The sequence below is a fragment of the Somniosus microcephalus genome, chromosome 28 (genome assembly GCF_052327205.1).
Source record: "Somniosus microcephalus isolate GS21.2 chromosome 28, FLI_Smic_1.0, whole genome shotgun sequence".
Classification (NCBI taxonomy): Eukaryota; Metazoa; Chordata; class Chondrichthyes; order Squaliformes; family Somniosidae; genus Somniosus; species Somniosus microcephalus.
The window spans coordinates 12,864,148-12,936,236 of record NC_141014.1 but is presented as its reverse complement, the minus strand read 5'-3'; the positions used below and the strand labels follow the sequence as shown (position 1 = coordinate 12,936,236).

The 72,089-nt window shown below is 46.4% G+C and overlaps 9 non-coding genes across 9 annotated transcripts; all 9 read right to left on the bottom strand.

Moving 5' to 3' along the window:
• Window positions 1-3,801: 3,801 nt before the first annotated feature.
• trnar-ccu (transfer RNA arginine (anticodon CCU)) lies at window positions 3,802-3,874 on the bottom strand. Its single transcript has one exon. It is a non-coding gene; the product is annotated as a tRNA-Arg (tRNA).
• Window positions 3,875-9,308: 5,434 nt separating this feature from the next.
• On the bottom strand, window positions 9,309-9,381 carry trnar-ucu (transfer RNA arginine (anticodon UCU)). The gene has a single exon. It is a non-coding gene; the product is annotated as a tRNA-Arg (tRNA).
• Window positions 9,382-14,730: 5,349 nt separating this feature from the next.
• Window positions 14,731-14,803, bottom strand: trnar-ccu (transfer RNA arginine (anticodon CCU)). Its single transcript has one exon. It is a non-coding gene; the product is annotated as a tRNA-Arg (tRNA).
• Window positions 14,804-27,484: 12,681 nt separating this feature from the next.
• Window positions 27,485-27,557, bottom strand: trnar-ccu (transfer RNA arginine (anticodon CCU)). The gene has a single exon. It is a non-coding gene; the product is annotated as a tRNA-Arg (tRNA).
• Window positions 27,558-40,422: 12,865 nt separating this feature from the next.
• Window positions 40,423-40,495, bottom strand: trnar-ucu (transfer RNA arginine (anticodon UCU)). Its single transcript has one exon. It is a non-coding gene; the product is annotated as a tRNA-Arg (tRNA).
• Window positions 40,496-49,429: 8,934 nt separating this feature from the next.
• On the bottom strand, window positions 49,430-49,503 carry trnar-ccu (transfer RNA arginine (anticodon CCU)). Its single transcript has one exon. It is a non-coding gene; the product is annotated as a tRNA-Arg (tRNA).
• A 5,427-nt stretch (window positions 49,504-54,930) lies between these two features.
• trnar-ucu (transfer RNA arginine (anticodon UCU)) lies at window positions 54,931-55,003 on the bottom strand. The gene has a single exon. It is a non-coding gene; the product is annotated as a tRNA-Arg (tRNA).
• A 5,350-nt stretch (window positions 55,004-60,353) lies between these two features.
• Window positions 60,354-60,426, bottom strand: trnar-ccu (transfer RNA arginine (anticodon CCU)). Its single transcript has one exon. It is a non-coding gene; the product is annotated as a tRNA-Arg (tRNA).
• Window positions 60,427-65,784: 5,358 nt separating this feature from the next.
• trnar-ccu (transfer RNA arginine (anticodon CCU)) lies at window positions 65,785-65,857 on the bottom strand. The gene has a single exon. It is a non-coding gene; the product is annotated as a tRNA-Arg (tRNA).
• Between the last annotated feature and the right edge of the window lie 6,232 nt (window positions 65,858-72,089).

Below are 72,089 nucleotides of genomic sequence, written 5' to 3'. Positions count from 1 at the left end.
CTGGGTGACAAAGCTTGTGAGGACTTAGAGCTGGTCAAGAGAGTATACCGTATAAACTGTGCCATAAGCAGACCAGATGACTCAGTGGATTCTGTAGTAAATAATTTCCAGGATGTGTTCAAAGGATTTGGAGTTCTACCATTCACTTACAAGATCCAGCTAAAGGAAGATGCTCAGCCAGTGGTACATGCTCCACGAAGAGTTCCAGCACCCCTGCGTGACCGGCTCAAGAATGAACTGGACAGAATGACCACACTAGGAGTCATCAGGAAAGTCGAAGAGCCAACAGACTGGGTTAACTCCATGGTATGTGCAAAGAAAAAGAACAATGATCTAAGAATATGCATGGATCCAAAGGACTTAAATGCAAACATAAAACGTGAACACTACCAGATTCCCAAGCAAGAAGAAATCACCAGTGAAATGTCAGGTGCCAGATACTTTACAAAGCTCGATGCATCACAAGGATTTTGGCAACTAAAACTGGATGAAGAGAGCACCAAATACTGTACCTTCAACACACCATTTGGCAGGTATTGTTTCCTCAGAATGCCTTTTGGGATAATATCTGCATCTGAAATCTTTCATAGAGCGATAGAACACATAATTGAAGGTCTGGAAGGAGTTCGGGTCTATGTTGATGATATCATCATCTGGGGCTCCACACTGAAAGAACACAATGAGAGACTGAATAAAGTGCTACAGAGCATACGCCGGAATGGACTGAAGCTCAACAAAGCCAAGTGTCAGTTTGGTGTCCAGGAAGTCACTTTCCTAGGAGATAATCTATCTGGTAAAGGAATAGAGCCAGATATGGAAAAAGCAAACGCCATACTCAAAATGCCCCGACCCACTGACGAAAAAGGAGTGCTATGCATCATGGGGATGATAAACTTCATTGGAAAGTTCATTCCTAACTTGTCAGCCAAGACAGCCTGTCTGCGAGACCTGCTACGTAAAACAAATGAGTTCGCATGGACAGAAAGACATGAACAAGAGTGGATAAACCTCAAAACAGTGCTGACAACCACACCTGTACTCACCTTCTTTGACCCAACAAAAAGAATCAAAGTGTCAACGGATGCATCAAAAGATGGCCTAGGTGCGGTCTTGCTACAAGCAGAGGGTGAAGATTGGAAGCCTGTTGCCTATGCCTCCAGGTCTATGACTGATACTGAGTGTCGATACGCCCAGATTGAAAAGGAATGTCTAGGCTTGGTAGTTGGACTAGAAAAGTTTCATGGCTACATATATGGACTTCCCACCTTCACAGTTGAGACAGACCACAGCCCATTGGTTGCCATCATAAAAAAGAACCTGAATGAGATGTCTCCAAGGATTCAACGACTCATGATGAAGCTGCAAAGATATGACTTTGAACTGATCTACACACCAGGCAAATACATAGCGTTAGCAGATGCACTATCCCGAGCACCCACAATGAGTCATGTGAGCTGTACTGAAGAAGACGTGGATGTTCATGTGAGTATGGTCACTGCTGCGCTGCCCGTGTCAGACACAAAATCAAAGCAAATAGCAGAAGAAACAGTAAAAGATACAGTATTACAAACAGTAATAGAGAACATTCATCATGGTTGGCCAAAAGGTTCCTGTCCAAAGTACTATCACATCAGGTCAGAGTTAAGTGTCGCAAGTGGACTATTACTAAAACAGAACAGAATAGTCATTCCACAGGCTCTACGTCAAGGCATGCTCAAAAGTATTCATGAGGGACACCTCGTAATTGAAAAATGCAAAAGGAGAGCAAGAGACACTGTTTATTGGCCTGGCATAAATAAGGACATTGAGAACATGATAGGCAAATGTGAGACATGTCAGAAACACCAAAACAAACAAGCAAAGGAACCAATGATAGTAGCTGACATACCAACAGCACCATGGCAAAAAGTTGGTATGGACCTTTTTCATTTAAATGGTAAAGACTATCTAATAGTGATTGACTACTATTCTAACTATCCTGAGATGGCGCTGCTCTCAAGCACCACAGCAAGCAGTGTCATAATGCATGTGAAATCCATCTTCGCCAGACATAGAATTCCCAGGATTGCCGTTAGCGACAATGGTCCGTGCTTCAACTGTAAGGAATGGCAACAGTTTGCAGCACATTATGACTTTCAACACATCACATCCAGTCCTTTCTATGCTCAGTCGAATGGTAAGGCAGAGAAAGGTGTTGAAGTTCTCAAGCAGCTGCTGAAGAAAGCGACAGAAAGCAAGTCTGATCCTTATCTCGCCCTGCTGAGCTACCGAGCCTCACCTTTAGACTCTGGTTCTTCACCTGCTGAGCTCCTAATGGGTCGCAAGTTGCGTACCACGCTACCCTGCTGTGCAAAAGAAAAGCAGAGTAAGGAACTGAGACAGAGACTTCAACTGTTAAAGCTGAAACAGAAATCACACTTTGAAAAGTCATTCAAAACTCTGAAACCATTGACAAGGGATGATGTTGTCAGGATTGAGGATCCAGATGCATGGAACAGGAAAGCTACAGTTCTTGAGGAAGTAGGACCAAGGTCATACGCTGTTAGAACTGAGGAAGGACAGATTCTCAGGAGGAACCGCCGTTCCCTCCTAAAAACACAAGAGACTATCGAAGAGCAAATCGATGACAATGCCACAACTGAATCTTGTCACTCACCACCAGAACAATCAAACACAAATACACATACAGGCTCTCATGAAAACACATCAGACTTACCTGTGCTGAGAAGATCCACACGTGAAGTAAAAAAGCCTGATAGACTTAATCTTTGAGTACAAAGAAAACTACATTGAAAATGCATTGACTGTTGAAGATGTTTATGTTGTTATTGATTGATATTGATTGATACTGATTTTGTTTAACCTCAAAGAAAGGGGGATGTAATGATCAGTGACCTGTCATTCTGGAATGGTACACTAGGTGGTGCTGTATGTATATAAGAGTGGGCTATCCACAATGCACTAGGCTACCCACAAGGCAGCAGTCAAGATGGAGGCCTCTACAGATACTGTGCCTAGTCCACATGTGCTCAATAAAGTGTCTAGCAAAAGCTAGCTGTTCTTAATAAAAATGACTAGTTATTAATGAACATAACATTATAGCACCTTTAACCTAGTAAAATATCCCAAGGTGCTTCACAGGAGCCATTATCAAACAAAATTTGACACCGAGCCACATAAGGAGAGATTAGGTCAGGTGCCCTAAACCTTGGTCAAAGAGGTAGGTTTGGAGGAACATTTAAAGAAGGAGTGAGAGGTAGCGAGGCGGAGATGTTTCGGGAGATACCGTGCCCAGTGTCCATTCCGCGACCCGGCCTGGTCTTTGCTTTCATCAGTGAGCCCTGGAACTTTGCTCAAATTTGATTCCCAATTCCTGGCCTTCTCTGCCATCAATACTACACTGCTCCACTCGACTACTCAGATCTTCTATTCAGTTGCTGCAGTTTGACGGTAACTTTGTCTAGTTTACAGCCCATCCCCCATCGCTGCTGTGTCTGTGACTGTCCCACTGGTTTATTTTGCTGCTGTCTGGGTTCCTGGTCAGAAATTCACTCTCCTGGGCCGATGTCCATTTCTGGATCTTATGGTGGCCTCCAACTTCACCAGTGCTTTCTGCCACACAACACTTCTCCACATTAACACCTCCAGCGTACCTCTCGGTTATTCTGCCCTCCCAAATCCCTTCAGAATGTCTGTCAACTTGCAAACACTGCCCTGACCATCTACAAGTTTATTCTGGATGGTTGCATTGACATTCTGGGCCTTGACGGCAATATCATAGTGCCAATCTTAAAAATACATCACCCCAGATGGGACTCGAACCCACAATCCCTGGCTTAGGAGGCCAGTGCCTTATCCATTAGGCCACTGGGGCTGTATACAAAGGAATGAAAATCATGAGACTTAAGGGTCAGTTTGTGACCGCCAAATAATTATTTACAGGGCAAATTATTCTCACCGCAGACAGAAAATCTTTGATTAGGATTTAAAATGCACATCAGCTGCTGTGACTCTGATCTTCTATTCAGTTGCTGCAGTTTGAAGGTAACTTTGTCTAGTTTGCAGCCCATCCCCCATCGCTGCTGTTACCTGCTGAGTCTGTGACTGTCCCACTGGTTTATTTTGCTGCTGTCTGGGTTCCTGGTCAGAAATTCACTCTCCTGGGCCGACGTCCATTTCTGGATCTTATGGTGGCCTCCAACTTCACCAGTGCTTTCTGCCACACAGCATTTCTCCACATTTCCACAGAAATACCTCCAGCGTACCTCTCAGTTACTCCGCCCTCCCAAATCCCTTCAGAATGTCTATCAACTTGCGAACACTGCCCTGACCATCTACCAGTTTATTCTGGATGGCTGCATTGACATTCTGGGCCTTGACGGCTATATCATAGTTGTAGTGTATGTGCTTTTAAGAGCCCCAGGTGTGCTGTAATGCCGGTAATGGCCACTCGGGCTATATAAGCCTGTATATTGTGTATATCCGTTAGAACCCCCCCCCCAGACTTTGCTTAGTAAACAGCTATGAACCAACTCCTGTCTTCAGTGTCTCTATCAACACACGGACACTACAGTGGCGACGAAGTGGAAACGGACTTACCTGCAATTCGGCAGCACCTCAAGAACATCGATTCCTCGGGCGTCCAGAAGACTCAAGAAAGTGAGAGAAGCTGTGGTTTCACCAGCTGGCCAAGCTGGTGGCAGGTACTGCGCTAATCCTTCCTGGGCGTCAGGCTGGGGCTCCAGCGGCTGGCTCTACAGATAAGACAGGCAGCGAAATCGGAGGCAAGCAATAACGGACTGGGAGGGAGCACTCGGGAGACGGCCGGCGCTGCAAGCAGGTCGGCGTTCAGACCTGGAGAGAAAGCCCGGCGGGAACGAGTCTCCAACTGTGAATAAATTTTAAAAAGAGAACGGAAACCGCGGGAAACAGCGTTGTCATCGGCAGCAGCGGCGGGAAAGCGCGGGAAGCGCCATATCTTTTCTGCAGAACAGAAAGAAAAGCGTGGGAAGCGCCATATCTTTTCTAAGATGCCTAAGTCTGGCAATATTGATGCTTTTGATAGCGAAATAGAGGATTGGACCACATATGTGGAAAGAGTAGAGGTATATTGCACTGCAAATGGAATAGAAGATGAAAGAAAAAGCTTCAGTACTGCTGAACCTAATGGGCGCAAAGGCATGCGGGCTGTTACGAAATGTAATCACTCCAGCCAAACCAAAGGACAAGAATTTTAAAGAAATTGTTGATACCCTGCAGGAGCACTTAAACCCAACACCGCTGCTGATAGCGGAATGATTCAAATTCTCCAAGAGAAATCAACACAAGAATGAAAGTAACGCTGATTACCTCACCGAATTAAGAAAGCTATCAAAGTACTGCCAATTCGGGGCAGGACTAGCAGATTATCTTCGAGACAAATTCGTCTGCGGTCTCTTAAGTGAAGGAACACAAAAAAGGCTGCTTTGTGAAAAAGATTTAACACTGGACAAGGCTTTCAGTATGGCTGTATCATACGAAGCAGCAGCAAGAGGAGCTGCAGAGATACAACAAAAGACACAGGACTTCGGCACCCATGAAATGACACAGGGTTTCGAAAGATGTTATCGCTGCGGCAGATCCACCCATAACCAGAGGGACTGCTGGTTCAAGGACAAAGCATGCAGGCAATGCGGAAAGGTTGGACACATTGCACAGGTATGCCGATCTGGACAAAATAAATCCACAGACAGAAAAAAAAAAATCAATAAAGAAAAGTACAGAAAGGTACAAATGATGACGGACAGCAGCTCCGAAGACCAGAAAAGCGATAGTGACTCTGAAAACAAGAGACTAAGCTGTCTCAAATTACATAATGTACTTGCCAAAGATGATTACCAAACCATTTGGGTTACCCTCACGATAGCAGGGTCCCCAGTTAAAATGGAACTAGATACAGGATCAGCTCTAACCGTAATAAATCGACAGGATTACGAGAGGCTATTTCCGCATATACCTTTAAAAGACGCATCCATTATCTTAAAAACATATACGGGGCAGAAAGTATACCCCAAAGGAAAAATAAGGGTGCCTGTTGTATACAACGGCAAAGAAATACAAAAGTTGTATTTATACATTCTACAAGATGGTGGTCCACCGTTGTTGGGACGTGAATGGATCAGAAAGATACGTTTAGACTGGCACTCCATTCAGGCACTGACGGTGACCAGTAAGGAAAAAAACAGTGATGACATCATACCTAAACGATTAAAAGACACCTTGGCCAACGCCAAAGAAGTGTTTCAAGAGAAACTAGGAACCTTGAAAGGCATCACCGCCTCAATAAAAGTGGAAGATGCAGCAATTCCCAAGTTTTTTAAGGCAAGACCGGTGCCATACGCAATTCGTCCAGCAGTCGAGGCAGAGCTGGGGAATTTGGAAAAGGCAGGCATATTATCCAAAATAGATTGGAGCAAGTGGGCAACACCCATCATTCCAGCCATGAAGAAAGCATTGAATAATGATAAATCTGAAGAACAGAGAAAAATTCGCATCTGTGGAGACTTCAAGGTGACTGTAAACCCGGTCCTTCACACAGTACAGTATCCTCTTCTGAGGAGGGAAGATATTTTCACCTCACTATCCGGAGGGAAACGTTTCACCAAAATTGACTTGGCACAGGCATATCTACAGATGGAGGTTGAAGAGGCCTCTAAAAAATATCTCACGATAAATACACACAAAGGTCTATACCAGTACAATCGACTGGTTTTCGGTGTAGCATCCGCTCCAGCTATCTGGCAAAGAGCTATGGAGCAAGTCCTCCAAGGGATTCCGGGTACTCAATGCTACCTAGACGACATCCTTGTAACAGGAGAAAACGACAACGAGCACCTTGCCAATTTGGAGCAGGTGCTCACTAGGCTGAGAGAACGGGGCCTACGAGCAAATCACCCCAAGTGCGAATTTTTCCAAAATCAAATATCATATTGTGGCCACATAATTAATAAGGAAGGGTTGCATAAGTCACCTGAAAAAATTGAAGCGGTCATAAAAGCCCCAGCACCTGAAAATGTTTCACAATTAAGGTCGTTCCTGGGATTAATAAATTACTATCATAAATTTTTACCGAACTTATCAACTCTTCTACACCCTCTTAATGAACTGCTACAAACAGGAGTGATTTGGAAATGGAACGAAGACTGTAAACGTGCCTTCCATAAATGCAAAGGCTTAATCACATCCGAAGAAGTTTTGGCTCATTACAACCCATCACTGCCAATCAGACTGGCGTGCGATGCATCCCCTTACGGCATAGGAGCAGTATTATCGCATAAATTCCCTGATGGCTCAGAACGGCCGATAGCTTTTGTGTCATGCTCATTAAACTCAGCTGAGCGTAACTATGCCCAAATCGACAGGGAGGCACTCAGCCTGATATGGGGAGTGAAGAAATTCAACCATTACTTACACGGACAAAAATTTACCTTGTTGACTGATCATCAACCCCTCATCTCCATATTCAACCCTAAAAAGGGTGTTCCCATTATGACAGCGCAAAGGCTACAGAGGTGGTCCCTTTATCTAGGGGCACACCAATACAACATAGAATACAAAGGATCAAAACAGCATGGGAATGCTGACGGTTTATCGCGCCTACCGTTGCCAACGGTAGAAGAGACACCTACAGTAGCCCCAGTGGAGATGTTCCACTCTACCATTGTGGAATGTCTACCAGTAACAAATTCTGCCATTGAAAGGGAGACGAGAAATGACCCGACTCTCTCACGGGTCTACGATTTAACAGTGAAGGGATGGCCGGCACATGGCGAACCACTGTTGCCAGCATTCTCGCAAAGAAGAGAACAGCTGTCAGTGTGCCGAGGAACCTTGATGTGTGGATCCAGAGTGGTGATTCCACCCAAACTCCAGGATAAAGTGCTAAAGGAGCTTCACGAGGGGCATCTGGGTGGAGTGAAAATGAAGAACCTAGCCAGGGCGTTTGTATGGTGGCCAGGTATCGATGGAGACATCGAAGAAATGACCAAGAGCTGCCTAGGATGCCAGAAGGCCCAAAACGCTCCACCACAAGCCCCTCTACATCCATGGGAGTGGCCCTCATCTCCCTGGCAAAGGGTACACATCGACTTTGCTGGTCCATTTATGGACTCAATGTTCTTAATCGCGGTTGATGCACACTCCAAGTGGCCGGAGGTAATAAAGATGTCCTCCACCACCACGGAAAAAACCATCACAGTATTAAGGACCATATTTGCCAGGAATGGGCTGCCGGAACAGATCTGTTCTGATAATGGACCGCAATTTGTGTCCGAAGAATTCAGGAAATTCTGAAAAACAATGGGGTTAAGCACTACACGTCCGCCCCATACCATCCCGCCACCAATGGATTGGCTGAAAGGTTTGTCCAGACCTTCAAGAAGGCCATAAAGGCCATGGATAATGAAGACATAAAACTTCAACACAAGGTGGATAACTTCTTATTCGCATACAGGAATGCAACACATATGGTTACCAACCAAACTCCCGCCATGATGTTCTTCAATAGAAACCTAAGATGCCGGCTGGATTTGGTCAAGCCCAACATCAGAAGGGACGTGGAGAACCGGCAGTTTCAAGGCATGAATGAAAGGCCAACTAGAACCTTCCAGATAGGTCAACAAGTTTTAGCCCGGGACTACCGTACCGAGAAATGGCAGCCTGGAACTATCTGCACACGACTAGGACCACTGATGTATACCGTGGACATTGGAGAAAGCATAATAAGGCGCCATGCTGACCAAATCATAGACTCATCCGAAAAGGGACAACCTACACCACAACTCTATACGTCTAACGATGAAGTAGAGATACCCATATCTACCTCCGATCCGGTGATACTGGAACCCGATGAACCCGACACTGGCATTCAAGCCGAATCAGCCTTGCCAAAAGAACCTACTGCACCACCAGAAACTACTACACCACCGAGGCGTTATCCGGACCGAGTCACGAAGCCTCCTGAGAGACTGACTTATATTTGATTAACTGCAGCAATGTGTAGATTATTTTTCTTATAACATGTAATTAATAATTACTTAAAATATGATGTACTGGTTAACTAAAAGGGGAGGAATTGTAGTGTATGTGCCTTTGAGAGCCCCAGGTGTGCTGTAATGCTGGTAATGGCCACTCGGGCTATATAAGCCTGTATGTTCGTTAGAACCCCCCGCCCCCAGACTTTGCTTAGTAAACACCGATAAACCAACTCCTGTCTTCAGTGTCTCGATCAACACACGGACACTACAATAGTACCAATCTTAAAAATACATCACCCCAGATGGGACTCGAACCCACAATCCCTGACTTAGAAGGCCAGTGCCTTATCCATTAGGCCACTGGGGTTATACATAAAGCAATGAAAATCATGAGACTTAAGGGTCAGTTTGTGACCGCCAAATCATTATTTACAGGGCAAATTATTCTCACCGCAGACAGAAAATCTTTGATTAGGATTTAAAATGCACATTGTTGGGTGGCTAATGAATCGATTCACCACATTCTTCCCATGTGGCCCGAATACTATGGTAGGTAATCAATCAAACCCAAACTGCACAGCCAGAGTAAAGTTTGTACAGGACACAATTTCAAACTTTGCAAATGACACAAAACTTGGAAGTGCAGTGAACAGTGAGGAGGATAGTGATCGACTTCAAGAGGACATAGACAGGCTGGTGGAATGGGCGGACATGTGACAAATGAAATGTAACGCAGAAAACTGATACATTTTGGTAGAAGGAATGAAGAGAGGAAATATATACGAAAGGGTACAATCCTAAAGGGGTGCATAAACAGACAAAACTAGGGGTGTATGTACACAACTCATTGAAGGTGGCAGGGCAGGTTGAGAAAGCAGTTAAAAAAGCTTACGGGATCCTGGGCTTCATGAATAGAGTTGTAGAGTCATAGAGTCATAACGGCACAGAGGGAGGCCATTCAGCCCATCCAGTCCGTGCCGGCTCTCTTTAGAGCAATCCAGTCAGTCCCATTCCCCCGCTTTATTCCCATAGCCCTGCAAGTTTATTTCCCTCAAGTGCCTATCCAGCCTCCCCTTGAAAACATTGAGTGTCTCCACTTCCACCACTTCCGTCGGCAGCAAGTTCCAGGTCATCACCATTCACTGTGTAAAAAAGTTTTTCTCACACACCCCCTGTATCTCTTGCCCAATTCCTTAAATGTGTGCCCCCTAGTCCTTGTACCATCAAGTAGTAGGAACAGCCTTTCCCCGTCTAGCCTATCCAAACCCGTCATAATCTTGTACACCTCTATCAAATCACCCCTCAACCTCCTTTGCTCTAACGAAAACAAATCCAGCTTCTCCAACCTGTCCTTATAGCTAAGATCCCCCATCCACGGAACCATTCTCGTAAATCTCCTCTGCACCCTCTCAAGGGCCTTCACATCCTTCCTAAATTGTGGTGACCAGAACTGGATGCAATACTCCAGTTGTGGTCCAACCAGCGCTTTATAAAGGTTCAGCATAACTTCTCTACTTTTGTACTTAAAACCTAAAACCTCTATTTATGAAGCCCAAGATCCCGTATGCTTTGTTAACCACTCTCTCAATATGTCCTGCCACCGAGGTATAGAGTAGAAAATCGTGGAAATTATGATGAACCTTTATAAAACACTGGTTCGACCCCAACTGGAGTATTGTGTCCAATTCTGGGCATCGCACTTTAGGAAGGATGTGAAGGCCTTAGAGAGGGTGCAGAAAAGATTTACGAGAATGATTCCAGGGATGAGGGACTTTAGTTATGTCGATAGACTGGAGAAGCTGGGGTTGTTTTCCATAGAGCAGAGAAGATTGAGAGGAGATTTGATAGAGGTGTTCAAAATCATGAGGGGTCTGGACAGAGTAGATAGAGAGAAACTGTTCCCATTGGTGGAAGGGTCGAGAACCAGAGGACACAGATTTAAAATGATTGGCGGAACAGTCAAAGGCGACGTGTGGAATAACTTGTTCACTCAGGTTGGTGGAGGCAGATTCAATCACGGCTTTCAAAGGGGAATTGGATAAGTACCTGCAGGAAAAACATTTGCAGGGCTACGGGGAAGGGGCAGGGACAGTGGGACTAGCTGAAGTGGTATTGCAGAGAGCCGGCACGGGCTCGACGGGCCGAATGGCCTCCTTCAGTGCTGTAACCATTCTATGATAACCTTTTGGTCACCTGTCCTAGTATCTCCTTATGTGGCTCGGTGTCAAATTCTGTCTGATAATCGCTCCTGTGAGCCCCTTGGGGCGTTTTACTACTTAACAGACGCTATATAAATGCAAGTTGTTGCTGTAGATGGCTCTGGCACGGCACGTGAGCAGCGGCTGATATGATGGGTGAAAATAGCTTCCCTCTATGCTTAACTTTCCAGGATTAGGGAAATGTGAGGAATTTCATAGCGGTCAATTGTCCTCAGGTGGGGTGCTGTTTGTATTCTGCCCCAGTGGCCTAATGGATAAGGCACTGACCTCCGAAGCCAGGGATTGTGTGTTTGAGTCTCATCTGGGGTGATGTGTTTTTAATGATTGACACTATGGCGGATTAGACGGGGCAAGTGGTGGAAAGTACAGCCAGGCGGGGAGGCTGCATTAATCGTAACTTGTGAGCCAAGTTTCCGTCAAGGCCGTGGTGTCAATGCAATCATCCGCAATAAGCTCAAGGGTGGTAAAGGCCTTGTGGACAAGTGGATCAACATTTCGAGGAAGTGGGAGCAGGAATTTGGGAGGGCCGAGTAACCAAGAAGTTTGCTGCAGGTATTTCTGTGGAAATTTCCAGGGCTGACTGATGTAAACAAAGAGGTGGATGGTCAGTGGGCCCAGGTAACTTTAAACTTGTAGCTTGGGCTAGAATGCAACCACACAGGATCGTACCTATCAGCCAAGGTCCCAGACTCCTCCATCACCATCCCTGGGTATGTCCCGTCCCACAAGCAGGACAGACCCAGCAGAGGTGGCGGCCCAGTGGTACACAGACAGGAGGGAGTGGCCCTGGGAGTCCTCAACGCTGACTCCGGACCCCATGAACTCTCATACCATCAGGTGGACTTCAATGTCCATCGCCATAAGAACATAAGAAGTAGGAGCAGGAGTTGGCCATACAGCCCTTCGAGCCTGCTCCGCCATTCAATAAGATCATGGCTGATCTTCGACCTCAACTCCACTTTCCCGCCCGACCCCATATCCCTTGTTCCCCCGAGAGTCCAAATATGTATCTATCGCAGCCTTGAATATAGTCCACGACTCAGCATCTTTCGGGGCAGAGAATTCCAAACATTCACAACCCTCTGAGTAAAGAAATTCCTCCTCATCTCAGTCTTAAATGGTCGACCCCTTATCCTGGGATTGTGACCCCTGGTTCTAGACTCTCCAGCCAGGGGAAACAACCTCTCAGCATCTACCCTGTCAATCCCACTCAGAATCTTATATGTTTCAGTGAGATCACCTCTCATTCTTCTAAACTCCAGAGAGTATAGGCCCATTCTACACAATCTCTCATCATAGGACAGCCCTCTCATCCCAGGAATCAATCTAGTGAACCTTCGTTGCACCGCCTCTAAGGCAATTATATCCTTCCTTAGGTAAGGAGACTAAAACTGTGCCCAGTACTCCAGGTGTGGTCTCACCAAAGCCCTGTACAATTGTAGTAAGACTTCCTTACTCTTGTGCTCCAACACCCTTGCAATAAAGGCCAACATGCCATTTGCCTTCCTAATTGCTTGCTGTACCTGCATGCTAACTCTCTGTGTTTCCTGTACGAGGACACCTAAATCTCTCTGAACACCAACATTTAATAGTTTCTCACCATTTAAAAAATATTCTGTTTTTCTATTCTTCCTAACAAAGTGAATAACCTCACCTTTCCTCACATTATTCTCTATCTCCCTCCTTATTGCCCACTCACTTAATCTGTCTAGATCCCTTTGCAGGCTCCTTGTGTCCTCCTCACAGCTTACTTTTCCACCCAGCTTTGTATCGTCAGCAAATCTGGATACATTGTCCTCGGTCCCTTCATCTAAGTCATTAATATAGATTGTAAATAGCTGAGGCCCAAGCACCCCACTAGTTACAGCCTGCCAACCGGAAAATGACCCGTTTATCCCTACCCGCAGTTTTCTGTCTGTTAGCCACTCCTCTATCCATGCTAATATATTACCCCAACCCCAGGATACCTTATCTTGTGCAGTGTTGTGGTTGTTGGAGGTCAATCACCTCAGCCCCAGGACATCGCTGCAGGAGTTCCTCAGGGCAGCGGCTCACCACCACCTTCTCAAGGGCAATTAGGGATGGGTAATAAATGCTGGCCTTGCCAACGACGCCCGCATCCCAGGAAGAAATCAAAATAAAACATTTTACGTTGCACCTGATTGAATGCCTTTTGGAAATGCAAATATACAACATCCACTGGTTCCCATTTATCTACCCTGCTAGTTACATCCTCAAAATACTCCAATAAATTTGTTAAACACAATTTCCCTTTCACAAAAACCTAATCATATGATTTTCTAAGTGCATTGTTACCACTTCCTCAATAATGGATTCCAACATTTTCCCGATGACTGATGTCAGGCTAACTGGCCTGTCTTCTCTCTCCCTCCTTCTTGTGGATGATTGCATTGACCTTACGGCCTTGTTGGAATCTTGGCTACAGGTGATAATACAATCCTCCTTAATGCAGCCTCCCCGCCTGGCAGCACCTTCCACCACTTGCCCCGCCTAAACTGCCGTTGTGTCAATCATTAAAAACACATCACCCCAGATAAGACTCGAACCCACAATCCCTGGCTTAGGAAGTCAGTGCCTTACCTATTGGGCCACTGGGGCTGAATACAGAAGATAACCCGCCTGAGGGCAATTGACCGCTCCGAAATGTGACATCTGCCTCAGTTTCAGAGTCTTCGAAAGTTCAGCAGAGATGGGAGCTATTTTCACCCATCATATCTGTCACTGCTCGCGCCATACCAGAGCCACCGACAACAACAACTTGCATTTATACAGCACCTTTAACCTAGTAAAATATCCCAAGGTACTTCACAGGAGCGATTATCAAACAAAATTTGACACCGAGCCACATAAGGAGATATTAGGACAGGAGTCCTGAACCTTGGTCAAAGAGGTAGGTTTTAAGGAACATTGAAAGGAGGAGAGAGAGGCAGCGATGTTTAGGGAGATACCGTGCCCACTGTCCATTCCCCGACCCTGCCCACTCTTTGTTTTCAGCAGTGAGCCCTGGAACTTTGCTCAAATTTGATTCCCAATTCCTAGCCTTCTCTGCCATCAATACTAAACTGCTCCACTGGACAACTCAGCTGCTGTGACTCTGATCTTCGATTCAGTTGCTTAAGTTTGAAGGTAACTTTGTCCAGTTTGCAGCCCATCCCCCATCGCTGCTGTGTCTGTGACTGTCCCACTGGTTTATTTTGCTGCTGTCTGGGTCCTGACCAGAAATTCACTCTCCTGGGCCGACGTCCATTTCTGGATCTTATGGTGGCCTCCAACTTCACCACTGCTTTCTGCCACACAACACTTCTCCACATTAACACCTCCAGCGTACCTCTCGGTTACTCTGCCCTCCCAAATCTCTTCAGAATATTTATCAACTTGCGAACACTGCCCTGACCATCTCGGAGTTTATTCTGGATGGTTGCATTGACATTCTGGGCCTTGACGGCTATACCATAGTGCCAATCTTAAAAACATATCACCCCAGATGGGACTCGAACCCACAATCCCTGGCTTAGGAGGCCAGTGCCTTATCCATTAGGCCACTGGGGCTGTATGCAATGCAATGAAAATCATGAGACTTAAGGGTCAGTTTGTGACCGCCAAATCATTACTTACAGGGAAAATTATTCTCACCGCAGACAGAAAATCTTTGATTAGGATTTAAAATGCACATTGTTGTGTGGCTAATGAATCGATTCACCCCATTCTTCCCATGTGGCCCGAATACGACGGTAGGTAATCAGTCAAACCCAAACTGCACAGCCAGAGTAAAGTTTGTACAGGACACAATTTCAAACTTTGCAGATGACACAAAACTTGGAAGTGCAGTGAACAGTGAGGAGGATAGTGATAGACTTCAAGAGGACATAGACAGGCTGGTGGAATGGGCAGACATGTGACAAATGAAAGTTAACGCAGAAAACTGATACATTTTGCTAGAAGGAATGAAGAGAGGAAATATAAACTAAAGGGTACAATTCTAAAGGGGGTGCATGAACAGACAGAACTAGGGGTGGATGTACACAAATCATTGAAGGTGGCAGGGCAGGTTGAGAAAGCAGTTAAAAAAGCTTACGGGATCCTGGGCTTCATGAATAGAGTTGTCGAGTCATCGAGTCATAACGGCACAGAGGGAGGCCATTCAGCCCATCCAGTCCGTGCCGGCTCTCTTTAGAGCAATCCAGTCAGTCCCATTCCCCCGCTTTATTCCCATAGCCCTGCAAGTTTATTTCCCTCAAGTGCCTATCCAGTCTCCCCTTGAAAACATTGAGTGTCTCCACTTCCACCACTTCCGTCGGCAGCGAGTTCCAGGTCATCACCATTCACTGTGTAAAAAAGTTTTTCTCACATCCCCCCTGTATCTCTTGCCCAATTCCTTCAATCTGTGTCCCCTGGTCCTTGTGCCATCAACTAGTGGGAAGAGCCTTTCCCCGTCTAGCCTATCCAAACCCGTCATAATCTTGTACACCTCTATCAAATCACCCCTCAACCTCCTTTGCTCCAATGAAAATAAATCCAGCTTCTCCAACCTGTCCTTATAGCTAAGATCCCCCATCCACGGAACCATTCTGGTAAATCTCCTCTGCACTCTCTCAAGGGCCTTCACATCCTTCCTAAATTGTGGTGACCAGAACTGGATGCAATACTCCAGTTGTGGCCCAACCAGCGCTTTATAAAGGTTCAGCATAACTTCTCTACTTTTGTACTCAAAACCTAAAGCCTCTATTTATGAAGCCCAAGATCCCATATGCTTTGTTAACCACTCTCTCAATATGTCCTGCCATCGAGGTATAGAGTAGAAAATCGTGGAAATTATGAAGAACCTGTATAAAACACTGGTTCGACCCCAACTGGAGTATTGTGTCCAATTATGAGCACCGCACTTTAGGAAGGATGTGAAGGCCTTAGAGAGAGTGCAGAAAAGATTTACGAGAATGATTCCAGGGAAGAGGGACTTTAGTTACGTGGATAGACTGGAGAAGCTGGGGTTGTTCTCCTTAGAGCAGAGAGGATTGAGAGTAGATTTGAGAGAGGTGTTCAAAATCATGAGGGGTCTGGACAGAGTAGATAGAGAGAAACTGTTCCTATTGGTGGAAGGGTCAAGAACCAGAGGACACAGATTTAAGATGATTGGTGGAACAACCAAAGGCGACGTGTGGAATAACTTTTTTACTCAGCGAGTGGTTAGGATCTGGAATGCACTGCCTGGAAGGCTGGTGGAGGCAGATTCAATCACGGCTTTCAAAGGGGAATTGGATAAGTACCTGCAGGAAAAACATTTGCAGGGCTACGGGGAAGGGGCAGAGACAGTGGGACTAGCTGAAGTGGTATTGCAGAGAGCCGGCACGGGCTCGACGGGCCGAATGGCCTCCTTCTGTGCTGTAACCATTCTATGATAAGCTTTGGGTCACCTGTCCTAGTATCTATTTATGTGGCTCGGTGTCAAATTCTCTTTGATAATCGCTCCTGTGAACCCCTTGGGACGTTTTACTACTTTACAGACGCTATAAAATGCAAGTTGTTGCTGCAGATGGCTCTGGCACGGCACGTGAGCAGCGGCAGATATGATGGGTGAAAATAGCTTCCCTCAGTGCTTAACTTTCCAGGATTTGGGAAATGTGGGGAATTTCAGAGCGGTCAATTGTCCTCAGGTGGGGTGCTGTTAGTATTCAGCCCCAGTGGCCTAATGGATAAGGCACTGACCTCCTAAGTCAGGGATTATGTGTTTGAGTCTCATCTGGGGTGATGCGTTTTTAATGATTGACACTATGGCGGATTAGACGGGGCAAGTGGTGGAAAGTACAGCCAGGCGGGGAGGCTGCATTAATTGTAACTTGTGAGCCAAGTTTCCGTCAAGGCTGTGATGTCAATGCAACCATCCGCAATAAGCTCAAGGGTGGTAAGGGCCTTGTGGACAAGTGTATTGACAATTCGAGGAAGCTGGAGTAGGGATTTGGGAGGGCCGAGTGACCAAGAGGGTTTATGGAGGTATTACCGTGGAAATTTCCAGGGCTGACTGACGTAAACAAAGAGGTGGGTGGTCAGTGGGCCCAGGTAACTTTAAACTTGTAGCTTGGGCTAGAATGCAACCACACAGGATCATACCTATCAGCCAAGGTCCCAGACTCCTCCATCACCATCCCTGTGTATGTCCCGTCCCACAAGCAGGACAGACCCAGCAGAGGTGGCGGCCCAGTGGTGCACAGACAGGAGGGAGTGGCCCTGGGAGTCCTAAACGCTGACTCCTGACCCCATGAACTCTCATGCCATCAGGTGGACTTCAATGTCCATCGCCATAAGAACATAAGAAGTAGGAGCAGGAGTCGACCATACAGCCCTTCGAGCCTGCTCCGCCATTCAATAAGATCATGGCTGATCTTCGACCTCAACTCCACTTTCCCGCCCGACCCCATATCCCTTGTTCCCCCTAGAGTACAAATATCTATCTATCGCAGCCTTGAATATACTCCACGACTCAGCATCCACAGCCCTTTGGGGTGGAGAATTCCAAAGATTCACAACCCTCTGAGTGAAGAAATTCCTCCTCATCTCAGTCTTAAATGCACGACCCCTTATCCTGAGACTGTGACCCTTAGTTCTAGACTCTCAACCCAGGGGAAACAACCTCTCAGCATCGACCCTGTCAATCCCACTCTGAATCTTATGTGTTTCATTCTTCTGAACTCCAGGGAGTATAGGCCCATTCTACACAATCTCTCATTATAGGACAGTCCTCTCATCCCAGGAATCAATCGAGTGAATCTTCATTGCACTGCATCATAAGGCATGTATGTCCTTTCTCTGATAAGGAGACCAGAACTGTGCCCAGTACTCCAGGTGTGGTCTCACCAAAGCCCTGTACAATTGTAGTAAGACTTCCTTACTCTTGAGCTCCAACACCCTTGCAATAAAGGCCAACATGCCATTTGCCTTCCTAATTGCTTGCTGTACCTGCATGCTAACTCTCTGTGTTTCCTGTACGAGGACACCTAAATCTCTCTGAACACCAACATTTAATAGTTTCTCACCATTTAAAAAATATTCTGTTTTTCTATTCTTCCGAACAAAGTGAATAACCTCACCTTTCCTCACATTATTCTCTATCTCCCGCCTTATTGCCCACTCACTTAATCTGTCTAGATCCCTTTGCAGGCTCTTTGTGTCCTCCTCACAGCTTACTTTTCCACCTAGCTTTGTATCGTCAGCAAATCTGGATACATTGTCCTCGGTCCCTTCATCTAAGTCATTAATATAGATTGTAAATAGCTGAGGCCCAAGCACCCCACTAGTTACAGCCTGCCAACCGGAAAATGACCCGTTTATCCCTACCCGCTGTTTTCTGTCTGTTAGCCACTCCTCTATCAATGCTAATATATTACCCCCAACCCCAGGATACCTTATCTTGCGTAGCGTTGTGGTTGTTGGAGGTCAATCACCTCAGCCCCAGGACATCGCTGCAGGAGTTCCTCAGGGCAGCAGCTCACCACCACCTTCTCAAGGGCAATTAGGGATGGGCAATAAATGCTGGCTGTAGTGTATGTACCCGTCTACCTTTAAGGGAACTATTGAATGTAACCGTTCACCTTTAAGAGGACTACTTTCGGGTGGCACTATTTGTTTGGCTTCTGTATACTGTAATACCGATAGTGACCACACAAGTATATAAGTGTTGTGGCATGATTGCTGGGGCAGATTCGCCCGGACCTTCGAATAGTAAAGACCTGTTTGTTTGTTACTTCTGGAGTCTGTGTATTTATTAACTGCACAACCCACAGGCTTTACAGTGGCGACGAGTTCGATCGTACCCTGCGGCAAGACTACCAAAAGCAACGAAGAGCGTCGAAGAGAGACAACCGCCCTCGTCGTGCTACCAAAAGAAAACACGAGGCTGCAACAACAGAAAGCAGGAACACTAACAACAAAAGCTGTATCAGCAACAGGCACTGACTACCCTTCTGCCACGGTGCGGAGTGAGCCGACCAGCAAGAAACAAGGCGGCCGACGAAACTGTGAGTAGGGGAAGGTGTAGAAGTATCCGGAGGATAAGGGCAGAGCACTCGACCTCGTTCGAGGGGGAGCTGTGCCGGCCAAAAGTCGGGTCCAACGGCGTCGGGTGACAGCCGGACCGCGATCGGCGGGAAAACTCCGGGCAGCGACCGCAGCCACGAAGCGCTGAGCCTGCGAGTAGGCGCGGGAAGAGAAACCCAGCCGCAGCCGGGGAGGGAAAAGCCGGTCTGCGAGAGGGCTGGGGAGGCGAACGGGAACCGTGCGGGTGAGAGCCGGGTGCGGAGCGAGAGACTGTGAGGAGCCAGTCCAGCGGCTGAGCTGTTCTCCACCAACAGGGTACTCAGAGCCGGCAAAACCGAACGTGCGGGAGTGGGAGAGAGACACAGCCGAAAACGGGGTGAGAGACTGCGCGAGAGCCAGTCCAGCGGCTGAACTGTCCTCCGTTAACGGGGTGTACCCAGCGCCGGTAGAGCCGTGCGGGCGGGAGGAAAAGACAGAGCCGAGTAAGGGGAGCTGTGCGGAAGGCAGCCCAGCGGCTGAACCTGTCCGCTGTGGGGAAAGCGTACCCCTTCCACCAGGGAAGAAACGCGGGAAGCCGCCATTAGGCGGGGAAGACGATTGAAGTGGGCGGGGCGAGAAGGAAAGAGCGGGAAACCGCCATTTTCACGGGAAAACCGCCATCTTAGAAATAAACAAATAAATAAGAATACTTGAAGAAATACTTGTGTTGTACCCAAGGAAAGAAAGATGCCTAAGCGGGCGGACATCAACGAGTTCAATACGGAGATAGAAAACTGGGCCACGTACGTAGAACGTATTGAGATACATTGTAAGGCTAACAAAATAGCTAAGGAGGAAAAAGCTTTAACCTTACTTAACATGATGGGTGCGAAAACATTCGGGGTGTTGAAGAATCTTCTCTCACCAGCTAAACTGGCAGATCAGACTTTCGATGATATTGTAGCAGCGCTGAAGGATCACTTGAACCCCACACCGTTGATGCTGGCTGAACGATTCAAATTCTACGCAAGAACGCAGAGGAAAGACGAAAGCAATGCGGAATACTTGGTCGAACTGCGTAGGATAGCGAAATACTGCCAGTTTGGAGGGAACCTGACAGAGGCACTGCGTGACAAGTTCGTATGCGGCTTGTCCAAAGAAGGAACGCAGAAGCGACTACTGGAAGAAAATGACCTCACACTGGACAGGGCTGTCCTCATAGCTGCATCGCATGAAGCCGCAGCGAAAGGAACAGCGGAAATGCAGCTAAAGGCGGCGGCACTAGGGGTGGACCAAATTACTTCGAGCACAACAAAATGCTACCGTTGTGGGAAGACAACACACGACCAGAATCAATGCTGGGGTAAAAACCAAGAATGCAGGAAATGTGGCAAGATCGGGCACATAGCTAAGGTATGCCAGTCAGGAGCAACGTACAACAATAAGAAGTCACCACAAAAATGGTACGGAAAGGTACAAGAGGTGACTAAGAAGAGTCTGAGGGAACAGAAGTCGGTCTCACACTCCAAATGCAAAGGACTGGACAGTCTGAGAATTCACAACGTGAGCAATGAAGCTGACCGACAAACTATCTGGATAACGCTACAGATTGCAAAGGTCCAAGTAAAAATGGAAGTGGACACCGGATCGGCGTTGACGGTCATGAATAAGCATGACTATAAGAAATTTTTCAAGCATATTCCACTACGGGATACGGAACTAGTACTACAGACATACACGGGGCACAAAGTATTCCCCATCGGAATGATAGAAGTCAAGGTGAGATACAAGGATAAAGATCATCACCGGTTGGACCTGTATGTATTGCCTGAGGGAGGACCACCACTTCTGGGACGGGAGTGGATCCGAAAAATAAAATTGGACTGGCAGTCCCTAAACACCATGACGGTGGATTCCGAAAAAGAGGATGTCAAACCTGAACGGTTGTCCAGAATATTGGACGAAGCTAAGGAGGTATTCCAGCAAGGACTGGGAACGCTGCGAGGTATTAAAGCAAAGGTTAAGATTGCAGAAAATGCAAGCCCAAAGTTTTTTAAGGCCAGATCAGTTCCTTACGCAATACGACCAGCTGTGGAGGCAGAACTGGAAGAACTTGAACGATCAGGGGTTCTGTCAAAAGTGGACTGGAGTGAGTGGGCCACGCCCATTGTTCCCGTCATGAAGTCCTCACCGAGTAATAAGCCTGGGGGACCGGGGAAGGTCCGTATCTGCGGAGATTTCAAGATTACTGTGAATCCGGTGCTTCACACGGTACAATACCCGCTTCCGCGGATTGAAGATATCTTTGCTTCGTTGGCTGGAGGGAAACATTTCACGAAAATAGATCTGGCTCAAGCATATCTACAGATGGAGGTCGAGGAAGAGTCACGCCAGTACCTCACCATCAACACTCACAGAGGCTTGTATTGCTACAATAGACTGGTCTTTGGGGTAGCTTCGGCGCCAGCAATTTGGCAGAGGGCCATGGAACAGGTGTTACAAGGAATTCCAAGCACGCAGTGCTACTTAGATGACATTTTAATCACGGGAAAAGATGAGGAAGAACACCTCACGAATTTGAAACTGGTACTCACCAGGTTGAAGGAGTATGGCCTTCGGGTTAATCGCAAGAAGTGTGAGTTCTTCCAAAAACGGATCTCATACTGCGGTCATGTCATTGACCGAGAGGGACTGCATAAGTCACCCGAAAAGATAGAAGCGGTTGTGAAGGCCCCCGCCCCAGGAAACGTATCACAGTTAAGATCATTCTTGGGGTTGATTAATTACTATCACAAGTTTCTGCCAAATTTATCCATGGTACTGCATCCGCTGAATGACCTGTTGCGGAAAGAAACACCATGGAAGTGGAGTGAGGAATGCAAAAAGGCTTTTCGCAGAAGCAAGGAGTTGATTACCTCTGAAGAAGTGTTGGCTCATTTCAACCCAGCATTACCCCTTCGTCTAGCTTGCGATGCTTCCCCGTACGGAATTGGGGCAGTACTCTCGCATAGGCTACCAAATGGCTCGGAAAGGCCAGTGGCTTTCGCGTCCCGATCATTGACACCCGCGGAGCGAAATTACGCCCAAATAGATAGGGAGGCCCTCAGTCTTGTGTGGGGCGTGAAGAAATTCAACCATTAGCTACAATGTAAAAAGTTCACATTGCTGACAGACCACCAGCCGTTGGTGTCCATATTCAACCCAAATAAGGCCGTTTCCACCATGACAGCACAAAGGTTACAAAGGTGGTCCGTGTTACTTGGGGCACACCAATACGAAATTGAGTACAAAAGGTCTAAACAGCATGGAAATGCTGATGGGTTGTCACGCTTGCCATTGCCGATGGTAGAAGAAGCGAGTATAGTGGACCCAGTAGAGTTGTTCCACTCATCCATAGTGGAGTGTCTACCGATAACAAACTCAATGATTGAGAATGAGACAAGGAATGACCCGACTCTTTCACGAGTCTATGATGTAACGGTGGAGGGATGGCCAGCACAGAGCGAACCAACACTGCAAGCATTTGCACAGAGGAAAGAACAACTGTCAGTGTGTCGAGGAACCCTGATGTGTGGATCTAGAGTGGTGATTCCACCCAAACTCCAAAAGAAGGTGCCAAAGGAGCTGCACGAAGGACATCTGGGGGGAGTAAAGATGAAAAATCTAGCAAGAGCGTTTGTGTGGTGGCCAGGCATTGATAGAGACATAGAGGAGATCACGAAGAACTGCCTAGGATGTCAGAGGGTTCAGAACGCGCCACCCCAGGCTCCTCTGCATCCATGGGAGTGGCCCTCATCGCCTTGGCAAAGAGTACACATCGACTTTGCTGGTCCATTTATGGACTCGATGTTTCTAATAGCGGTGGATGCCCACTCCAAGTGGCCGGAAGTAATTAAGATGACCACCACCACCACGGAAAAAACCATCGCAGTGTTAAGGACTATGTTTGCTCGGAATGGCCTGCCGGAACAGATCTGTTCTGATAATGGACCACAATTTGTGTCCGAAGAATTCAAGAAATTCTTAAAGAGCAATGGGGTTAAACATTACACGTCAGCCCCATACCATCCCGCCTCAAATGGATTGGCTGAAAGGTTTGTCCAGACCTTCAAGAAGGCCGTAAAGGCCATGAGTAATGAAAATATAAGTCTGCAACATAAGGTGGATAGCTTTTTGTTGGCATACCGAAATGCGACACATGCGGTCACAAATCAAACTCCCGCAATGATGTTCTGTAATAGACGCCTAAGATGCCGGCTGGATTTACTAAAACCAAACGTCAGAAGAGACGTAGAGAACCGGCAATTCCAGGGCACGAACGACAGGGTCACTAGATCTTTCCAGATCGGTCAACGAGTTTTGGCCCGGGACTACCGTACTGAGAAATGGCAGCCTGGAACTATTGGGAAAAGGCTGGGGCCATTGATGTACACCGTGGACATTGGAGACAATATAATAAGGCGCCATGTTGACCAAATCATAGGGTCCGCCACAAATAGGCCACCGACTTCACCACCTTATCCGGGTGATGTTGAAACTGAGATACCCAGAACACCTACTTCCGATCTAGTGATACTGGAGTCTGCTGAACCTGACACGGCTTTTCAAGCCGAATCGACCTTGCCAGAAGCACCTCCTAGCCCGCCTGAAATGACGACACCACTGCGGCGTTATCCTGACAGAATCCGGAAACCCCCGGAAAGACTGAATCTATGAACTGTCTTACATAAACCTGTATATATGTTAGAATGTATGTTCACTATGGACTTAGTAAGTAATAAGCTAAAAAGGGAGGATTGTAGTGTATGTACCCGTCTACCTTTAAGGGAACTACTGAATGTAACCGTTCACCTTTAAGAGGACTACTTTCGGGTGGCACTATTTGTTTGGCTTCTGTATACTGTAATACCGATAGTGACCACACCAGTATATAAGTGTTGTGGCATGATTGCTGGGGCAGATTCGCCCGGACCTTCGAATAGTAAAGACCTGTTTGTTTGTTACTTCTGGAGTCTGTGTATTTATTAACTGCACAACCCACAGACTTTACACTGGCCTTGCCAGCGACGCCCACGTCCCAGGAACAAATAAAAATAAAACCTTTTACGTGGCACCTTATTGAATGCCTTTTGGAAATCCAAATATACAACATCCACTGATTCCCATTTATCTACCCTGCTAGTTACATCCTCCAAATACTCCAATAAATTTGTTAAACACAATTTCCCTTTCACAAAAACCTAATCATATGATTTTCTAATTGCATTGTTACCACTTCCTCAATAATGGATTCCAACATTTTCCCGATGACTGATGTCAGGCTAACTGGCCTGTCTTCTCTCTCCCTCCTTATTGTGGATGATTGCATTGACCTTACGGCCTTGATGGAATCTTGGCTACAGGTGATAACACAATCCTCCTTAATGCAGCCTCCCCGCCTGGCAGCACCTTCCACCACTTGCCCCGCCTAAACTGCCGTTGTGTCAATCATTAAAAACACATCACCCCAGATGGGACTTGAACCCACAATCCCTGGCTTAGAAAGCCAGTGCCTTATCCATTTTTTTTAATTTTTTTTAAATTAATATACTTTACTGAACATTAAGAACATTTGCAACATCGTGATCATTACATCGTATGATACAAATCAATTCCACCACCCTACACCGCCATTCCGCCACCACATTTTAACATCAAAACCTGAAGTTTAATTTGTCACCTGCAACATATATTAATCGATTGTGCTTTAAAAATTGGTTGTAAAATACTGTCCTTAAATTCCTTTCTGAATAAAACATCCACAGAGCCTTATAATGGTCTTTTAGCTTATATTTAAAATACTCTTTTAGATTGATTCTCCGCCCCTTACAAAACAGAGCATTCCTTCTTTGCACAATCACGAATCTAGCCAAACTGAACATTAAATTAATTGCCGTTCCGCTAGACTCGGGCAGACTCTCCTGCAATCCCCATCTCAAAATTGAGTCCCACGGGATTCCCCTTCTTGCCATTCAGTCCCCACCCAGCAAAAAAGCTTCACACAACTGTCGAACATAGTACTTAAAGTCATTTAACTGCGGACATAACACCAGTAAATGGGACAGAGTCTCATCCTGTGTCCCACACATTGGGCAAGTTGCCGCCTCCACACGTCCAATCTTGCACAAGACCGTCATGGTAAAAATCCGGTTGTGAGCCAATTTGAAATCCAGCTCAATCCATTCTGGGCATTTAAAATTCGCCCACACTCCTTTCCAAATCCTGTTAAAGTCCAGCAGTGGGTATATACTCTGCCAAAACTCCTGACCAGCAGGTGTCTTGAATCTCCATTCTCTAAATACCTCATAGAAATCTCGAGTATTACAGTTGTCAAATTGGACTAACTCTCCTCCTTTCTCCAGTACGAAGCTTGGAAAAGCAGGACGCATTTTACTTCCTTTGGAGATTTCCGCATTTATTTCTTCCATCCAATCCTGTGGCATTGCCCTCACAATCTTCTCATACATGATTCCTATTGCTTTTCCTTCTACCTCCTGATCCTCCTCCCACACCATGTCCCTCACAATCGCTTCCGGCAACCAACCTGGAATCACCTCGTATAATACATCTTTCACCGATATAATCCCAGCTTTTATAAAAGCTTGATTAAATAAAACCTCTCCTTCGATGTTGACCCACCTGTTCAAAAATAAGGGCTGCTCTAAAAATTCCTCAGCCCCCTTAGGCATAAACCGCACACTTTTTAAAAATTGAGCCCAAGTCTCTACCGCCCCCTTATAAAATCTAGGGAGGAGCTTAATCGATTTCAAAAACATATTATTGTATTCCATATACAATATCCCCTGCCCTCCTATCCCACTTTGTTTTAAAAAATGCTCAAAACAACTCTTCCAAAAACTTGAATTTGACTTCTGAAGAAATCTCTTCACCCATTTGATTCTAAAGGATTTTTTCTTCAAATCAATATCTGGGAAGTTGAGTCCTCCCTGATTTCTCCGTCCAATGATGGTATTGTAGGCCACCAAGGCTGGTTTCCCTTCCCATAAAAACCTCACACAAGCCTCTCGGATGGACTTTTCTGCCCACTCAGGAATATCCTCCACCGTCAATAAGTACCATAGCTTAGACAGCAGGAGAGCAGACACCACTGTCGCTCTTCCTTGCACTTTCAACCACCTTCTTTCCCATCTTCCCAAAATCTTCTTAATTTTCATAACCTTCGGTTCCCAATTTAATCGATCCACTTCTTCCCAAAAATATATCACCCCAGATGGGACTTAAACACACAATCCCTGGCTTAGGAGGCCAGTGCCTTATCCATTAGGCCACTGAGGCTGAATACACAATGGAACCCGCCTGAGGACAATTGACCGCTCCGAAATGTGACATCTGCCTCACAGTTTCAGAGTCTTCGAAAGTTAAGCACAGATAGGAGCTATTTTCACCCATCTTTTCTGTCACTGCTCGCGCCATACCAGAGCCCTCTACAACAACAACTTGCATTTATATAGCACCTTTAACCTAGTAAAATATCCCAAGGTGCTTCACAGGAGCCATTATCAAACAAAATTTGACAGCGAGCCACATAAGGAGAGATTAGGTCAGGTGCACTAAACCTTGGTCAAAGAGGTAGGTTTGGAGGAACATTTAAAGGAGGAGAGAGAGGTAGCGAGGTGGAGATGTTTAGGGAGATACCGTGCCCACTGTCCATTCCCCGACCCGGCCTGGTCTTTGCTTTCATCAGTGAGCCCTGGAACTTTGCACAAATTTGATTCCCAATTCCTGGCCTTCTCTGCCATCAATACTACACTGCTCCACTGCAATACTCAGCTGCTGTGACTCTGATCTTCTATTCAGTTGCTGCAGTTTGAAGGTAACTTTGTCCAGTTTGCAGCCCATCCCCCATCGCTGCTGTGTCTGTGACTGTCCCACTGGTTTATTTTGCTGCTGTCCGGGTCCTGACCAGAAATTCACTATCCTGGGCCGACGTCCATTTCTGGATCTTATGGTGGCCTTCAACTTCACCAGTGCTTTCTGCCACACAACACTTCTCCACATTAACACCTCCAGCGTACCTCTCAGTTACTCTGCCCTCCCAAATCCCTTCAGAATGTCTATCATCTTGCGAGCACTGCCCTGACCATCTACGAGTTTATTCTGGATGGTTGCATTGACATTCTGGGCCTTGACGGCAATACCTTGGTGTCAATCTTAAAAGTACATCACCCCAGATGGGACTCGAACCCACAATCCCTGGCTTAGGAGGCCAGTGCCTTATCCATTAGGCCACTGGGGCTGTATACAAAGCAGTGAAAATCATGAGACTTAAGGGTCAGTTTGTGACCGCCAAATAATTATTTACAGGGCAAATTATTCTCACCGCAGACAGAAAATCTTTGATTAGGATTTAAAATGCACATTGTTGGGTGGCTAATGAATCGATTCACCCCATTCTTCCCATGTGGCCCGAACACTACGGTAGGTAATCAATGAAACCCAAACTGCACAGCCAGAGTAAAGTTTGTACAGGACACAATTTCAAACTTGGCAGATGACACAAAACTTGGAAGTGCAGTGAACAGTGAGGAGGATAGTGATAGACTTCAAGAAGACATAGACAGGCTGGTGGAATGGGCGGACACATGACAAATGAAATTTAACGCAGAAAACTGATACATTTTGGTAGAAGGAATGAAGAGAGGAAATATAAACTAAAGGGTACAATCCTAAAGGGGGTGCATGAACAGACAGAACAAGGGGTGTATGTACACAAATCATTGAAGGTGGCAGGGCAGCTTGAGAAAGCAGTTAAAAAAGCTTACAGGATCCTGGGCTTCATGAATGGAGTTGTAGAGTCATCGAGTCATAACGGCACAGATGGTGGCCATTCAGCCCATCCAGTCCTTGCCGTCTCTCTTTAGAGCAATCCAGTCAGAAAAAGGGTGTAAAAGAAAAGACAGCCATCCGTGGCTAAGTAAAGAAATTAAGGATAGTATTCGACTAAAAACAAGGGCATATAAGCTAGCCAAATCTAGTGGGAGGATAGAGGATTGGGAAAACTTTAAAAGACAGCAAAAAATAACAAAAGATTGATTAAGAAAGGGAAGATAGATTATGAAAGTAAATTAGCAAAAAATATAAAAACAGATAGTAAGAGTTTTTATAGTTATATAAAAAGAAAAAGGGTGGCTAAAGTAAATGTTGGTCCCTTAGAGGATGAGACCGGGAAATTAATGGTGGGAAATATGGAGATGGCAAAAATACTGAATGAGTATTTTGTATCAGTCTTTACAGTAGAGGACACTAAGAATATCCCAACACTGGACAAACAGGGGACTATGGGGGGGAGGAGCTAAACACGATCAAAATCACTAAGGAAGTGGTACTCGGTAAAATAATGGGACTCAAGGCGGATAAATCACCTGGACCTGATGGCTTACATCCTAGGGTCTTGAGGGAAGTGACGGTAGGGATTGTGGATGCATTGGTAATAATTTTCCAAAACTCCCTGGACTCAGCAAAGGTCCCGGCAGACTGGAAAACTGCTAATGTAACACCATTATTTAAAAAGGGCAGTAGACAGAAGGCTGGAAACTATAGACCGGTTAGCCTAACATCTGTGGTAGGTAAAATGTTGGAGTCCATTATTAAGGAGACAGTAACAGGACATTTGGATAATCATAATTTAATAGGACAAAGTCGGCATGGTTTTATGAAGGGGAAGTCATGTTTGACAAATTTGCTGGAGTTCTTTGAGGAAGTAACATATAGGGTGGATAAAGGGGAACCAATGGATGTAGTGTATTTAGACTTCCAAAAGGCATTTGACAAGCTGCCACACAAAAGATTATTGCTTAAGATAAAAAATCACGGGATTGGGGATAATATTCTGGCATGGATAGAGGATTGGCTATCTAACAGAAGGCAGAGGGTTGGGATAAATGGTTCATTCTCAGACTGGCAATCAGTAACTAGTGGTCTTCCGCAGGGGTCAGTGCTGGGTCCCCAACTCTTTACAATCTATATTAACGATTTGGAGGAGGGGACCGAGTGTAACATATCAAAGTTTGCAGATGATACTAAGATGGGAGGGAAAGTAGTGAGTGAGGAGGATATAAAAAATCTGCAAGGGGACATAGACAGGCTAAGTAAATGGGCAGAGATTTGGCAGATGGAATACAATACTGGAAAGTGTGAGGTTATGCACTTTGGCAGGAAAAATCGTAGAGCAAATTATTATCTTAATGGCAAGAAACTGGAAAATACTGAAGTACAAAGGGATCTGGGGGTCCTGGTGCACGAAACTCAAAAGGTTAGTATGCAGGTGCAGCAAGTGATTAAGAAGGCCAATGGAATGTTGGCTTTCATTGCTAGGGGGATAGAATATAAAAATAGGGAGGTATTGCTTCAGTTGTACAAGGTATTGGTGAGACCGCACCTGGAATACTGCATACAGTTTTGGTGTCCATACTTAAGAAAAGACATACTTGCTCTCGAGTCAGTACAAAGAAGGTTCACTTGGTTAATCCCGGGGATGAGGGGATGGACATATGAGGAGAGGTTGAGTAGATTGGGACTCTACTCATTGGAGTTCAGAAGAATGAGAGGCGATCTTATTGAAACATATAAGATTGTGAAGGGGTTGGATCGGGTGGATGCGGGGAGGATGTTCCCGATGATGGGTGAAACTAGAACTAGGGGGCATAGTCTTAGAATAAGGGGCTGCTCTTTCAAAACTGAGATGAGGAGGAACTACTTCACTCAGAGGGTGGTCGGTCCATGGAATATGCTGCCCTAAAAAACTGTAGAAGCTACATCATTACATAAATTTAAAACAGAAATAGACAGTTTCCTAGAAGTAGAGGGAATTAAGGGTTACGGGGAGCGGGCAGGAATTTGGACATGAGTCTAGGTTCGGATCGGTCATGGCCCTGTGGGTGGTGGAGCGGGCCCAGGGGCCGTGTAGCCTGATCCTGCTCCTATTTCATGTGTCTAATTCTGTTAGATTCAGGAGATAGTTCTGTGATAGTAGATTGGCGGTTAGGATCAGATCAGCCATGATCTTATTGAATGGCGGAGCAGGCTCGAGGGGCCGATTGGCCTACTCCTGCTCCTATTTCTTATGTTCTTATGTTCTAGTCCCACTCCCCCGCTTTATTCCCATAGCCCTGCAAGTTTATTTCCCTCAAGTGCCTATCCAGTCTCCCCTTGAAAACATTGAGTGTCTCCACTTCCGCCACTTCCGTCGGCAGCGAATTCCAGGTCATCACCACTGTGTAAAAAAGTTTTCTCACATCCCCCCTGTATCTCTTGCCCAATTCCTTAAATCTGTGTCCCCTAGTCCTTGTGCCATCAACTAGTGGGAAGAGCCTTTCCCCGTCTAGCCTCTCCAAACCCGTCATAATCTTGTACACCGCTATCAAATCACCCCTCAACCTCCTTTGCTCTAATGAAAACAAATCCAGCTTCTCCAACCTGTCCTTATAGCTAAGATCCCCCATCCATTCTGGTAAATCTCCTCTGCACCCTCTCAAGGGCCTTCACATGCTTCCTAAAGTGTGGTGACCAGTGATAGATCCGTGTATCTTGATGTTGTGTCCTTCAATAATTAGACAACCAGACTGCAGGGAACGATTCAACAGGTGTTTACTGAATGAGGGTTACTCTAGAACTAACTGTACAGATCACTACTCAGGGTTTATATACAGGTGTGGTCACTGCCAGTACTACAGTATACAGGAGCTGTAAAAAGTAGTTCTCCCCTTAAAGGTACATACATTACAATTCCTCCCCTTTTAGATTAACAGCCCATAACACTCATTTAACAATTAAATATCAAACTAATTACAATTAACACTTTTAACATGCAACATTAGCTGAAAATAGTCTACTTATAAATTCAGTCTTTGGGGAGGCTTCCTGATCCTTTCTGGATAGCGCCTTTCCCGAGTGTCTTCTCTGGGGTTACTAGGTTTCGTAGTAAGCCATATGTTTTTGCACCCATTGAATTCAACAATACCAGCGCTTTCTTGTCATCTGGCACTTCATTCGCCTTGCAGTATACTTCTATGCATTGGACATACGTCGTCCAGTCTTCGACTTCATTGTCGAACGCTGTGATACTGCCACTCTTCGGCATTTTTGGGTGTGGTTAGACTGGCTTAAAATGGCGTCTCCCACGCTTTCCTTTCTTCCCCGCTGCGGCTTAAAATGGCGTCTCCTGCGCTTTCCTTTCTTCCCCGCTGACGCTGCTCGGCCCTTGAACACCGGCTGCGCTCTGCGCATTTTCCTGCGTGCCTCTCTCCCCCGTTGACGCTGCTCGGCCCTTGAACACCGGCTGTGCTCTGCTCTCTCTCGCCTCTCTCCCCTGTTGACGCCGCTCGGTCCTGAACACCGGCTGTGCTCTGTGCGCTCTACCTTCTCTCTCTCCCCCATCGACGCTGCTCGGCCTTTTTCTGTGCCGTCGGTCGCCTCTAGACGCCGCTGTCCGGGAAGGGCCTGCGCAGTACCTGTTGCCAGCCCGTTTCGCTGGACCACTGTAATGAAATCTGTTTGTCTTGATCCTGTATTCGTTTTGCACTCATGTATATTACCCTCCCCCACTGTGTATAGTTTCACTTCCTCTTTCCCGACTAACCTGGGAGGTTCCAGGTCTTGGCTCTTGGCTCCGCCCCTGACTTCTCTTACATAAAGATCCCAGGATCTGTATGACTCATTCCTGTGAACCAGTCGGCGTGTTGAGATGTTAGCTCTGATCTTAGTGATTAAAAGCCAACTTGTTTAAGTCTATAACTTCTAGTTTTGTGGTTATTGAAGGCCCATCAATTTTAATCACTAAAGAACACGAGGATGGATCGACTCCTAAAACCAGAGATTCTGGACTTGGATCCACATTCTGCTGAAGCATCAAATCAATTTGGACACTGGCTCAAATGCTTCGAACTCTTCGCGGGTGCTTCATCCGCTAGCGAGGTAGATAAACTGAGTCTACTGACTACTCGCGTAAGTCATCGGATTTATTTGTTCATCCGGGACGCCACCTCTTACACGGAGGCCATCACTATCCTGAAGGCCCAATACCAGAGGCCGGTAAACGAAGTGTACGCCAGACATCTGCTGGCTACACGCAGGCAGCGACCAGAGGAATCAATGGACGATTTCTTACAGGGCCTAAAGGACCTGGTCCGGGACTGTAACTGCAAGGCCGTGATGGCAACGCGTACTCTGACGAATTGGTCCGCGATTCCTTCATCACGGGCCTCAAATCGAATTATATCCGGCAGAGACTGCTGGAGAAGGAGGTCCTGGACTTAAAAAAGGCAGTGGCCACTGCGCGATCGCTGGACGTGGCCCAGAAAAACTCTGACTCTTATTCTTCCGGCCATGCGGCCCTCACCACCTCGTGCGCGCCGAGGGGGCCGCCATCTTGGAATCAGCCATCTTCCCCATCCAGGTCTCAGACCAGCTCTACGCCGCCGGAGTCCCCACACAGAAGTTCACCCAGGAGTCCTACTACAGCGGCAATGTCTCGAGGCCCGAAATGCTACTTCTGCGGCCAGGCCAAGCACCCCAGACAACGATGCCCAGCGAAGGACGCTACATGCTTCAAATGTAAGAAAAAGGGGCATTTTAGCAAAGTCTGCAGGGGGAATCCGATTTCCAACTGCGTCACCGCCTCGTGCGTGCTGTGCGGGCCGCCATCTTGGGATCCGCCATCTTTTCCCGACTCAACGGCCGCCCAGGGCCCAACAGTGGCTTCGATCACGGTGGATCAATCCAGGCCACACCCGTTGACAAAATCCATGATGGACATACAGGTAAATGGGAATTTAATGAAATGTTTAATTGACTGTGGGAGTACCGAGAGTTTTATCCACCCTAGCCTGGGACGGCGGCACTCATTAACGGTAACCCCTACACGGAGCAGAATTGTTATGGCTGCTAAGCCCCACACTTCGGACATTTTGGGCTACTGTGTGGTAACACTGACTGTAAAAGGCACGAACTACAAGGATTTTAAACTCCTCGTGATGCCAGAATTCTATGTTAATGTAATCTTGGGCCTGGACTTCCAGCGCCACCACGAAAGTGTCACGCTAGCATATGGCGGGTCCCAGCCGCCACTCACAGTCTGTGGCCTATCAACCTTAAAAATCAGCCCGCCCTCTTTATTCGCTAATCTCGCTCCGAACTGTAGGCCCATAGCGACCAAAAGTAGACGGTACAGTCTGGAAGACAGACACTTTATCAAGGCGGAAGTGGACAGACTCCTGCGGGAAGGCATTATTGAATGCAGTACCAGCCCGTGGCGTGCCCAAGTAGTCATAGTTAAAAATAGCAAAAAGAAACGGATGGTAATTGACTACAGCCAGACTATTAATATTTATACCCAGCTGGATGCCTACCCTTTACCCCGCATATCAGAAATGGTCAACCAGATTGCGCAATACCGAGTCTTCTCGACTATCGACCTCAAATCCGTGTATCACCAGCTCCCCATTAGAATGGAGGACCGCCCATACACCGCCTTCGAGGCGAACGGGCGCCTCTACCATTTTCTCAGAGTGCCCTTCGGGGTAACAAATGGGGTCTCGGTCTTCCAACGTGAGATGGACTGCATGGTTGACGAGAATAAACTACAAGCTACCTACCCCTATCTGGACAATGTCACTATCTGCGGGCACAACCAGCAAGATCACGATCTAAATCTTGCGAGATTTTTAAAAACTGCCCTAAAGCTGAATCTAACCTACAACGAAGACAAATGTGTCTTCAACACAACCCGTCTCTGTATCCTCGGCTGTGTGGTGGAAGATGGGGTAATTGGACCGGACCCTGATCGATTACGCCCCCTAAAGGAACTGCCCCTGCCACACAATCCCAAAGCTTTAAAAAGGTGCCTGGGATTTTTTTCGTATTATGCCCAATGGGTGCCCAATTACTCTGATAAGGCCCGACCCCTCATTAAATCGACATCCTTCCCACTATCAGCTGAAGCTCGGGAGGCTTTCACCAGTATTAAACAGGACATTGAAAGGGCTGCAGTGTGTGCAGTGGACGAATGCATTCCCTTTCAAGTCGAAAGCGATGCGTCAGACTTTGCCTTAGCTGCGACCCTCAATCAGGCTGGGAGACCTGTGGCCTTCTTCTCCCGAACCCTTCAGGGACCTGAAATCAGGCACTCTTCTGTCGAGAAGGAGGCACAGGCTATAGTGGAGGCAGTGCGGCACTGGAGTCACTACCTAGCCGGCAAACGTTTCACCCTGCTCACCGACCAGCGGTCGGTGGCTTTCATGTTTAATAACAAACAAAGGGGGAAAATCAAGAATGACAAAATACTCAGGTGGCGGATCGAACTATCCACGTTCGACTATGATATTATGTACAGGCCGGGAGCCCTTAATGAACCCCCAGACGCCCTATCGCGGGGAATGTATGCCAGCATTCATACGGACAAATTACAGGGTCTCCACAGCGACCTCTGTCACCCAGGGGTCACCCGACTATACCATTTTATAAAGTCCCGCAATCTGCCCCACTCCATCGAGGAGGTCAGGGCAATGACCAGAGCCTGCCGCATCTGTGCGGAATGCAAGCCTCGTTTCTACAGGCCTGACCGTGCACACCTTATCAAAGCCACACGGCCATTCGAGCACCTAAGTCTGGACTTCAAGGGACCCCTTCCCTCTGCCGACCGTAACGTATACTTCCTCAATATCATTGATGAATATTCCCGCTTCCCCTTCGCCATTCCCTGCCCAGACATGACCAGTGCCACGGTCATCAAGTGTCTCTGTAATCGATTCTGCATGTTTGGCATGCCGAACTACATACACAGCGATAGGGGGACGTCATTCATGAGTGACGAGCTGCGCCAGTTCTTGCTCTCGAAGGGGATAGCCACTAGCAGAACCACGAGCTACAACCCCCGGGGTAATGGGCAAGTGGAAAGGGAGAATGCTACTGTTTGGAAGGCTGTCACGTTAGCCTTAAAGTCAAAAGGCCTTCCGACCTCCCGCTGGCAGGAAGTCCTCCCAGACGTGCTCCACTCCATAAGGTCTCTGTTATGTACTGCCACTAACGCTACCCCTCACGAAAAGATGTTCGTTTTCCCCAGGAAATCCACCTTGAGCATATCTCTACCCACGTGGCTGACGTCTCCGGGGACAGTACTATTGCGGAAGCACGTGAGAGGCCATAAAACGGACCCCCTTGTGGAAAAGGTACAGCTCCTCCATGCAAACCCTCAGTATGCCTATATCGAATACTCTGACGGGCGAGAGGACACTGTTTCCATAAAAGGCCTCGCTCCCTTGGGGAGCGGAGAGAACGATGGGAGACTACCCGATGAAGACCTACACTACAAAGAGACAGGACGCCCAGAGGTATCAATACCCAACTTTAACCTGGAGGACACTGCGGAGGCCCGGACAGCGGAGGAACCAGAATCCACTCCCCTAGAGGCACCCCAACCGGCTTTGCGCCGATCACTGAGAACTGCAAAACCTCCTGACAGACTCACTTATACCAACTTTTAAGAAACATCACCCCGATGGACTAAATCTATAGAAGGGGTGAATGTAATGAAATCTGTTTGTCTTGATCCTGTATTCATTTTGCACTCATGTATATTACCCTCCCCCACTGTGTATAGTTTCACTTCCTCTTTCCTGACTAACCTGGGAGGTTCCAGGTCTTGGCTCTTGGCTCCGCCCCTGACTTCTCTTACATAAAGATCCTAGGATCTGTATGACTCATTCCTGTGAACTAGTCGGCGTGTTGAGATGTTAGCTCTGATCTTAGTGATTAAAACCCAACTTGTTTAAGTCTATAACTTCTAGTTTTGTGGTTATTGAAGGCCCATCAACCACCGTGACTGGAAAGCCAAGCCTGGCTCTCGACAGCCTCCCCTGCGATGCTCAAATCTCCGCTGGATGACTGGGGAGTTTCCCGTGGTCGACGCCCGTGCTTCTGGACTCGGCCTTCTTCTACTGTTCTCCAGGAGCGAATCCCTGGGAGGTGATGCAGAGTTGCAGGTAGGTTTGAATCTGCTCGTCGCCAATGTTAGGTCCGTGTATCTGAATGTTGTGTCCTTCAATAATCAGACAACAGACTGCAGGAACGATTCAACAGGTGTTTACTGAATGAGGGTTACTCTAGAACTAACGGTACAGATCACTACTCAGGGTTTATATACAGGTGTGGTCACTGCCGGTACTACAGTATACAGGAGCTGTAAAAAGTAGTTCTCCCCTTAAAGGTACATACATTACAACCAGGACTGGATGCAATATATCCAGGAAGAAAAACCAGCGCTTTATAAAGGTTCAATATAACTTCTCTAATTTTTCTACTCAATACCTCTATTTATGAAGCCCAAGATCCCATATGCTTTGTTAACCACTCTCTCAATATGTCCCGCCACCGAGGTATAGAGTAGAAAAGCGTGGAAATTATGCTCAACCTGTCTAAAACACTGGTTCGACCTCAACTGCAGTATTGTGTCCAATTCTGAGCACCGCACTTTAGGAAGGATGTGAAGGCCTTAGAGAGGGTGCAGAAAAGATTTACGAGAATGATACCAGGGATGAGGGACTTCAGTTATGTGGATAGACTGGAGAAGCTGGGGTTGTTCTCCTTCGAGCAGAGAGGATTGAGAGTAGATTTGATAGAGGTGTTTAAAATCATGAGGGGTCTGGACAGAGTAGATAGAGAGAAACTGTTCCCATTGGCGGAAGGGTCAAGAACCAGAGGACACAGATTTAAGGTGATTGGTGGAAGAACCAAAGGCGACGTGTGGAATAACTATTTCACTCAGCGAGTGGTTAGGATCTGGAATGCACTGCCTGGAAGGCTGGTGGAGGCAGATTCAATCACGGCTTTCAAAGGGGAATTGGATAAGTACCTGCAGGAAAAACATTTGCAGGGCTACGGGGAAGGGGCAGGGACAGTGGGACTAGCTGAAGTGGTATTGCAGAGAGCCGGCACGGGCCGACGGGCCGAATGGCTTCCTTCTGTGCTGTAACCATTCTATGATAAGCTTTTGGTCACCTGTCCTAGTATCTATTTATGTGGCTTGGTGTCAAATTCTGTTTGATAATCGCTCCTGTGAGCCACTTGGGATGGTTTACTACATTACAGGCGCTATATAAATGCAAGTTGTTGCTGTAGATGGCTCTGGCATGGCACGTGAGCAGCGGCGGATATGATGGGTGAAAATAGCTTCCCTCAGTGCTTAACTGTCCAAGATTTGGGAAATGTGGGGAATTTCATAGCGGTCAATTGTCCTCAGGTGGGGTGCTGTTAGTATTCATCCCCAGTGGCCTAATGGATAAGGCACTGACCTCCTAAGCCAGGGATTGTGTGTTGGCCATACAGCCCTTCGAGCCTGCTCCGCCATTCAATAAGATCCTGACTGATCTTTGACCTCAACTCCACTTTCCTGCCCGACCCCATATTCCTTGTTCCCCTTAGAGTCCAAATCTCTATCTATTGCAGCCTTGAATATACCCCACGACTCAGCATCCACAGCCCTTTGGGGTGGAGAATTCCAAAGATTCACAACCGTCTGAGTGAAGAAATTCCTCCTCATCTCAGTCTTAAATGGCCGACCCCTTATCCTGAGACTATATCCCTTAGTTCTAGACACTCCAGCCAGGGGAAACAGCCTCTCAGCATCTTCCCTGTCAATCCCACTCTGAATCTTATATGTTTCATTCTTCTGAACTCCAGGGAGTATAGGCCCATTCTACACAATCTCTCACCATAGGACAGTCCTCTCATCCCAGGAATCAATCTAGTGAACCTTCGTTGCACTGCATCTAAGGCATGTATGTCCTTTCTCTGATAAGGAGACCAGAACTGTGCACAGCACTCCAGGTGTGGTCTCACCAAAGCCCTGTACAATTGTAGTAAGACTTCCTTACTCTTGAGCTCCAACTCCCTTGCAATAAAGGCCAACATGCCATTTGCCTTCCTAATTGCTTGCTGTACCTGCATGCTAACTGTCTGTGTTTCCTGTACGATGACGATATCGCAAAGTTTCTGTTTGAAGAATGGACTCAGTCGAGAATATTTTTGTGGACTTTATGGGCTGAGGGTGTTTTCCCTGTGGTGGGATCGCCCTGTGCAGGTGCGTGGAGGACTGGTTTGTTAAAACTCCAGAGAACGCATGGCAGTTGGCTGTGACAAAAGAACTGTCAGTCATCCAGAATGTATGGGTTCGCCCGACAGTCCTGGAAAAAGGAAGGGGGCCATTGAACTTGAACTTATTAGAAAGCCACTCTAATATGCAAAAGCACTTCTCACCTCCATCTCAGAAGAGAAGCAGAACAATGAACCCACTGACCTCAGCCAGCTGAAGAGGAGCCTGTTTTTCCCAACACAAAGACCGAAATATATGTCCCAGACTTAGGGCCATTAATCCAATCACAGAATACTCATGGGTCCGATGATGACCCATCACTGATTAAGCACCGGAGTGCTTAGAAACAAAAGGATTTTAAAGATTGGCGGGAAAGATAGGGGTAGCAAGACTCCTATAAAGATAGATCCTTTTCCACCATTCTTTCTCTCTCTCTCTCTCGCTTCCTCGCTCCACCAAGATCGACCTAACAAGAAGTACCAGAGGAAGAAGCCACTGAGCGAAGCGATCGAGACCAACTGTGTGTGGTGGTAAGCATAGTCTCGAGTGACCCAAGCCGGTAACCAGATATCCCAGGCAAGCTGGGTGAGGTGAAAGGGGCTCAGGGTTTTCCTCAGAAGTGAAGCTTTTGGGCTATTCCAAGGATGGGAGCTTCATTTAGTTCAGCCAGGCGAAGGGGTTTATGCGACTGGGTAATTCGTTGGTAGGGGTGGAGTTAGAGTCCACCATAGCAACAAGGGAATTATTGCTTGTTATAGGCCCCAGTTGTGTACTGTATGTATGTTGTTTGTAATCTGGATTCTATTCTCCACAGAGATAGTGATTTCATTTAGTAGTGCATGTTTTATCCAATGTATGTTAGACCAAATAAATATAAGTTTGATTTTTCACCAAAGCATTCCTGTCCGTGACTTATTCCATTTACACTCTGAATAATAATTCCCGGGTATAGAACTTTCGGAAGGCGGGGGCGATTTGAACCGTCCATCTAGCAATTGGGCAAGGATCAAAAACCGTTTACAACGAGGACACCTAAATCTCTCTGAACACCAACATTTAATAGTTTCTCACCATTTAAAAAATATTCTGTTTTTCTATTCTTCCTACCAAAGTGAATAACCTCGCATTTCTTCACATTATTCTCTATCTCCCTCCTTATTGCCCACTCACTTAATCTGTCTAGATCCCTTTGCAGGCTCTTTGTGTCCTCCTCACAGCTTACTTTTCCACCTAGCTTTGTATCGTCAGCAAATCTGGATACATTGTCCTCGGTCCCTTCATCTAAGTCATTAATATAGATTGTAAATAGCTGAGGCCCAAGCACCCCACTAGCTACAGCCTGCCAACCGGAAAATGACCCGTTTATCCCTACCCGCTGTTTTCTATCTGTTAACCACTCCTCTATCCATGCTAATATATTACCCCAACCCTAGGATTCCTTATCTTGCGTAGCGTTGTGGTTGTTGGAGGTCAATCATCTCAGCCCCAGGACATCGCTACAGGAGTTCCTCAGGGCAGCGGCTCACCACCACCTTCTCAAGGGCAATTAGGGAAGGGCAATAAATGCTGGCCTTGCCAACGACGCCCACATCCCAGGAACAAATAAAAATAAAACCTTTCACATGGCACCTGATTGAATGCCTTTTGGAAATTCAAATATACGACATCCACTGGTTCCCATTTATCTATACTGCTAGTTACATCCTCAAAATACTCCAATAAATGTGTTAAACACAATTTCCCTTTCACAAAAACCTAATCATATGATTTTCTGAGTGCATTGTTACCACTCCCTTAATAATGGATTCCAACATTTTCCCGATGACTGATGTCAGGCTAACTGGCCTGTCTTCTCTCTCCCTCCTTATTGTGGATGATTGCATTGACCTTGCGGCCTTGATGGAATCTTGGCTACAGGTGATAATACAATCCTCCTTAATGCAGCCTCCCCGCCTGGCAGCACCTTCCACCACTTGCCCCGCCTAAACCACCGTTGTGTCAATCATTAAAAACACATCACCCCAAATGGGACTCGAACCCACAATCCTTGGCTCAGAAGGCCAGTGCCTTATCCATTAGGCCACTGGGGCTGAATACAGAATGTAACCCGCCTGAGGGCAATTGACCGCTCCGAAATGTGACATCTGCCTCCGTTTCAGAGTCTTCGAAAGTTCAGCAGAGATGGGAGCTATTTTCACCCATCATATCTGTCACTGCTCGCGCCATACCAGAGCCAACTACAACAACAACTTGCCTTTATATAACGCCGTTAACATAGTAAAATGTCCCAAGGCGCTTCACAGGAGCGATTATCAAATAGAATTTGACACCGAGCCACATAAGGAGATATTAGGACAGGAGTCCTAAACCTTGGTCAAAGAGGTAGGTTTTAAGGTACATTTAAAGGAGGAGAGAGAGGCAGCGAGGCGGAGATGTTTAGGGAGATACCGTGCCCACTGTCCATCCCCCGACCCTGCCCGCTCTTTGTTTTCATCAGTGAGCCCTGAAACTTTGCTCAAATTTGATTCCCAATTCCTGGCCTTCTCTGCCATCAATACTACACTGCTCCACTGGGCTCCACTGGAATGCACTGTAAGACTCAACTGCTGTGACTCTGATCTTCTATTCAGCTGCTGCAGTTTGAAGGTAACTTTGTCCAGTTTACAGCCCATCCCCCATCGCTGCTGTTTCCTGCTGAGTCTGTGACTGTCCCACTGGTTTATTTTGCTGCTGTCTGGGTCCTGGCCAGAAATTCACTCTCCTGGGCCAACGTCCATTTCTCCACCGTTTCTGCATCTTATGGTGGCCTCCAACTTCACCACCGCTTTCTGCCCCACAACGATTCTCCAACATTTCCACGGAAATACATCCAGCGTACCTCTCAGTTACTCTGGATTGTGGTTGTTGGAGGTCAATCACCTCAGCCCCAGGACATTGCTGCAGGAGTTCCTCAGGGCAGTGTCCTAGATCCAACCATCTGCAGCTGCTTCATCAATGACCTTCCCTCCATCATTTTCTTTCCTTGAGATACTTATCCAACTCCCTGTTGAAAGTTAAGATTGAGTCTGCCTCCACCACCCTTTCAGGCAGCGCATTCCAGATCTTAACCATTCGCTGCGTAAAAAAGTTTTTTCCACTGATGGGTGAGACTAGAACTAGGGGGCATAATCTTAGAATAAAGGGCTGCCCTTTCAAAACTGAGATGAGGAGAAACTTCTTTACTCAGAGGGTAGTAAATCTATGGAATTTGCTACCCCAGAGAGCTGTGGAAGCTGCAAAATTAAATAAATTTAAAATGGAGATAGACATTTTCCTAGCAGATAAGGGAATTAGGGGTTACGGGGAGAGGGCAGGGAAGTGGATGTGAGTCTAGATTCAGATCAGCCATGATCCTATTGAATGGTCGAGCAGCCGCATGGCCTACTCCTGCTCCTATTTCTTATGTTCTTATGTCGCCTTTGGTTCTTTTGCCAATCACCTTAAATCTGTGCCCTCTGATTCTTGAATATCTCCAACTTACGAGAGTCTAACCACCACCCCTTGATATTCAACAGCATTACCATCGCCGAATTCTGCGGTGAGTGTCTCACCTCCTGACTCCCCAAAGCTTTTCCACCATCTACAAGGCACAAGTGTGATGGAATACTCTGCACTGGCCTGGATGAGTACAGCTCCAGCAACACTCAAGAAGATTGACACCACCCAGGACAAAGCAGCCCACTTGATTGGCACCCCATCCACCATCTTGAACATTCACTCCCTCTACCACCGGCACACCGTGTGCCATCTACAAGATGCACAGCAATAACTTGCCAAGGCTTCTTTGGCCGCATCTCCCAAAGCCAGGACTGATGTCAGGCTAACTGGCCCATCTTCTCTCTCCCTCCTTATTGAGGATGATTATATTGACCTTATGGCTGTAATGGATTCTTGGCTGACAGGTGATAATACAATCCTCCTTAATGCAGCCTCCCCAGCTGGCAGCACCTTCCACCACTCGCCCCACCTAAACCACCGTTTTATCAATCATTAGAAAACACATCACCGCAGATAGGGATCGAACCCACAATCCCTGGCTTAAGAGGCCAGTGCCTTATCCATTAGGCCACTGGGGCTGAATACACAATGTAACCCGCCTGAGGACAATTGACCACTCCGAAATGTGACATCTCCCTCACAGTTTCAGAGTCTTCGAAAGTTAAGCACAGATAGGAGCTATTTTCACCCATCATATCTGTCACTGCTCGTGCCATACCAGAGCCCTCTACAATGACAACTTGCATTTAGATAGTGTAATGATCAGTAACCTGTCATTCTGGAATGGTACACTAGGTGGTGCTGTATGTATATAAGAGTGGGCTACCCACGATGCACTAGGCTACCCACAAGGCAGCAGTCAAGATGGAGGCCTCTACAGATACTGTGCCTAGTCCACATGTGCTCAATAAAGTGTCGAGCAAAAGCTAGCTGTTCTTAATAAAAACGACTCGTTATTAATGAACATAACTTGGTACCAGGATTGGTAAGATCTGCTGAATATTGTGCAACGCGACATGGAGAATTTGAAGCCACCAGAGCGTTTGAAACTCACAGGAAATATCGACTACAATTGGCAGACTTTTAAACAACAATTCGAACTCTACATTGCTCCCATCGGATTCGGTACGAAGCCAGACGCAAGGAAAATAGCGTTGCTGCTCATGGTTGCAGGTCCACAGGCGATGGAGATATTTAATACATTTGTATTTAATCCAGAGGAGAACAGAGGAAAATTAGACGATGTGCTAAAGAAGTTTGATACACATTGTTCTCCCAAAAAGAATGAAACCTATGAGAGGTACATCTTCTGTTCTCAGACACAGCAGCAAAATGAGACTTTTGATAGCTTTATAACTGATCTGAAACTGAAAGCACAGACATGTAATTTCTCTGAGCTGAAAGCATCCATGATTCATGACCAGATTGTGTCATAGAGTCATAGAGTCATAGAGTTTTACAGCACAGAAAGAGGCCCTTCGGCCCATCGTGTCTGCGCCGCCCATCCATCCCTGTCCAGTCTAATCCCATTTTCCAGCATTTGGTCCATAGCCTTGTATGCAATGGCATTTCAAGTGCTCATCCAAATGCTTCTTGAATGTTGTGAGGGTTCCTGCCTCTACCACCCTTTCAGGCAGTGAGTTCCAGATTCCAAACACCCTCTGGGTGAAAAAGTTCCCCCTCAAATCCCCTCTAAATCTCCTGCCCCTTACCCTGAATCTATGCCCCCTTGTTATTGACCCCCCTACTAAGGGGAAAAGTTCCTCTTTATCTACCCTATCTATGCCCCTCATCATTTTGTACACCTCAATCAGGTCCCCCCTCAGCCTTCTTTGCTCCAAGGAAAACAACCCCAGCCTGTTTAGTCTTTCTTCATAGCTGAGGCGCTCCATCCCAGGTAACATCCTGGTGAATCTTCTCTGCACCCTCTCCAAAGCAATCACATCCTTCCTATAGTGAGGCGACCAGAACTGCACACAGTACTCCAGCTGTGGCCTCACCAGCATTTTGTACAGTACCATCATAACCTCCCTGCTCTTATATTCTATGCCTCGGCTAATGAAGGCAAGTATCCCATATGCCTTTTTAACCACCTTATCTACCTGTTCCGCTGCCTTCAGGGATCTATGTACATGTACACCAAGGTCCCTCTGACCCTCTGTACTTCCTAGGGTCCTACCACTCATTGTGTATTCCCTTGCCTTATTTGTCCATCCAAAATGCATCACCTTGCACTTTTCAGGTTAAATTCCATTTGCCACTTTTCCGCCCATCTGACCAACCCGTTTATATCGTCCTGTAGCCTGAGGCTTTCCTCCTCGCAATTTACCACCCCACCAATTTTCGTGTCATCTGCGAACTTACTGATCATACCTTTTACATTCTCATCCAAATCATTTATGTAGATCACAAACAACAAGGGACCCAGCACCGATCCCTGAGGTACCCCACTGGACACAGGCTTCCAGTCACAAAAGCAACCTTCGACCATCACCCTTTGCCTCCTGCCACTCAGCCAGTTTAGGATCCAACGCGCCAAGGCACCCTGGATCCCATGGGCTCTTACCTTCTTGACCAGTCTCCTATGCGGGACTTTGTCAAAAGCTTTACTGAAGTCCATGTAAACCACATCCACAGCATTTCCCTCATCCACCCCCCTAGTCACCCCCTCGAAAAATTCAATCAGATTTGTCAGACATGATTTACCCTTGACAAAGCCATGCTGACTATCCCCGATTAATCCTTGCCTCTCCAAGTGGAGACTAATTTTGTCCCTCAGAACTTTTTCCAATAATTCCCCTACCACAGATGTTAGGCTCACTGGCCTGTAATTCCCTGGTTTATCCCTGCTACCCTTCTTGTATAATGGTACTACATTAGCTGTTCTCCAGTCCTCTGGTACATCCCCTGTTTCATCATGTTTGGTATTCATGATAAAAAAAAGTCAGGGAACGTCTGTTGAGAGAAATCGAACTAACATTGGAAATTGCTGTGAAAATATGCCACGCCAGCGAGCTAGCTCGAAAGCATGCGAAGACTTTCAGTGAAATCAATAATGATGCGATTGTAATGAGTGATAATGCTGCTGTCGGTGCTGTGTCCTACAAAGGGAAGAAACGTGGGCAGAACAGAAATGAAAAGCAATCGGAGGATTACATTTTTAATTGTAAACGCTATGGTTACAAACACCAGTTAAGAAAATGCCCAGCGTTTGGAAAAATGTGCACAAAGTGTAATGGAAAGAATCACTTTGCCAAACAATGCTTTTCAAAACTAAAAACAAAGAAAGGGCAACGAGTTAATGTGATTGAGGACACTGATTTAAGTGAGACATTTTTTGTATGAATGGTGTCATGTGACAATGTCAAAAATGATACAGAAAATGTGCAGCCCTCAGATATGGACAATGCTGAACATAAAATTAATGCAGTAAAAGAGGACAAATGGATGATCCGACTGTAGATAAATGGAGCATTAGTTACATTGAAACTGGACACTGGGGCAAAAGCAAATTTAATCAGTTTGAGTGACATTAAAAACATGAAAGAAAAGCCCAAAATACAGAAAAAGTCAGTACTACTGAAGGACTATAATGGACAGAAAATAGATAGCTTAGGTGTATGCAGACATAAAGTGACAGTCAAAGACAAAGTGCATCATCTCATGTTTTCTGTTGTGGATGAAGGACTTCATTCACTACTGGGTGACAAAGCTTGTGAGGACTTAGAACTGGTCAAGAGAGTATACCGTATAAACTGTGCCATAAGCAGACCAGATGACTCAGTGGATTCTGTAGTAAATAATTTCCAGGATGTGTTCAAAGGATTTGGAGTTCTACCATTCACTTACAAGATCCAGCTAAAGGAAGATGCTCAGCCAGTGGTACATGCTCCACGAAGAGTTCCAGCACCCCTGCGTGACCAGCTCAAGAATGAACTGGACAGAATGACCACACTAGGAGTCATCAGGAAAGTCGAAGAGCCAACAGACTGGGTTAACTCCATGGTATGTGTAAAGAAAAAGAACAATGATCCACGAATATGCATGGATCCAAAGGACTTAAATGCAAACATAAAACGTGAACACTACCAGATTCCCAAGCGAGAAGAAATCACCAGTGAAATGTCAGGTGCCAGATACTTTACAAAGCTCGATGCATCACAAGGATTTTGGCAACTAAAACTGGATGAAGAGAGCACCAAATACTGTACCTTCAACACACCATTTGGCAGGTATTGTTTCCTCAGAATGCCTTTCGGGATAATATCTGCATCTGAAATCTTTCATAGAGCGATAGAACACATAATTGAAGGTCTGGAAGGAGTTCGGGTCTATGTTGATGATATCATCATCTGGGGCTCCACACTGAAAGAACACAATGAGAGACTGACTATAGTGCTACAGAGCATACGCCGGAATGGACTGAAGCTCAACAAAGCCAAGTGTCAGTTTGGTGTCCAGGAAGTCACTTTCCTAGGAGATAATCTATCTGGTAAAGGAATAGAGCCAGATATGGAAAAAGCAAACGCCATACTCAAAATGCCCCGACCCACTGACGAAAAAGGAGTGTTATGCATCATGGGGATGATAAACTTCATTGGAAAGTTCATTCCTAACTTGTCAGCCAAGACAGCCTGTCTGCGAGACCTGCTACGTAAAACAAATGAGTTCGCATGGACAGAAAGACATGAACAAGAGTGGATAAACCTCAAAACAGTGCTGACAACCACACCTGTACTCACCTTCTTTGACCCAACAAAAAGAATCAAAGTGTCAACGGATGCATCAAAAGATGGCCTAGGTGCGGTCTTGCTACAAGCAGAGGGTGAAAATTGGAAGCCTGTTGCCTATGCCTCCAGGTCTATGACTGATACTGAGTGTCGATACGCCCAGATTGAAAAGGAATGTCTAGGCTTGGTTGTTGGACTAGAAAAGTTTCATGGCTACATATATTGACTTCCCACCTTCACAGTTGAGACAGACCACAGCCCACTGGTTCCCATCAGAAAAAAGAACCTGAATGAGATGTCTCCAAGGATTCAACGACTCATGATGAAGCTGCAAAGATATGGCTTTGAACTGATCTACACACCAGGCAAATACATAGTGTTAGCAGATGCACTATCCCGAGCACCCACAATGAGTCATGTGAGCTGTACTGAAGAAGACGTGGATGTTCATGTGAGTATGGTCACTGCTGCGCTGCCCGTGTCAGACACAAAATCAAAGCAAATAGCAGAAGAAACAGTAAAAGATACAGTATTACAAACAGTAATAGAGAACATTCATCATGGTTGGCCAAAAGGTTCCCGTCCAAAGTACTATCACATCAGGTCAGAGTTAAGTGTCGCAAGTGGACTATTACTAAAACAGAACAGAATAGTCATTCCACAGGCTCTACGTCAAGGCATGCTCAAAAGTATTCATGAGGGACACCTCGGAATTGAAAAATGCAAAAGGAGAGCAAGAGACACTGTTTATTGGCCTGGCATAAATAAGGACATTGAGAACATGATAGGCAAATGTGAGACATGTCAGAAACACCAAAACAAACAAGCAAAGGAACCAATGATAGTAGCTGACATACCAACAGCACCATGGCAAAAAGTTGGTATGGACCTTTTTCATTTAAATGGTAAAGACTATCTAATAGTGATTGACTACTATTCTAACTATCCTGAGATGGCGCTGCTCTCAAGCACCACAGCAAGCAGTGTCATAATGCATGTGAAATCCATCTTCGCCAGACATGGAATTCCCAGGATTGCCGTTAGCGACAATGGCCCGTGCTTCAACTGTAAGGAGTGGCAACAGTTTGCAGCACATTATGACTTTCAACACATCACATCCAGTCCTTTGTATGCTAGGTCGAATGGTAAGGCAGAGAAAGGTGTTCAAGTTCTCAAGCAGCTGCTGAAGAAAGCGACAGAAAGCAAGTCTGATCCTTATCTCGCCCTGCTGAGCTACCGAGCCTCACCTTTAGACTCTGGTTCTTCACCTGCTGAACTCCTAATGGGTCACAAGTTGCGTACCACGCTACCCTGCTGTGCAAAAGAAAAGCAGAGTAAGGAACTGAGACAGAGACTTCAACTGTTAAAGCTGAAACAGAAATCACACTATGAAAAGTCATTCAAAACTCTGAAACCATTGACAAGGGATGATGTTGTCAGGATTGAGGATCCAGATGCATGGAACAGGAAAGCTACAGTTCTTGAGGAAGTAGGACCAAGGTCATACGCTGTTAGAACTGAGGAAGGACAGATTCTCAGGAGGAACCGCCGTTCCCTCCTAAAAACACAAGAGACTATCGAAGAGCAAATCGATGACAATGCCACAACTGAATCTTGTCACTCACCACCAGAACAATCAAACACAAATACACATACAGGCTCTCATGAAAACACATCAGACTTACCTGTGCTGAGAAGATCCACACGTGAAGTAAAAAAGCCTGATAGACTTAATCTTTGAGTACAAAGAAAACTACATTGAAAATGCATTGACTGTTGAAGATGTTTATGTTGTTATTGATTGATATTGATTGATACTGATTTTGTTTAACCTCAAAGAAAGGGGGACGTAATGATCAGTGACCTGTCATTCTGGAATGGTACACTAGGTGGTGCTGTATGTATATAAGAGTGGGCTACCCACGATGCACTAGGCTACCCACAAGGCAGCAGTCAAGATGGAGGCCTCTACAGATACTGTGCCGAGTCCACATGTGCTCAATAAAGTGTCTAGCAAAAGCTAGCTGTTCTTAATAAAAACGACTAGTTATTAATGAACATAACATATAGCACCTTTAACCTAGTAAAATATCCCAAGGTGCTTCACAGGAGCCATTATCAAACAAAATTTGACACCGAGCCACATAAGGAGAGATTAGGTCAGGTGCCCTAAACCTTGGTCAAAGAGGTAGGTTTGGAGGAACATTTAAAGAAGGAGTGAGAGGTAGCGAGGTGGAGATACCATGGTCAGTGTCCATTCCCCGACCCGGCCTGGTCTTTGCTTTCATCAGTGAGCCCTGGAACTTTGCTCAAATTTGATTCCCAATTCCTGGCCTTCGCTGCCATCAATGCTACACGGCTCCACTGGACGACTCAGATCTTCTATTCAGTTGCTGCAGTTTGACGGTAACTTTGTCTAGTTCACAGCCCATCCCCCATCGCTGCTGTGTCTGTGACTGTCCCACTGGTTTATTTTGCTGCTGTCTGGGTTCCTGGTCAGAAATTCACTCTCCTGGGCTGATGTCCATTTCTGGATCTTATGGTGGCCTCCAACTTCACCAGTGCTTTCTGCCACACAACACTTCTCCACATTAACACCTCCAGCATAGCTCTCAGTTATTCTGCCCTCCCAAATCCCTTCAGAATGTCTATCAACTTGCAAACACTGCCCTGACCATCGACAAGTTTATTCTGGATGGTTGCATTGACATTCTGGGCCTTGACCGCAATACCATAGTGCCAATCTTAAAAATACATCACCCCAGATGGAGACTCGAACCCACAATCCCTGGCTTAGGAGGCCAGTGCCTTATCCATTAGGCCACTGGGGCTGTATACAAAGCAATGAAAATCATGAGACTTAAGGGTCAGTTAGTGACCGCCAAATCATTATTTACAGGGCAAATTATTCTCACCGCAGACAGAAAATCTTTGATTAGGATTTAAAATGCACATCAGCTGCTGTGACTCTGATCTTCTATTCAGTTGCTGCAGTTTGAAGGTAACTTTGGCTAGTTTGCAGCCCATCCCCCATCGCTGCTGTTACCTGCTGAGTCTGTGACTGTCCCACTGGTTTATTTTGCTGCTGTCTGGGTTCCTGGTCAGAAATTCACTCTCCTGGGCCGACGTCCATTTCTGGAACTTATGGTGGCCTCCAACTTCACCAGTGCTTTCTGCCACACAGCATTTCTCCACATTTCCACAGAAATACCTCCAGCGTACCTCTCGGTTACTCCACCCTCCCAAATCCCTTCAGAATGTCTATCAACTTGCGAACACTGCCCTGACCATCTACCAGTTTATTCTGGATGGCTGCATTGACATTCTGGGCCTTGACGGCTATATCATAGTTGTAGTCTATGTGCCTTTAAGAGCCCCAGGTGTGCTGTAATGCCGGTAATGGCCACTCGGGCTATATAAGCCTGTATATTGTGTATACCCGTTAGAACCCCCCCCGCAGGCTTTGCTTTGTAAACAGCTATGAACCAACTCCTGTCTTCAGTGTCTCTATCAACACACGGACACTACAGTGGCGACGAAGTGGAAACGGACTTACCTGCAATTCGGCAGCACCTCAAGAACATCGATTCCTCGGGCGTCCAGAAGACTCAAGAAAGTGAGAGAAGCTGTGGTTTCACCAGCTGGCCAAGCTGGTGGCAGGTACTGCGCTAATCCTTCCTGGGCGTCAGGCTGGGGCTCCAGCGGCTGGCTCTACAGATAAGACAGGCAGCGAAATCGGAGGCAAGCAATAACGGACTGGGAGGGAGCACTCGGGAGACGGCCGGCGCTGCAAGCAGGTCGTCGTTCAGACCTGGAGAGAAAGTCCGGCGGGAACGAGTCTCCAACTGTGAATAAATTTTTAAAAAAGAAAGGAAACCGCGGGAAACAGCGTTGTCATCGGCAGCAGCGGCGGGAAAGCACGGGAAGCGCCATATCTTTTCTGCAGAACAGAAAGAAAAGCGTGGGAAGCGCCATATCTTTTCTAAGATGCCTAAGTCTGGCAATATTGATGCTTTTGATAGCGAAATAGAGGATTGGACCACATATGTGGAAAGAGTAGAGGTATATTGCACTGCAAATGGAATAGAAGATGAAAAAAAAAGCTTCAATACTGCTGAACCTAATGGGCGCAAAGGCATGCGGGCTGTTATGAAATTTAATCACTCCAGCCAAACCAAAGGACAAGAATTTTAAAGAAATTGTTGATACCCTGCAGGAGCACTTAAACCCAACACCGCTGCTGATAGCGGAATGATTCAAATTCTCCAAGAGAAATCAACACAAGAATGAAAGTAACGCTGATTACCTCACCGAATTAAAAAAGCTATCAAAGTACTGCCAATTCGGGGCAGGACTAGCAGATTATCTTCGAGACAAATTCGTCTGCGGTCTCTTAAGTGAAGGAACACAATAAAGGCTGATTTGTGAAAAAGATTTAACACTGGACAAGGCTTTCAGTATGGCTGTATCATACGAAGCAGCAGCAAGAGGAGCTGCAGAGATACAACAAGAGACACAGGACTTCGGCACCCATGAAATGACACAGGGTTTCAAAAGTTGTTATCGCTGCGGCAGATCCACCCATAACCAGAGGGACTGCTGGTTCAAGGACAAAGCATGCAGGCAATGCGGAAAGACTGGACACATTGCACAGGTATGCCGATCTGGACAAAATAAATCCACAGACAGAAAAAAAAAAATCAATAAAGAAAAGTACAGAAAGGTACAAATGATGACGGACAGTAGCTCCGAAGACCAGAAAAGCGATAGCGACTCCAAAAACAAGAGACTAAGCTGTCTCAAATTACATAATGTACTTGCCAAAGATGATTACCAAACCATTTGGGTTACCCTCACGATAGCAGGGTCCCCAGTTAAAATGGAACTAGACACAGGATCAGCTCTAACTGTAATAAATCGACAGGATTACGAGAGGCTATTTCCGCATATACCTTTAAAAGACACATCCATTATCTTAAAAACATATACGGGGCAGAAAGTATACCCCAAAGGAAAAATAAGGGTGCCTGTTGTATACAACGGCAAAGAAATACAAAAGTTGTATTTATACATTCTACAAGATGGTGGTCCACCGTTGTTGGGACGTGAATGGATCAGAAAGATACGTTTAGACTGGCACTCCATTCAGGCACTGACGGTGACCAGTAAGGAAAAAAACGATGATGACATCATGCCTGAACGATTAAAAGACATCTTGGCCAACGCCAAAGAAGTGTTTCAAGAGAAACTAGGAACCTTGAAAGGCATCACCGCCTCAATAAAAGTGGAAGATGCAGCAATTCCCAAGTTTTTTAAGGCAAGACCGGTGCCATACGCAATTCGTCCAGCAGCCGAGGCAGAGCTGGGGAATTTGGAAAAGGCAGGCATATTATCCAAAATAGATTGGAGCAAGTGGGCAACACCCATCGTTCCAGTCATGAAGAAAGCATTGAATAATGATAAATCTGAAGAACAGAGAAAAATTCGCATCTGTGGAGACTTCAAGGTGACTGTAAACCCGGTCCTTCACACAGTACAGTATCCTCTTCTGAGGAGAGAAGATATTTTCACCTCACTATCCGGAGGGAAACGTTTCACCAAAATTGACTTGGCACAGGCATATCTACAGATGGAGGTTGAAGAGGCCTCTAAAAAATATCTCACGATAAATACACACAAAGGTCCATACCAGTACAATCGACTGGTTTTCGGTGTAGCATCCGCTCCAGCTATCTGGCAAAGAGCTATGGAGCAAGTCCTCCAAGGGATTCCGGGTACTCAATGCTACCTAGACGACATCCTTGTAACAGGAGAAAACGACAACGAGCACCTTGCCAATTTGGAGCAGGTGCTCACTAGGCTGAGAGAACGGGGCCTACGAGCAAATCACCCCAAGTGCGAATTTTTCCAAAATCAAATATCATATTGTGGCCACATAATTAATAAGGAAGGGTTGCATAAGTCACCTGAAAAAATTGAAGCGGTCATAAAAGCCCCAGCACCTGAAAATGTTTCACAATTAAGGTCGTTCCTGGGATTAATAAATTACTATCATAACTTTTTACCGAACTTATCAACTCTTCTACACCCTCTTAATGAACTGCTACAAACAGGAGTGACTTGGAAATGGAACGAAGACTGTAAACGTGCCTTCCATAAATGCAAAGGCTTAATCACATCCGAAGAAGTTTTGGCTCATTACAACCCATCACTGCCAATCAGACTGGCGTGCGATGCATCCCCTTACGGCATAGGAGCAGTATTATCGCATAAATTCCCTGATGGCTCAGAACGGCCGAGAGCTTTTGCGTCATGCTCATTAAACTCAGCTGAGCGTAACTATGCCCAAATCGACAGGGAGGCACTCAGCCTGATATGGGGAGTGAAGAAATTCAACCATTACTTACACGGACAAAAATTTACCTTGTTGACTGATCATCAACCCCTCATCTCCATATTCAACCCTAAAAAGGGTGTTCCCATTATGACAGCGCAAAGGCTACAGAGGTGGTCCCTTTATCTAGGGGCACACCAATACAACATAGAATACAAAGGATCAAAACAGCATGGGAATGCTGACGGTTTATCGCGCCTACCGTTGCCAACGGTAGAAGAGGCACCTACAGTAGACCCAGTGGAGATGTTCCACTCTACCATTGTGGAATGTCTACCAGTAACAAATTCTGCCATTGAAAGGGAGACGGGAAATGACCCGACTCTCTCACGGGTCTACGATTTAACAGTGAAGGGATGGCCGGCACATGGCGAACCACTGTTGCCAGCATTCTCGCAAAGAAGAGAACAGCTGTCAGTGTGCCGAGGAACCTTGATGTGTGGATCCAGAGTGGTGATTCCACCCAAACTCCAGGATAAAGTGCTAAAGGAGCTTCACGAGGGGCATCTGGGTGGAGTGAAAATGAAGAACCTAGCCAGGGCGTTTGTATGGTGGCCAGGTATCGATGGAGACATCGAAGAAATGACCAAGAGCTGCCTAGGATGCCAGAAGGTCCAAAACGCTCCACCACAAGCCCCTTTACATCCATGGGAGTGGCCCTCATCTCCCTGGCAAAGGGTACACATCGACTTTGCTGGTCCATTTATGGACTCAATGTTCTTAATCGCGGTTGATGCACACTCCAAGTGGCCAGAGGTAATAAAGATGTCCTCCACCACCACGGAAAAAACCATCACAGTATTAAGGACCATATTTGCCAGGAATGGGCTGCCGGAACAGATCTGTTCTGATAATGGACCGCAATTTGTGTCCGAAGAATTCAGGAAATTCTGAAAAAACAATGGGGTTAAGCACTACACGTCCGCCCCATACCATCCCACCACCAATGGATTGGCTGAAAGGTTTGTCCAGACCTTCAAGAAGGCCATAAAGGCCATGGGTAATGAAGACATAAAACTTCAACACAAGGTGGATAACTTCTTATTCGCATACAGGAATGCAACACATATGGTTACCAACCAAACTCCCGCCATGATGTTCTTCAATAGAAACCTAAGATGCCGGCTGGATTTGGTCAAGCCCAACATCAGAAGGGACGTGGAGAACCGGCAGTTTCAAGGCATGAATGAAAGGCCAACTAGAACCTTCCAGATAGGTCAACAAGTTTTAGCCCGGGACTACCGTACCGAGAAATGGCAGCCTGGAACTATCTGCACATGACTAGGACCACTGATGTACACCGTGGACATTGGAGAAAGCATAATAAGGCGCCATGCTGACCAAATCATAGACTCATCCGAAAAGGGACAACCTACACCACAACTCTATACGTCTAACGATGAAGTAGAGATACCCATATCTACCTCCGATCCGGTGATACTGGAACCCGATGAACCCGACACTGGCATTCAAGCCGAATCAGCCTTGCCAAAAGAACCTACTACACCACCAGAAACGACTACACCACCGAGGCGTTATCCGGACCGAGTCACGAAGCCTCCTGAGAGACTGACTTATATTTGATTAACTGCAGCAATGTGTAGATTATTTTTCTTATAACATGTAATTAATAATTACTTAAAATATGATGTACTGGTTAACTAAAAGGGGAGGAATTGTAGTGTATGTGCCTTTAAGAGCCCCAGGTGTGCTGTAATGCCGGCTCGGGCTATATAAGCCTGTATGTCCGTTGGAACCACCCCCCCGCCAGACTTTGCTTAGTAAACACCGATAAACCAACTCCTATCTTCAGTGTCTCCATCAACACACGGACACTACAATAGTACCAATCTTAAAAATACATCACCCCAGATGGGACTCGAACCCACAATCCCTGACTTAGAAGGCCAGTGCCTTATCCATTAGGCCACTGGGGTTGCACATAAAGCAATGAAAATCATGAGACTTAAGAGTCAGTTTGTGAACGCCAAATTATTATTTACAGGGCAAATTATTCTCACCGCAGACAGAAAATCTTTGATTAGGATTTAAAATGCACATTGTTGGGTGGCTAATGAATCGATTCACCACATTCTTCCCATGTGGCCCGAATACTATGGTAGGTAATCAATCAAACCCAAACTGCACAGCCAGAGTAAAGTTTGTACAGGACACAATTTCAAACTTTGCAAATGACACAAAACTTGGAAGTGCAGTGAACAGTGAGGAGGATAGTGATAGACTTCAAGAGGACATAGACAGGCTGGTGGAATGGGCGGACATGTGACAAATGAAATGTAACGCAGAAAACTGATACATTTTGGTAGAAGGAATGAAGAGAGGAAATATAAACTAAAGGGTACAATCCTAAAGGGGTGCATGAACAGACAAAACTACGGGTGTATGTTCACAAATCATTGAAGGTGGCAGGGCAGGTTGAGAAAGCAGTTAAAAAATCTTACGGGATCCTGGGCTTCATGAATAGAGTTGTACAGTCATAGAGTCATAACGGCACAGAGGGAGGCCATTAAGCCCATCCAGTCCGTGCCGGCTCTCTTTAGAGCAATCCAGTCAGTCCCATTCCCCCGCTTTATTCCCATAGCCCTGCAAGTTTATTTCCCTCAAGTGCCTATCCAGCCTCCCCTTGAAAACATTGAGTGTCTCCACTTCCACCACTTCCATCGGCAGCGAGTTCCAGGTCATCACCATTCACTGTGTAAAAAGGTTTTTCTCACACCCCCCCTGTATCTCTTGCCCAATTCCTTAAGTCTGTGTCCCCTAGTCCTTGTACCATCAAGTAGTGGGAAGAGCCTTTCCCCGTCTAGCCTATCCAAACCCGTCATAATCTTGTACACCTCTATCAAATCACCCCTCAACCTCCTTTACTCTAACGAAAACAAATCCAGCTTCTCCAACCTGTCCTTATAGCTAAGATCCCCCATCCACGGAACCATTCTGGTAAATCTCCTCTGCACCTTCTCAAGGGCCTTCACATCCTTCCTAAATTGTGGTGACCAGAACTGGATGCAATACTCCCGTTGTGGTCCAACCAGCGCTTTATAAAGGTTCAGCATAACTTCTCTACTTTTGTACTCAAAACCTAAAACCTCTATTTATGAAGCCCAAGATCCCATATGCTTTGTTAACCACTCTCTCAATATGTCCTGCCACCGAGGTATAGAGTAGAAAATCGTGGAAATTATGATGAACCTGTATAAAACACTGATTCGACCCCAACTGGAGTATTGTGTCCAATTCTGGGCACCGCACTTTAGGAAGGATGTGAAGGTCTTAGAGAGGGTGCAGAAAAGATTTACGAGAATGATTCCAGGGATGAGGGACTTTAGTTATGTCGATAGACTGGAGAAGCTGGGGTTGTTTTCCATAGAGCAGAGGATTGAGAGAAGATTTGATAGAGGTGTTCAAAATCATGAGGGGTCTGGACAGTGTAGATAGAGAGAAACTGTTCCCATTGGTGGAAGGGTCGAGAACCAGAGGACACAGATTTAAGATGATTGGCGGAACAGTCAAAGGCGACGTGTGGAATAACTTGTTCACTCAGGCTGGTGGAGGCAGATTCAATCACGGCTTTCAAAGGGGAATTGGATAAGTACCTGCAGGAAAAACATTTGCAGGGCTACGGGAAAGGGGCAGGGACAGTGGGACTAGCTGAAGTGGTATTGCAGAGAGCCGGCACGGGCTCGACGGGCTGAATGGCCTCCTTCAGTGCTGTAACCATTCTATGATAACCTTTTGGTCACCTGTCCTAGTATCTCCTTATGTGGCTCGGTGTCAAATTCTGTCTGATAATCGCTCCTGTGAGCCCCTTGGGGCGTTTTACTACTTAACAGACGCTATATAAATGCAAGTTGTTGCTGTAGATGGCTCTGGCACGGCACGTGAGCAGCGGCAGATATGATGGGTGAAAATAGCTTCCCTCTATGCTTAACTTTCCAGGATTAGGGAAATGTGAGGAATTTCATAGCGGTCAATTGTCCTCAGGTGGGGTGCTGTTTGTATTCTGCCCCAGTGGCCTAATGGATAAGGCACTGACCTCCGAAGCCAGGGATTGTGTGTTTGAGTCTCATCTGAGGTGATGTGTTTTTAATGATTGACACTATGGCGGATTAGATGGGGCAAGTGGTGGAAAGTACAGCCAGGCGGGGAGGCTGCATTAATCGTAACTTGTGAGCCAAGTTTCCGTCAAGGCCGTGGTGTCAATGCAATCATCCGCAATAAGCTCAAGGGTGGTAAGGGCCTTGTGGACAAGTGGATCAACATTTCGAGGAAGTGGGAGCAGGAATTTGGGAGGGCCGAGTGACCAAGAGGTTTGCTGGAGGTATTTCTGTGGAAATTTCCAGGGCTGACTGATGTAAACAAAGAGGTGGATGGTCAGTGGGCCCAGGTAACTTTAAACTTGTAGCTTGGGCTAGAATGCAACCACACAGGATCATACCTATCAGCCAAGGTCCCAGACTCCTCCATCACCATCCCTGGGTATGTCCCGTCCCACAAGCAGGACAGACCCACCAGAGGTGGTGGCCCAGTGGTACACAGACAGGAGGGAGTGGCCCTGGGAGTCCTCAACGCTGACTCCTGTCCCCATGAACTCTCATGCCATCAGGTGGACTTCAATGTCCATCACCATAAGAACATAAGAAGTAGGAGCAGGAGTCGACCATACAGCCCTTCGAGCCTGCTCCGCCATTCAATAAGATCATGACTGATCTTCGACCTCAACTCCACTTTCCCGCCCGACCCCATATCCCTTGTTCCCCCTAGAGTCCAAATATCTATCTATCCCAGCCTTGAATATAGTCCACGACTCAGCATCCTTCGGGGCAGAGAATTCCAAACATTCACAACCCTCTGAGTGAAGAAATTCCTCCTCATCTCAGTCTTAAATGGTCGACCCCTTATCCTGGGATTGTGACCCCTGGTTCTAGACACTCAACCCAGGGGAAACAACCTCTCAGCATCTACCCTGTCAATCCCACTCAAAATCTTATATGTTTCAGTGAGATCACCTCTCATTCTTCTAAAATCCAGAGAGTATCGGCTCATTCTACACAATCTCTCATCATAGGACAGCCCTCTCATCCCAGGAATCAATCTAGTGAACCTTCGTTGCACCGCCTCTAAGGCAAGTATATCCTTCCTTAGATAAGGAGACCAGAACTGTGCGCAGTACTCCAGGTGTGGTCTCACCAAAGCCCTGTACAATTGTAGTAAGACTTCCTTACTCTTGTGTTCCAACACCCTTGCAATAAAGGCCAACATGCCATTTGCCTTCCTAATTGCTTGCTGTACCTGCATGCTAACTCTCTGTGTTTCCTGTACGAGGACACCTAAATCTCTCTGAACACCAACATTTAATAGTTTCTCACCATTTAAAAAATATTCTGTTTTTCTATTCTTCCTAACAAAGTGAATAACCTCACCTTTCCTCACATTATTCTCTATCTCCCACCTTATTGCCCACTCACTTAATCTGTCTAGATCCCTTTGCAGGCTCCTTGTGTCCTCCGCACAGCTTACTTTTCCACCCAGCTTTGTATCGTCAGCAAATCTGGATACATTGTCCTCGGTCCCTTCATCTAAGTCATTAATATAGATTGTGAATAGCTGAGGCCCAAGCATCCCACTAGTTACAGCCTGCCAACCGGAAAATGACCCGTTTATCCCTACCCGCTGTTTTCTGTCTGTTAGCCACTCCTCTATCCATGCTAATATATTACCCCAACCCCAGGATACCTTATCTTGCGTAGTGTTGTGGTTGTTGGAGGTCAATCACCTCAGCCCCAGGACATCGCTGCAGGAGTTCCTCAGGGCAGCAGCTCACCACCACCTTCTCAAGGGCAATTAGGGATGGGTAATAAATGCTGGCCTTGCCAACGACGCCCACATCCCAGGAAGAAATCAAAATAAAACATTTTACGTTGCACCTGATTGAATGCCTTTTGGAAATGCAAATATACGACATCCACTGGTTCCCATTTATCTACCCTGCTAGTTACATCCTCAAAATACTCCAATAAATTTGTTAAACACAATTTCCCTTTCACAAAAACCTAATCATATGATTTTCTGAGTGCATTGTTACCACTTCCTCAATAATGGATTCCAACATTTTCCCGATGACTGATGTCAGGCTAACTGGCCCGTCTTCTCTCTCCCTCCTTCTTGTGGATGATTGCATTGACCTTACGGCCTTGTTGGAATCTTGGCTACAGGTGATTATACAATCCTCCTTAATGCAGCCTCCCCGCCTGGCAGCACCTTCCACCACTTGCCCCGCCTCAACTGCCGTTGTGTCAATCATTAAAAACACATCACCCCAGATGAGACTCGAACCCACAATCCCTGGCTTAGGAGACCAGTGCCTTACCTATTGGGCCACTGGGGCTGAATACAGAAGATAACCCGCCTGAGGGCAATTGACCGCTCCGAAATGTGACATCTGCCTCAGTTTCAGAGTCTTCGAAAGTTCAGCAGAGATGGGAGCTATTTTCACCCATCATATCTGTCACTGCTCGCGCCATACCAGAGCCACCTACAACAACAACTTGCATTTATATAGCGTCGTTAACATAGCAAAATATTCCAAGGCGCTTCACAGGAGCGATTATCAAACAAAATTTGACACCGAGCCACATAAGGAGATATTAGGACAGGAGTCCTGAACCTTGGTCAAAGAGGTAGGTTTTAAGGAACATTGAAAGGAGGAGAGAGAGGCAGCGATGTTTAGGGAGATACCGTGCCCACTGTCCATTCCCCGACCCTCCCCGCTCTTTGTTTTCAGCAGTGAGCCCTGGAACTTTGCTCAAATTTGATTCCCAATTCCTGGCCTTTCTCTGCCATCAATACTAAACTGCTCCACTGGAACAACTCAGCTGCTGTGACTCTGATCTTCTATTCAGTTGCTTAAGTTTGAAGGTAACTTTGTCCAGTTTGCAGCCCATCCCCCATCGTCTGCTGTGTCTGTGACTGTCCCACTGGTTTATTTTGCTGCTGTCCGGGTCCTGACCAGAAATTCACTCTCCTGGGCCGACGTCCATTTCTGGATCTTATGGTGGCCTCCAACTTCACCACTGCTTTCTGCCACACAACACTTCTCCACATTAACACCTCCAGCGTACCTCTCGGTTACTCTGCCCTCCCAAATCTCTTCAGAATATTTATCAACTTGCGAACACTGCCCTGACCATCGACGAGTTTATTCTGGATGGTTGCATTGACATTCTGGGCCTTGACGGCTATGCCATAGTGCCAATCTTAAAAACATATCACCCCAGATGGGACTCGAACCCACAATCCCTGGCTTAGGAGGCCAGTGCCTTATCCATTAGGCCACTGGGGCTGTATACAAAGTACTGAAAATCATGAAACTTAAGGGTCAGTTTGTGACTGCCAAATCATTATTTACAGGGCAAATTATTCTCACCGCAGACAGAAAATCTTTGATTAGGATTTAAAATGCACATTGTTGGGTGGCTAATGAATCGATTCACCCCATTCTCCCCATGTGGCCCGAATACGACGGTAGGTAATCAATCAAACCCAAACTGCACAGCCAGAGTAAAGTTTGTACAGGACACAATTTCAAACTTGGCAGATGACACAAAACTTGGAAGTGCAGTGAACAGTGAGAAGGATAGTGATAGACTTCAAGAGGACATGGACAGGCTGGTGGAATGGGTGGACACGTGACAAATGAAAGTTAACGCAGAAAACTGATACATTTTGCTAGAAGGAATGAAGAGAGGAAATATAAACTAAAGGGTACAATTCTAAAGTGGGTGCATGAACAGACAGAACTAGGGGTGTATGTACACAACTCATTGAAGGTGGCAGGGCAGGTTGAGAAAGCAGTTAAAAAAGCTTACGGGATCCTGGGCTTCATGAATAGAGTTGTAGAGTCATCGAGTCATAACGGCACAGAGGGAGGCCATTCAGCCCATCCAGTCCGTGCCAGCTCTCTTTAGAGCAATCCAGTCAGTCCCATTCCCCCGCTTTATTCCCATAGCCCTGCAAGTTTATTTCCCTCAAGTGCCTATCCAGTCTCCCCTTGAAAACATTGAGTGTCTCCACTTCCACCACTTCCGTCGGCAGCGAGTTCCAGGTCATCACCATTCACTGTGTAAAAAGGTTTTTCTCACATCCCCCCTGTATCTCTTGCCCAATGCCTTAAATCTGTGTCCCCTGGTCCTTGTGCCATCAACTAGTGGGAAGAGCCTTTCCCCGTCTAGCCTATCCAAACCCGTCATAATCTTGTACACCTCTATCAAATCACCCCTCAACCTCCTTTACTCTAACGAAAACAAATCCAGCTTCTCCAACCTGTCCTTATAGCTAAGATCCCCCATCCACGGAACCATTCTGGTAAATCTCCTCTGCACCTTCTCAAGGGCCTTCACATCCTTCCTAAATTGTGGTGACCAGAACTGGATGCAATACTCCCGTTGTGGTCCAACCAGCGCTTTATAAAGGTTCAGCATAACTTCTCTACTTTTGTACTCAAAACCTAAAACCTCTATTTATGAAGCCCAAGATCCCATATGCTTTGTTAACCACTCTCTCAATATGTCCTGCCACCGAGGTATAGAGTAGAAAATCGTGGAAATTATGATGAACCTGTATAAAACACTGATTCGACCCCAACTGGAGTATTGTGTCCAATTCTGGGCACCGCACTTTAGGAAGGATGTGAAGGTCTTAGAGAGGGTGCAGAAAAGATTTACGAGAATGATTCCAGGGATGAGGGACTTTAGTTATGTCGATAGACTGGAGAAGCTGGGGTTGTTTTCCATAGAGCAGAGAAGATTGAGAGAAGATTTGATAGAGGTGTTCAAAATCATGAGGGGTCTGGACAGTGTAGATAGAGAGAAACTGTTCCCATTGGTGGAAGGGTCGAGAACCAGAGGACACAGATTTAAGATGATTGGCGGAACAGTCAAAGGCGACGTGTGGAATAACTTGTTCACTCAGGCTGGTGGAGGCAGATTCAATCACGGCTTTCAAAGGGGAATTGGATAAGTACCTGCAGGAAAAACATTTGCAGGGCTACGGGAAAGGGGCAGGGACAGTGGGACTAGCTGAAGTGGTATTGCAGAGAGCCGGCACGGGCTCGACGGGCCGAATGGCCTCCTTCAGTGCTGTAACCATTCTATGATAACCTTTTGGTCACCTGTCCTAGTATCTCCTTATGTGGCTCGGTGTCAAATTCTGTCTGATAATCGCTCCTGTGAGCCCCTTGGGGCGTTTTACTACTTAACAGACGCTATATAAATGCAAGTTGTTGCTGTAGATGGCTTTGGCACGGCACGTGAGCAGCGGCAGATATGATGGGTGAAAATAGCTTCCCTCTATGCTTAACTTTCCAGGATTAGGGAAATGTGAGGAATTTCATAGCGGTCAATTGTCCTCAGGTGGGGTGCTGTTTGTATTCTGCCCCAGTGGCCTAATGGATAAGGCACTGACCTCCGAAGCCAGGGATTGTGTGTTTGAGTCTCATCTGAGGTGATGTGTTTTTAATGATTGACACTATGGCGGATTAGATGGGGCAAGTGGTGGAAAGTACAGCCAGGCGGGGAGGCTGCATTAATCGTAACTTGTGAGCCAAGTTTCCGTCAAGGCCGTGGTGTCAATGCAATCATCCGCAATAAGCTCAAGGGTGGTAAGGGCCTTGTGGACAAGTGGATCAACATTTCGAGGAAGTGGGAGCAGGAATTTGGGAGGGCCGAGTGACCAAGAGGTTTGCTGGAGGTATTTCTGTGGAAATTTCCAGGGCTGACTGATGTAAACAAAGAGGTGGATGGTCAGTGGGCCCAGGTAACTTTAAACTTGTAGCTTGGGCTAGAATGCAACCACACAGGATCATACCTATCAGCCAAGGTCCCAGACTCCTCCATCACCATCCCTGGGTATGTCCCGTCCCACAAGCAGGACAGACCCACCAGAGGTGGTGGCCCAGTGGTACACAGACAGGAGGGAGTGGCCCTGGGAGTCCTCAACGCTGACTCCTGTCCCCATGAACTCTCATGCCATCAGGTGGACTTCAATGTCCATCACCATAAGAACATAAGAAGTAGGAGCAGGAGTCGACCATACAGCCCTTCGAGCCTGCTCCGCCATTCAATAAGATCATGACTGATCTTCGACCTCAACTCCACTTTCCCGCCCGACCCCATATCCCTTGTTCCCCCTAGAGTCCAAATATCTATCTATCCCAGCCTTGAATATAGTCCACGACTCAGCATCCTTCGGGGCAGAGAATTCCAAACATTCACAACCCTCTGAGTGAAGAAATTCCTCCTCATCTCAGTCTTAAATGGTCGACCCCTTATCCTGGGATTGTGACCCCTGGTTCTAGACACTCAACCCAGGGGAAACAACCTCTCAGCATCTACCCTGTCAATCCCACTCAAAATCTTATATGTTTCAGTGAGATCACCTCTCATTCTTCTAAAATCCAGAGAGTATCGGCTCATTCTACACAATCTCTCATCATAGGACAGCCCTCTCATCCCAGGAATCAATCTAGTGAACCTTCGTTGCACCGCCTCTAAGGCAAGTATATCCTTCCTTAGATAAGGAGACCAGAACTGTGCGCAGTACTCCAGGTGTGGTCTCACCAAAGCCCTGTACAATTGTAGTAAGACTTCCTTACTCTTGTGTTCCAACACCCTTGCAATAAAGGCCAACATGCCATTTGCCTTCCTAATTGCTTGCTGTACCTGCATGCTAACTCTCTGTGTTTCCTGTACGAGGACACCTAAATCTCTCTGAACACCAACATTTAATAGTTTCTCACCATTTAAAAAATATTCTGTTTTTCTATTCTTCCTAACAAAGTGAATAACCTCACCTTTCCTCACATTATTCTCTATCTCCCACCTTATTGCCCACTCACTTAATCTGTCTAGATCCCTTTGCAGGCTCCTTGTGTCCTCCTCACAGCTTACTTTTCCACCCAGCTTTGTATCGTCAGCAAATCTGGATACATTGTCCTCGGTCCCTTCATCTAAGTCATTAATATAGATTGTGAATAGCTGAGGCCCAAGCATCCCACTAGTTACAGCCTGCCAACCGGAAAATGACCCGTTTATCCCTACCCGCTGTTTTCTGTCTGTTAGCCACTCCTCTATCCATGCTAATATATTACCCCAACCCCAGGATACCTTATCTTGCGTAGTGTTGTGGTTGTTGGAGGTCAATCACCTCAGCCCCAGGACATCGCTGCAGGAGTTCCTCAGGGCAGCAGCTCACCACCACCTTCTCAAGGGCAATTAGGGATGGGTAATAAATGCTGGCCTTGCCAACGACGCCCACATCCCAGGAAGAAATCAAAATAAAACATTTTACGTTGCACCTGATTGAATGCCTTTTGGAAATGCAAATATACGACATCCACTGGTTCCCATTTATCTACCCTGCTAGTTACATCCTCAAAATACTCCAATAAATTTGTTAAACACAATTTCCCTTTCACAAAAACCTAATCATATGATTTTCTGAGTGCATTGTTACCACTTCCTCAATAATGGATTCCAACATTTTCCCGATGACTGATGTCAGGCTAACTGGCCCGTCTTCTCTCTCCCTCCTTCTTGTGGATGATTGCATTGACCTTACGGCCTTGTTGGAATCTTGGCTACAGGTGATTATACAATCCTCCTTAATGCAGCCTCCCCGCCTGGCAGCACCTTCCACCACTTGCCCCGCCTCAACTGCCGTTGTGTCAATCATTAAAAACACATCACCCCAGATGAGACTCGAACCCACAATCCCTGGCTTAGGAGACCAGTGCCTTACCTATTGGGCCACTGGGGCTGAATACAGAAGATAACCCGCCTGAGGGCAATTGACCGCTCCGAAATGTGACATCTGCCTCAGTTTCAGAGTCTTCGAAAGTTCAGCAGAGATGGGAGCTATTTTCACCCATCATATCTGTCACTGCTCGCGCCATACCAGAGCCAACTACAACAACAACTTGCATTTATATAGCATCGTTAACATAGTAAAATATTCCAAGGCGCTTCACAGGAGCGATTATCAAACAAAATTTGACACCGAGCCACATAAGGAGATATTAGGACAGGAGTCCTGAACCTTGGTCAAAGAGGTAGGTTTTAAGGAACATTTAAAGGAGGAGAGAGAGGCAGCGAGGCGGAGATGTTTAGGGAGATACCGTGCCCACTGTCCATTCCCCGACCCTGCCCGCTCTTTGTTTTCAGCAGTGAGCCCTGGAACTTTGCTCAAATTTGATTCCCAATTCCTAGCCTTCTCTGCCCTCAATACTAAACTGCTCCACTGGACAACTCAGCTGCTGTGACTCTGATCTTCTATTCAGTTGCTTAAGTTTGAAGGTAACTTTGTCCAGTTTGCAGCCCATCCCCCATCGCTGCTGTGTCTGTGACTGTCCCACTGGTTTATTTTGCTGCTGTCCGGGTCCTGACCAGAAATTCACTCTCCTGGGCCGACATCCATTTCTGGATCTTATGGTGGCCTCCAACTTCACCACTGCTTCCTGCCACACAACACTTCTCCACATTAACACCTCCAGCGTACCTCTCGGTTACTCTGCCCTCCCAAATCTCTTCAGAATATTTATCAACTTGCGAACACTGCCCTGACCATCGACGAGTTTATTCTGGATGGTTGCATTGACATTCTGGGCCTTGACGGCTATACCATAGTGCCAATCTTAAAAACATATCACCCCAGATGGGACTCGAACCCACAATCCCTGGCTTAGGAGGCCAGTGCCTTATCCATTAGGCCACTGGGGCTGTATACAAAGTAATGAAAATCATGAAACTTAAGGGTCAGTTTGTGACTGCCAAATTATTATTTACAGGGCAAATTATTCTCACCGCAGACAGAAAATCTTTGATTAGGATTTAAAATGCACATTGTTGGGTGGCTAATGAATCGATTCACCCCATTCTCCCCATGTGGCCCGAATACGACGGTAGGTAATCAATCAAACCCAAACTGCACAGCCAGAGTAAAGTTTGTACAGGACACAATTTCAAACTTGGCAGATGACACAAAACTTGGAAGTGCAGTGAACAGTGAGGAGGATAGTGATAGACTTCAAGAGGACATGGACAGGCTGGTGGAATGGGTGGACACGTGACAAATGAAAGTTAACGCAGAAAACTGATACATTTTGCTAGAAGGAATGAAGAGAGGAAATATAAACTAAAGGGTACAATTCTAAAGTGGGTGCATGAACAGACAGAACTGGGGGTGTATGTACACAACTCATTGAAGGTGGCAGGGCAGGTTGAGAAAGCAGTTAAAAAAGCTTACGGGATCCTGGGCTTCATGAATAGAGTTGTAGAGTCATCGAGTCATAACGGCACAGAGGGAGGCCATTCGGCCCATCCAGTCCGTGCCGTCTCTCTGTAGAGCAATCCAGTCAGTCCCATTCCCACGCTTTATTCCCATAGCCCTGCAAGTTTATTTCCCTCAAGTGCCTATCCAGTCTCCCCTTGAAAACATTGAGTGTCTCCACTTCCGCCACTTCCGTCGGCAGCGAGTTCCAGGTCATCACCATTCACTGTGTAAAAAAGTTTTTCTCACATCCCCCCTGTATCTCTTGCCCAATTCCTTCAATCTGTGTCCCCTGGTCCTTGTGCCATCAACTATTGGGAAGAGCCTTTCCCCGTCTAGCCTGTCCAAACCCGTCATAATCTTGTACACTTCTATCAAATCACCCCTCAACCTCCTTTGCTCTGATGAAAATAAATCCAGCTTCTCCAACCTGTCCTTATAGCTAAGATCCCCCATCCACGGAACCATTCTGGTAAATCTCCTCTGCACCCTCTCAAGGGCCTTCACATCCTTCCTAAATTGTGGTGACCAGAACTGGATGCAATACTCCAGTTGTGGTCCAACCAGCGCTTTATAAAGGTTCAGCATAACTTCTCTACTTTTGTACTCAAAACCTAAAACCTCTATTTATGAAGCCCAAGATCCCATATGCTTTGTTAACCACTCTCTCAATATGTCCTGCCACCGAGGTATCGAGTAGAAAATCGTGGAAATTATGATGAACCTGTATAAAACACTGGTTCGACCCCAACTGGAGTATTGTGTCAATTATGAGCACCGCACTTTAGGAAGGATGTGAAGGCCTTAGAGAGAGTGCAGAAAAGATTTACGAGAATGATTCCAGGGAAGAGGGACTTTAGTTACGTGGATAGACTGGAGAAGCTGGGGTTGTTCTCCTTAGAGCAGAGAGGATTGAGAGTAGATTTGATAGAGGTGTTCAAAATCATGAGGGGTCTGGACAGAGTAGATAGAGAGAAACTGTTCCTATTGGTGGAAGGGTCGAGAACCAGAGGACACAGATTTAAGGTGATTGGTGGAAGAACCAAAGGTGACGTGTGGAAAAACTTTTTCACTCAGCGAGTGGTTAGGATCTGGAATGCACTGCCTGGAAGGCTGGTGGAGGCAGATTCAATCACGGCTTTCAAAGGGGAATTGGATAAGTACCTGCAGGAAAAACATTTGCAGGGCTACGGGGAAGGGGCAGAGACAGTGGGACTAGCTGAAGTGGTATTGCAGAGAGCCGGCACGGGCTCGATGGGCCGAATGGCCTCCTTCTGTGCTGTAACCATTCTATGATAAGCGTTTGGTCACCTGTCCTAGTATCTATTTATGTGGCTCGGTGTCAAATTCTCTTTGATAATCGCTCCTGTGAGCCCCTTGGGACGTTTTACTACTTTACAGACGCTATATAAATGCAAGTTGTTGCTGCAGATGGCTCTGGCACGGCACGTGAGCAGCAGCAGATATGATGGGTGAAAATAGCTTCCCTCAGTGCTTAACTTTCCAGGATTTGGGAAATGTGGGGAATTTCAGAGCGGTCAATTGTCCTCAGGTGGGGTGCTGTTAGTATTCAGCCCCAGTGGCCTAATGGATAAGGCACTGACCTCCTAAGTCAGGGATTATGTGTTTGAGTCTCATCTGGGGTGATGTGTTTTTTATGATTGATACTATGGCGGATTAGACGGGGCAAGTGGTGGAAAGTACAGCCAGGCGGGGAGGCTGCATTAATCGTAAATTGTGAGCCAAGTTTCCGTCAAGGTTGTGATGTCAGTGCAATCATCCGCAATAAGCTCAAGGGTGGTAAGGACCTTGTGGACAAGTGAATTGACAATTTGAGGAAGTGGGAGCAGGGATTTGGGAGGGCTGAGTGACCAAGGGGTTTGCTGGAGGTATTTCTGTGGAAATTTCCAGGGCTGACTGATGTAAACAAAGAGGTGGATGGTCAGTGGGACCAGGTAACTTTAAACTTGTAGCTTGGGCTAGAATGCAACCACACAGGATCATACCTATCAGCCAAGTTTCCAGACTCCTCCATCACCATCCCTGGGTATGTCCCGTCCCACAAGCAGGACAGACCCACCAGAGGTGGCGGCCCAGTGGTCCACAGACAGGAGGGAGTGGCCCTGGGAGTCCTCAACGCTGACTCCCGACCCCATGAACTCTCATGCCATCAGGTGGACTTCAATGTCCATCACAATCAGAAGATAAGAAGTAGGAGCAGGAGTTGGCCATACAGCCCTTCGAGACTGTTCCGCCATTCAATAAGATCATGACTGATCTTTGACCTCAACTCCACTTTCCTGCCCAAGCCCATATTCCCTTGTTCCCCTTAGAGTCCAAATATCTATCTATCGCAGCCTTGAATATACTCCACGACTCAGCATCCACATCCCTTTGGGGTGGAGAATTCCAAAGATTCACAACCGTCTGAGTGAAGAAATTCCTCCTCATCTCAGTCTTAAATGGCCGACCCCTTATCCTGAGACTATATCCCCTAGTTTTAGACACTCCAGCCAGAGGAAACAGCCTCTCAGCATCTACCCTGTCAATCCCGCTCTGAATCTTATATGTTTCATTCTTCTGAACTCCAGGGAGTATAGGCCCATTCTACACAATCTCTCACCATAGGACAGTCCTCTCATCCCAGGAATCAATCTAGTGAACCTTCGTTGCACTGCATCTAAGGCATGTATGTCCTTCTCTGATAAGGAGACCAGAACTGTGCACAGCACTCCAGGTGTGGTCTCATCAAAGCCCTGTACAATTGTAGTAAGACTTCCTTACTCTTGAGCTCCAACTCCCTTGCAATAAAGGCCAACATGCCATTTGCCTTCCTAATTGCTTGCTGTACCTGCATGCTAACTGTCTGTGTTTCCTGTACGATGACGAGATCGCAAAGTCTCTGTTTGAAGAATGGACTCAGTCGAGAATATTTTTGTGGACTTTATGGGCTGAGGGTGTTTTCCCTGTGGTGGGATCGCCCTGTGCAGGTGCGTGGAGGACTGGTTTGTTAAAACTCCAGAGAACGCATGGCAGTTGGCTGTGACAAAAGAACTGTCAGTCATCCAAAATGTATGGGTTCGCCCGACAGTCCTGGAAAAAGGAAGGGGGCCATTGAACTTGAACTTATTAGAAAGCCACTCTAATATGTGTAGCCAAGTGGGAAAATGCAGTGAATATTTAAGTCCACTAGATGGCGCGGTTCATTTTCCCCTTTAGAATTTGAAAAAAGGAGAAAAGGTTTATGGGAAGGGCCATGTGATGCCAAAGGAACCTCCCCTTTCTTCACAGCCTCCATTTTCTAGATGCAGCGTGGGGGGTGTGCTCTGAGGAGAGTTGGGGTGAATATGACTTTTTAAATGAACTTAGTCTGCGTAAAGTACAACTAAAACAGCATTTAGTGCAGCCAGACATAGTTTTAAAGTGATATTGTTTCCCAAATCACTCGATATCACGGGGATGCTTGTAGATTGTCCCACCATGTGCTGGTGTTAACCTTTGTTAAAATTGTTGTTGAGTCCTTGGGGCTATGTTTCGAACGAGTTTAATACTTTCTGTTTGCTTGTAAGAGGTGACAAGTGATAACGGGACATACGAATGTATGGTATGATATGTTTTGTTTTGTATAATGATTGTTAGTTAATTAACTGCCTTCACCTGTGGTTTGCCTCATGTTCTGTTTTGCAGCAAGCCACTGCCGTATTTTGTCGACTGTGTTTTATGTATTTACAATTTCATCCTAAACCTAGACCCAAGTTATTAATACAGAATAAAAAACCCCAAAAACGAAAGTTCGTGTCCTGTGCTGCTCCATTTCGCCAGGCTACACATTTTGGTACCAGGAGTGGGGTCTGTTAGCTTGGAGTTTCTCAGGTTTGGGAAAGTTACATAAAATACGGCAGTGGGGGAAGAGCGGTGTGGTGCCAAGTGGACCTGGAGACGGACGGAGAGTGCTGCCTGGGGTTGCTAAGGAGGACCAGACCAGACAGACGGGATCCAGAGGGCGCCAGGACCAATCTGGGAGAGGACCCATCAAGGCACCGAGGAGGGACACCATTGGAGAAGAATCGTCACAGCGGCCATCCCATTCAGTGACTGTCAGGGACTTGTGAACTGAGTCAAAATGTTAGACCCTCCTGAGGAGGCGGGTGGAGCTCACAATTCGGATGGTGAGGACAATACCTCGAGTGTGGGTGAGGGCAACCAGATAGATCAACTCAAGGCACAGATTTCAGAGTTGAAAAAAAACCATGACCAAGCAATGGCAATTATTGCCACTCTAGGTAATGGGGCAACCAAGTCATATGTGTATGTACCCAGAGAGCGTCAGATCCAACCATTCAGTGGTGAGGTATCTAAAGATAGTCGTTCAGTTGATGAGTTCATTGAAGAGGTTGAAAGTGTACTACGAGCTAGAGATCAGACTCCTGCAGAGCAGGTAGATTTCATTCGATCTTTGTTGAGGGGGGCAGCCCTACAGGAAATTAGGTTACGGTTGGGTGGAGAGTCTAAGCAGCCCAGTGACCTGTTCAGTTACCTAAGGGGGGCTTTCACCGAAAAACGCAGTGAGTCCCAGCTGTTAGAAACTTTCTATGGACGCAAGCAAGAAGAGGGTGAAGATTTCCGAGAATACTCACATGCACTCTCTCAGATTATGAGAACTTTGGTGAAGCAATCACCTGATGCTGTGCCGGACACAAAACGGGTTGTCAGAAACAGATTTGTTGATGGTGTTAGAGATCCCTCACTCCGGAGAGAGTTGCGCAAGTTTGTACGAGACAACCCCCAGTCTACCCTGTTCGATGTACGTGAGGAAGCTGTCTTATGGTCCTTAGAAGACCAGCCCTGTAGCACTAAAGTTGCAAAGAGCAAGAATGTAGTGTGTGACAGTACGGGGAGGGATCTTCAGTGTTCTGCCATTGGGGTACCAGGCAGCCAGGCTGTCACTTTACAGGATGTTCTTAAAGTGGTGGCGGAACAGGGTAAAGCTATCGGGGAACTAACAGAGGCAGTACGGGGTCTTGCTCTACAGAAGGAAGACACGGGTAATGACAAGGTTGGGAAACCTAGAGCCAAGCCAAAGTTCACTGATGAAGGTCAGCCTATTTGCTTTAAGTGCAACGGGGCGGGGCACATTGCCAAACAGTGTCCTCAGAAGCACGAGGTAGCAAACACATCCACCAATGCTGGCTGGGGTGCAGGAAAACTAACTCCCTCGATTGCCATGAGCCGGGCAATGCGAGGAAAACCGGCAGGCTCTCAGAACAGTACTGGTATTCGTGACAGATTTCTTGACTGTGCAGTAGGTAAATGTCCAGTAGTAGATCTCAAGATTGGGGGGGTTACTGCTAACTGTTTACTGGATACCGGGAGCCAAGTCAGCACTATTACTGAAGTTTTTTTCAGAGAGCACTTACTTGGGAGGGATGAGGATATGCTGCCTACAACCGGGTGGCTTAAGATCACTGCCGCCAACGGGTTGGACATTCCCTACTTGGGCTACCTTGAGTTAGACGTTGAAACTATGGGCATAACCTTACCCGAATGTGGTTTCCTGGTAGTCAAAGAGCATCAGCAGTCACAGCCTGCAGCACCAGGTCTTATTGGTATGAACATCATCAGCCGATGCAGACAACTAGTTCATGCTGAGTTTGACACTACTCTAGGGGAAAGTTGGATTCA